The sequence below is a fragment of the Chenopodium quinoa genome, unplaced genomic scaffold (genome assembly GCF_001683475.1).
Source record: "Chenopodium quinoa cultivar QQ74 unplaced genomic scaffold, ASM168347v1, whole genome shotgun sequence".
Taxonomy (NCBI): domain Eukaryota; kingdom Viridiplantae; phylum Streptophyta; class Magnoliopsida; order Caryophyllales; family Amaranthaceae; genus Chenopodium; species Chenopodium quinoa.
This window is the reverse complement of record NW_018745054.1, coordinates 2,212,513-2,284,601: the sequence shown is the minus strand read 5'-3', so window position 1 is coordinate 2,284,601 and position 72,089 is coordinate 2,212,513. Positions and strand designations below refer to the sequence as shown.

Below are 72,089 nucleotides of genomic sequence, written 5' to 3'. Positions count from 1 at the left end.
AGGGCACTTTGCTTCACAATGCAAAAACAAGAAGAAGAAAAATCTGAAATCAAAGAGGAATCAAGAGTCATGCTCATCTGGTTGAGAATGAGAATGAAGATGTCATTGCTGCAGTTGTCTCTGAAGTCAATCTGGTTTAGAACAACAGTGAATGGATCGTGGACACTGGTGCATCTAAACACTTTTGTGCTAACAAGGACCTGTTTGTCAGTATGGAAGATGCAAAGGAAGGTGAATAAGTCTACATGGGAAATTCAAGCAGCTCTGAGGTACTTGGAAAGGGCAAAGTGGTTCTGAAGCTGACTTCAGGGAAGACCTTGGCTCTTCACAATGTGCTGTATGTTCCTTCTCTTCGTAGAAATTTAATTTCTGGTGCTTTGTTGAACAAAGTAGGAGTTAAGTTAGTTTTTGATGCTAATAAACTTGTGTTAACCCGTAATGGGGAGTATGTTGGAAAGGGTTACCTTAGTGGGGGCCTATTTGTTCTTGAGATTGTAACTGTTCCTTCAATGAATAAGATTTCTACTTCTGCTTATATTGTTGAGTCCTTTGAATTATGGCATAGTAGATTGGGTCATGTTGGTGCAACAAAATTGAAACAAATGAAAAGTTTAAATTTGCTCCCAAATATGTCATTAGATGGATTTGAAAAATGTGAAGTGTGTGCTGAGTCTAAATTCGTGAAGAAACCCTATAAATCTGTCACGAAGAGAGAGACCACACCACTTGAGCTAATTCATTCAGATTTAGCAGACTTTAAGAACTTGGAAAGTAGAGGCGGGAAACGCTACTATATCACCTTCGTTGATGATTGTTCTAGATATAGCAGGGTGTATCTTTTGAGGACGAAGGATGAAGCTGAGTCCAATTTTCTTGTGTATAAGGCAGAGGTAGAAAATCAGTTGGAGCGGAAAATAAAGAGAGTTCGCTCAGAGAGGGGTGGAGAGTATAGCTCCGATTTCCTCAAGGACTTATGTGAAAGTGAGGGTATCATTCACGAACTTTCGGCCCCGTATACTCCGCAGCAAAATGGTGTGGCAGAGAGGAAAGATAGGACCTTTAAGGAAATGATGAATGCAATGCTCCTAAGTTTCGGGTTGCCAGACAATTTGTGGGGTGAAGCGGTTCTATCAGCTAATTATGTACAGAACAGAGTAACTCACAAGAAGTTAGACAAGACTCCATATGAAATATGGAAGGGTTATGCTCTAAACCTGAATCACATGAAAGTGTGGGGGTGTCTAGCTAAGGTGGGCTATCCATCGTTCAAGCGCTCAACTATAGGTTCTAGGACCTATGATACAGTATTCATTGGCTACGCTGAGAATAGTGCCGCATACAGGTTTATGAGTCTGGAAGATCGCTCTATATCCGAATCTCGTGATGTAGAGTTCTTTGAACAAGTATTTCCTTTGAAGAAAAATTTAGTTACTAACGATGTTTCTTCAGTTCCTTCATCTGCAGAGCCAGAAGATACTTCCCCTAGGATTGAAAGTGAGATTCAACCTAGGAGAAGTAAAAGGCAAAGAGTGGAGACAAGCTTTGGACCTGATTTCCTAACAGCCTTTATAGCAGAGTGCGGAAATCTAGGTGAGTTCGAAGATGATCTAGATGAGATCATGCTGTGTCTACAGGTTGTGGATGAAGATCCGAAATCGTTTGAAGAAGCTATGAGTTCAGTGGATGAAACCTTCTGGAAGGAAGCTGTAAACAGTGAGCTTGACTCAATCATGTCAAATGGAACCTAGGAGCTTGTGGACCTGCCAAAAGGGAGCACAGCTATTGGGTGCAAGTGGATTTTCAAGAGAAAAATGAGAACCGATGGCACCGTGGAAAGGTTCAAAGCTAGATTGGTGATAAGAGGATTCACTCAAAAATTTGGCCTTGATTATTTTTATACTTATTCTCCGGTGACTAAAATTGCCACCATTCGTGTTTTGTTTGCTTTAGCTTCATCTTACAACTTGATTGTGCATCAGATGGATGTTAAGACAGCTTTTCTGAATGGCGATTTGGAGGAGGAGATCTACATGGAGAAACCTCTGGGTTTTGTAGTTCCTGGTGATTAGGGGATTTTTATCCACCAATCACCGTTTGACAAGTGGACCAACCAGGTTCCGCCACGTGTCCTTCACGTAAGCCAATAGGAGCCTGCCACGTGTCAATCACAGATACGTCCTCTACGGACCAATTGAGACACGCCACGTGTCCACCCATGCCAAATGGGAAAACCGGCCAACAAGGCCCAATCCTGTTTAGAGGCCCGATCAGCCCTAGGTTTACCCTAAACCTAGAGAGTGGCACGCTTCTCAAGACTATAAATACTTAATTAATCCTCATTAAAGGGGATCAGGCAATTAATCTCACCTAGAGAAGTCAAAACACACTAATAACCGGCTGATCTCGCTAACAAAGCAGATTACCAACATTAAACACTCTCACCTAGAGAGACCTTATTACTTTAATTTTCGCATTAATTACTCCTTAATCTGGTACTAACTTGACCGTTGGAGGCAGAGCTCTCAGGAGTCTCCGTTATTTTGCAGGTACAGGCGTCCGGTTCCAGTCTCAGAATTGTAACTCTCCCGCAGGACATCAGAAGACCCCGAAACATTTGGCGCCGTCTGTGGGGAGAGTACATCAGAGATGGCATCCAAGTCTGTACCGGCTCCTGAAGAGAGGCGTCCCCTAGACGATCCTCACGTTCAGTCGGACCATGACACCGAAAGTGAATTTGAAATTGAAACTCATACAGCTCCAGACGGGACCCTAAGGGCCCGACGTACCCGTCATACCGAAAGGAGGGAACGGGAGCATCTTCAAACAGGAAGCGAGCCAGCAGGCGCACCGCCTGCTCGGCAACAGCCGACTGATGGGTCTGCTCCCATCACAAGGAACGAACTCATGACCTTCATGAGGGACTTCAAGGGAGAGATTCAAGAGTTGATCAACAAGAAGCCGCCTGCTTCAGTCAAGGAGCAGTCGGCCAAGAAACCCTCCACTTCACTGAAGAGGAAGCCAGTTCAAGGGCGAGAGGCGACTCCTCATCCTAAATCTAGGAAGCGGGAGCCACCTGCCCTTGATTTCACAAAATTCCGTTATCCTACAGGAAATAGGAAACCGGTTCGTCATATTCAGGCGGACGGGTCAAAGCAAACATTCACAGATGCTCGGCTACTGCTAGAGCAGAAGAAGAGTGACCGATTGTCAGAGTCGGCTTCTACTTCAGATTTTCAAGACAGTTTGCGAAATGCCTCGATGAGGCATACTCAGTCGTACCATGAGAGTCAGTCAGGCGGCACCTCCCGTCAGTCCGGCTTTCATAGTGCCCAGGCGGTACCAAACTTACCATTTGTGCCGCAACAACAGTATTTTATGCAGCCACCTCCATTTGGTGGACCTACAGCAAAAAACGTCCAACCTATGGACTGGCAGCTACGGTTGCTTAGACTTGGTGAATAGCCGTCGGCCTTCTCCAAGGAAATTACTGAAGCCGCTCAGCCGGCCAAAGTGAAAAATGTACTAGTAGGCGCCTATGACGGCACTACTAACCCAGAAGACCATCTGATGGCATTCACCAACCTGATGTACCTTCAAGGGTTGGATGATCCCACTTGGTGCAAGTGTTTCCCAGCGACTCTCAAAGGAATCGCACACCAATGGTTCGGCAACCTGCCGACTGGTTGTGTAAATAGCTTCAGGACGCTTGCTTACTTATTTGCCTCCAACTTCGCCATGAACATCCCTGCGAAGAAAACGACCCTTGATTTGGGAACAATTCAGCAGGGCGAGAAGGAGGGGCTTCGCTCTTACATCAGGCGGTTCAACCTGATGAGAATACAGATTCAAGGGTTACCGGATGAGGTAGCTTATACCGACTTTTTTAGAGGTCTCAAAGACGGGTCTACCTTCAAATTTGATTTGGTTCGAAAACGGGTGGCGACTCTTCAAGAGGCCTTGATTGAAGTAGAAGCCTATATACAGGCGACTGATCTGTGTACGATAAAACAGTCGGACGGGAAAAGGTTCGACAAAAGAGAAGGACGACAGAAACAGTCGTCAAACAAAGATGAGAAAAGAAAAGAGGTCTGGGCGGCTGATTCCTCTAAACAGCCGGCCCAGAAAAAGAAAAAAGAATTCAAACCATACTCCCCAAAGTATGCGTTTAACAAGGATAACCAGTTTATCCTAAAAGAAATCAAGGGACGGATCTCAATTGAGAAGCCGGTCCCCATGAAGGGTTCTGCAAACAACCGGAACCAAGATAAAATCTGTGCTTATCATGATGACGTTGGTCATCACACCAATGATTGCATCAGTCTTATGCGGTACCTAGACCGCCTGGCTGAGCAAGGTGATCTTGACACTTATGTCAAGAAATCTACGGGGAACACTTCCTCAAAGAAGCTGTCGGCCAAAAAGAATCAACAGGCCGACAGCTCCGATACAGATGATGCAGTCGTCTACACCATTGCAGGCGGCTTCTCAGGAGGCGGCCCCACTATTAGGGGCAACAAAGATAATATAAGGCGGTTAGATGTAAATTCCGTTCACCAAGAACGGCCGTCCAAATATACATTTCCTGAGATTGTCATCACTGAAGAGGATCTAGTAGGGGTAAGAGGGCCGCATGACGACCCTCTCGTTATTGAATGTAAAGTGGCCAACCAGAGAGTTGGCCGAATCCTCATAGATACCGGGAGCTCCTCAGATCTCATCAGCAGCAAATGTCTGTCGAAACTGAAATATCAGACTGACTGCATACATCCGGCCTCCCACCCTTTAATAGGGTTTGGAGGAGGAGTCGTCCACCCACTGGGACGAGTAGATTTACCCATTCGCCTGGGCGAAAAAGGGGAAGGACGACACATGATAGTCCGGTTCCTAGTAGTAGAGGAACTCTCGGCCTACAACATGATTCTGGGTCGACCAACCCTGAATAATTCCAAGGCTGTTATAATCCCGTCTCTTATGTTGCTCAAGTTTGAGAGGGATAATGGTACAGTCGGCTCCCTAAGGGGAGATCAGAGGATGGCCCGAGAGTGCTATCTCTCGGATGTCAAGCCCACTGTTATGGCCACTGGGTCAAGTGGTGAAAAAACAGACCTTGACAATGTCAAGGAGAGTGCGCCTGTTCAAGAAGCAGGCGGAAAAAAGAGAAAGGCGTCCCAGACAGAGTCCGCAAGAAAAGCGAGAAAATAGCAATCATTGGCAGAGGAGCGGCCGGATGAGTTCCGCCCTCAGCCGGCTGGTGAGCATGCGGACCTGATCTTAGACGACTCACGTCCTGACCGAACAGTCAAAGTTGGGACGACTGCTCTGAGAAACCTTGGTGACGACTTTCACAACCTATTGAAAGAATACAAGGACATCTTTGCATTTGAAGTCCATGAAATGCCAGGCATTAGTCCTGATCTGGCGGTACATAAACTCGCCGTGGATCCGAAAAAGAAGCCGGTACGGCAAAAGAAGCGGAACCATGGCGAAGAAAGAAGTCAGGCGGCAGCCGCCGAAGTTAAAAAATTACTTGATGCAGGGTTCATTCGGCAATGTTACTTCCCAGACTGGGTTGCAAATGTGGTGCTTGTTAAAAAGCCGAATGGCACCTGGCAAATGTGTGTAGACTACACAGACTTAAACAAGGCGTGCCCCAAAGACAGTTACCCTATGCCTAAAATTGATAACCTGGTCGACTCAACAGCCGGCCATGCCTTGATGAGTTTCATGGACGCCTATTCTGGTTTCCATCAAATTCCCTTATGGAAGAAAGATCAGGAGAAGACGGCCTTCGTCACTGATCAGGGGTTATACTGTTACACGGTCATGCCGTTTGGTCTTAAGAATGCCCCGGCTACCTTCCAACGAATGATAAACACAGTGTTCTTTGATCAGATTGGGAGAAACGTCGAGGCATATATTGATGATATGATTGTCAAGACTAAACTTCAGAAAGATCATCTGTCGGACCTCCGAGAAACTTTCGCCACACTCAGGCGGCACCATGTCATGCTCAATCCCAAGAAATGTGTATTTGGAGTTGAGTCTGGGAAATTTCTCGGATTCCTTATCAATCAGAGAGGAATAGAAGCGAACCCTGAGAAGGTGCAGGCGGTCATTGACATGCAGTCGCCTCGTACCATCCGAGAGGTTCAGAAGTTAACGGGTTGTCTTGCGGCCTTTGGAAGATTTCTAAGCCGATCAGGCAACAAATGCCTATACTTTTTCCAGGCAATTAAGAAAAAGGCAAGGTTTGAATGGGGGCCGGATGCTGAGGCCGCCTTCCAGAAATTAAAAGTTCACTTGCATTCCTTGCCGAGGCTGGTCAGTCCTTTGCCTAAAGAGGTTCTCTACATGTACCTGGCCGTCTCTGATCATGCGTTAAGCGCTGTTCTCCTTGCTGAAAGGGACGGCTGTCAGCTCCCGGTCTACTTTGTCAGTCACGTACTGAAAAATGCCGAGTTGAGGTATCCCCTAGTGGAGAAATTTGGTCTTGCACTCTTCATGGCTGTTAAAAAATTGAAGCCCTACTTTTTGGCACATACAGTCGTCGTGTATACAGACCAACCTATCAAGCGGCCGCTGACCATCATGGAGTCGTCAGGCCGAATGATCAAATGGGCCATAGAAATACAGAGCCTCGAAGTTACTTTCGAGCCTAGAAAAGCAGTGAAGGGGCAAGCCTTTGCTGACTTTATTGTAGAGATGACTCGTCCTCCTGACTCTCAAGTTTCAGACCAAGTATGGAAGGTATATGTGGACGGAAGCTCTACTTCAAATGGTTGTGGAGCAGGCGTCATATGTCAGTCGCCAGAGGGCGACAGGTTCGAGTATGCTCTACGCTTCAGTTTTCAGGCTTCAAACAATGAGGCAGAATATGAAGCTTTACTAGCCGGGATCCGCATGTGCAAGGCGGCAGGGGCAAGAAAAATAGACGCATGTTCCGATTCACAATTGATAGTGAGTCAGTACAATGGCGAATACGAAGCAACCCATCCGGCCATGATCAAGTATTTACAGGCGGTCCGACAAGCAGTCGGCCCCCTTGAGGATTTCCATCTGATCCAAGTGCCGAGATCAGAAAACAACCAGGCGGATGCACTGTCAAAATTAGCATCATCCGCCTCCTCTGATACTCCTCGAACTGTTTTTTGGGAAGTAATGGAGAAGAGAAGCATCGAGGAAAACCCTATTGGAATCCTAGACAGAAGCTCAACCTGGATGGATTCAATAAGGGCACATCTGACAAACGGTACACTGCCGGATGATCCTCAACAGGCGGCAGCACTGAAAAAACAAGCCACCTGTTTTGAAATGATTAAGGGAGAACTTCACAAGAGGGGGTACCTTCAACCCTTCTTAAAGTGTGTTACTTCAGAAAAGGGACGAGAGATACTAGATGATCTTCACTCTGGTTACTGTGCTTCTCATATAGGTGGTAGGATGCTTGCTCAAAGGGCAAGGCGGCAGGGCTACTTTTGGCCTACTTTGGAAGCAGATGCAATGGAGATGGTGAAAAAATGTGACAAGTGCCAAAGGTTTGGCAAACTAATTCACCGTCCGGCTACTGACCTCACTACCATTCACAGCCCAATACCGTTTGCTAAGTGGGGCATGGACATTCTGGGTCCATATACGCCTGCTACAGGCGGCAGAAGGTACATACTTGTTGCCGTTGACTACTTCACTAAATGGGTAGAGGCGGAGGCTGTAAAGGGGATCAAGACGAAAGATGTAATTTCATTCATTTGGAAAAATGTCATCACTCGGTTCGGGGTTCCCATGTCTATGGTTTTTGATAATGGTCCCCAATTTGAGACGCATGTTCTCAAAAGCTGGTTGGGAGACCAAGGAATTGCAAACTACTTTGCATCTGTCGGCCGTCCACAAGCAAACGGCCAGGTAGAAGCCTTTAATAAAATCATCTCAGACGGTCTCAAGAAAAAGATTGAACGAGCAGGCGGCCTATGGGCGGATGAACTACCACATGTTCTCTGGGCCATTAGGACGACTGAAAAAGGGGCGACTGGAGAAACTCCATTCCTCCTAACTTACGGTGCGGAAGCTGTTCTTCCAATAGAACACTACGAGCCGACTCTTCGAGTAATGCTATATGACGAAGAGGCAAACTGGGAAGCCATGCGCCTGGCATTAGACTCACTTCCTGAAAAGAGGGGCAATGCTGTCTTGCGCCATGAGATCTATCGCTTGAGAATGACTAGATCATACAACAAAAAAGTACACAGGCGTCCACTCAAAGTAGGGGACTTTGTACTTAGAAAAATGGAAGCAGTTGGTAGGGCTAATGAGTATGGCAAACTAACTCCCAACTGGGAAGGACCCTACCGAATCTATGAGGAAGTCAGGGACGGTACCTACCGTCTGGAAACACCAGACGGACAACCGTTGCCTCGAACTTGGAATGTAGATAATCTTAAAAAATATTTCTTTTGAATGATGTAAAGTAAAGAGCTACTTAATAAAATTTTGCACTTACTATTCAATTTTGTATTACGAGGGGCATGCCGTCTGTACCTTTACAGTCGGCTACTCTCCATTGAGTTTTTCACTCTATCTTCAGAGGGGCATGTCGTCTGTACTTTTACAGTCGGCTACTCTCCATTGAGTATTTTACTCACAATACTTAGCTAAAAAGATTAGGGCCTGGCCGACCCTGTGCCTAACAGGCGACTACCCTTCTTTTACTTAGCACCTACGTTCACCAAGAAATTAGCAAGGCCACAGGCCGAATGATCAGACCAGGCGCCAAGCCAACTGATCAAATCTACAAAACTAATACGACCTGTCCCAACATCATAGCAGGCGTCCGACGGCATCCCTCCGGATGAAATTCGTCGCAGAGAGCAGCTCCCTTTTGGGTGGAACATTGTTCTATAAACTAATTACACGGCACCTATACGACTGTCCCCAAGGGCAACCACGTAGCCGTTTTTGAGACAAGGATAACTCTATCACTAACCAAACCAGTGGTAGCAGTTGACATCTGAGTCAGATGACCGCCTGTATTACTTGGGATAAATACAGGGGGTACCTATTGAGTTAATAGCCAACAAACATTGGCGAATCAAGGGGTCTAGCCGGCCTTCGCCGCCTAGTACCTCTACTTCTCAAACAACAGTGACGGCGACTGAGTGACTCCAACGTTAACTCATAGTCGCTCCCTCAAATTTGGTATGGAACCTAAAAGGTTTGAGTCGTCCGCCTGTTTCTAACAAACAGGGGCACTCAAATCCCTATTCCTACTAGGTAACCTATTGAGTTAATAGCCAACAAACATTGGCAAATCAAGAGGACCACTTTAAGTCGTCCGCCTGGTACCTCTACTACTCAATCTAGATTGTGACGAAGACTAAGTAACTCCTATGTTAACTTCATAGTCACTCAAACTTAGTATGGAGCCTAAAAGGTATGAGTCGTCCGCCTGTTTTTAACAAACAGGGGCTCTCAACCACTACTCTTGCTAGGTTAACAAATTATGAGTTAAAAGCCAACAAAATTGGCAATAAAGGGAAACAACCGGTACCCGCCGCTTGTTATCTCTACCACTCAATTCCTTGGCGACTAGGTAATACTCTATTTACTTGGTCAGACCACTTTCCTACTTGGTTAAAATTACAAAAAGACAGGCACGCCTGCCTAAAAAGGATCCAGACAAAATAGTTCGAATACCGATTGAATAAATGGCCGACTGATCGTCTATCCTGGAAACAGACAACCAGTCGTCCAGGGGCATAGGCGGCGTACTAACTATCCGTACCTGTCTGCAACGTTCGGCCATGTACAACAGTCGGTCTAGTAAACAATGGGATATTAGATATGGAATACTTGGACAATTTTGAAGCAAAACAAAAATTCATTAAAAATAAGCCGGTCATTAGAGACCAGCAAAATATTCAAAGCCCCGGCCCCCTGGCCGGGTAAATACAAAGCAAACGGCACGCAGGCCGTGGAAAAAATACATTAAGCTTAAGAAGGGGGCAGTTCAGTATTAGCAGCTGCCGCCTGGTCAGCACTCTTCTTGCTGGACTCGGCTTCAGCTGCATCCTCTTTTGATGCCTTACCCCCAAGTGACACAAGCGCCACAACCGGCTCCTCCTCCTCTGCTTCTCCCAACGCCTCTTCTTCAGCAGCCGCCAGGATCTCTTGATTATATGTTTCCGAACACTGGCGGTACGTTCTTTCCCAAGAGGCAAAGTCGGCATTGGGGAAGAGGCGGCCCCAGGTCATGCGCTGGATTTGAGCGGAGTCTTCCATCATCTCCCGGACGAGCTCTTTCTTCTCTTGCTCGGCCTTTTCCGAGAGCTCTTGGGTAAGACTCTTCTCTTGGCTCACCAGGCGTTCTTTTACGCTGGCCAAGGATTTCTCCATGGCTTCGTAAGAGTACATTTTTTGGCGAAGAGGTTTCAGCTCGGCCTTAAGATTTGTGATGGTCGTCTCCAGCTCGTCATTCTTCTTCTGGGCCGCCTCTAACTGAGCCCGAACAGCGGCGGTAGCCTGCGCCTGATAATAAAGAATATCAATGGTCAGTACTTCATTTTGGGCAATTTGAAACATTGCCTTGTCACAGTCAGAGGCGGCCATAGCTTTTGCAGCCTTTACCTCTTCGTTCTTCCGATCAAGCGGCTTGCGAAGGCCGTTAACTCGGAGCAGGGCCTAAGTACAAAAAAAAACAACAGGCGTCAGTTTCCAAACAAAAAAGATAACAGGCGTCCTGGAATTCAAATACTCAAAAGAGTATACCTCAGCAAGGACCCCTGCAATCCCATCAAGGTCAAGGGTGCCGACATCCCTGACCGTCTCCCTTTCAGATGGAGGAACTACTTTGATCATGGACTTGGCTACCTCTACCAAGTCAAGCCCCTGAGGGCCGGCTGCATCAAGCGTAAAAAAGCAAGTTAGACCTAGTCAAGAAGGAAGCAAGTGTAAAAGTTTTTACAAGTAATTGTCCATACTTCTAGGCGGCCCCGCCGAGGTTTTAGAAGAAGTGGCCGGCTGCTTCTCAGCCGCCACTGTTTTCCTGGAAGACCCAGGAGAGCTTGCAACAGTCGTCCTCCGGGCCTTGGGGTCCGGCTGTTGCGAGGAAGAAGCTCTTGGAGTGCCCGACTGAAAAAAAAAAAAAAAAAAAAAAAAAAAAAAAAAAAAAGTTAGTATATGCATAAGACAACTCCTAAAAGAGGAAGAGTTTCGAAGCCTACCAAGGGTGCCCCCTTGTTGGGGGAGTCGGTACAAGACTGTTGCATGAGAGAGGCCCGCAACATGGCCGCCGCAGTCTTGGATGCTGTTATTTTACTCATGGCGTCAGCTGCAAAAAATAAACAGCAAAGTTAGTAAAAATCCCAAGTAAACAAGGCGTGAAAAAACAGAGTATTTGTCAGGCCGGCTACCTCTAGAGCACCGACTGCTGAGGCCACAGGCGGCCAAAAAGTACTCGTCATAAATCCACTTGAAGCTCGGGACGCAGTTTAGGGGTACTTGCTCTCGTACCCCTGAAGTAGAGTTCACCCTAGTCTCTACTTTGAAGAGTCCTTTGTCTAGGATCTCTTTTTTAGCCTTTGGGGGAACAGGCAGCATGCTGCGGCCGCCTGCGAGAAGAGGCGGATCCCTATTCCACTTGTTTAAGCGTTTGTTCAGCTCCGTGTCTGAACCCTCGATGATAAGGAAGGTGTTCCGCCAATCCTTCCATTTGTTCGCCTTACCTCTCGTCATGAGGTAGCCCCTATGGCTTGTTAATTGATACCAGCCGGTACCTCCCGACTTAGGGGTCCGGCTGAGATAGTTCATGTGGGCGAAAGCCTCAAAGCTTGGCTCCACCCCGTACATTTCGCACCCGGCCACATAGCCGAGTACGTTTACCCAAGAGTTGGGGGCTAACTGCCATAACCCCAAATCATACCCATCTAAAATCCGCTGAACAGCCGGATGTAATGGGAAGCGCAGTCCAGCTTTGATGGCCGCCACATAGCAGCCAAAGCAGCCGTCATCATAGCTGGTACCAGCCGGCCAGACGACAATGTCTTCTGGATCCGGCACGAACAGTAAAAATTCGGGGCCCATTCTGTGGTTAGCTATAAAGCTCTCCACTTTGTCTTGCATGGCTGCGATCCAGCCCCGGGGTACCGTGCAGTAGTAGGGGGTGTTTTCCTCTCTGTAAGAGGCGGACGGCTCCGCCCAATTGTCCCCCTTCTCAACTGCATGAGAAAGCCTCGCCTCTTGTAGGCGGCTGTTTCTTTCTTCTGAGCCTGGAGAAGCGTGGCCAGAAGAGCTGGACTCGGACTCGTCCTCTGACGAGTCCGAAGAGGACGACTCCTCCCCTCTCCCAGAGGGGCCCGCCTCCTCTCCCTTAGAAGGAGCAGGAGGAAAATTAGACATATCAACGGTGAAATGGGAAGGGACCACCTTGACCCCTCCCTCAGAACTGTCGGCTTGGCAGCCGCCTCGTTTCACTTCTACATCTGGCGCCTGGTCAGATGTTTCACTAATGAGCACCCTTTGGGAGGAGCCGTGCGAGTTTGAGATCACAGCAGTCTTTTTTGTTCTGGCCATCACGTTCTGCATAGACACAGATACAGTCGGACTTTGTATAAAGGGCAAAGATGGGTCCAGAAAAGGGCAGGCGGCACTCCTAGTCCTAGATTCAGCCGTCCCCGGTGACCGGCTGATCACTAACTTAGGTCGTGTCGTGTGCTTCCGTGGTGCCATTTCAAAAAATAAAAAGAAAATTAAGAGTAAGAGAACTGAGTTACCTGAACGAGTGACGGTTGATGAAGTTCTGAAAATCCTGTGCAGTCGGCTTGTCAGAACAGGCGGTAGGCAGAAAAGGTCCGAAATGTCAGAGCAAGTTCAGGGGTCCGAATGTTCTCGCAAAGTTCTCAAATGTGAAAATGACCGAAGTCAGCACTTCCTTATATAGGCAAAGTGAGAAGGCGAAGGGTCGCTTCCAAATTCAAAATTTGGGCGGGAAAATCTCTCGGCCATTTGCAAGGTGACACCTGTAGCAGGCCGTCGCCTGTCACCGTGCGACACCTGTCACAGGTGACACGTGACCAGTCACGTGCCACCTGTGAGGGGCAAATGATTAGGGGATTTTTATCCACCAATCACCGTTTGACAAGTGGACCAACCAGGTTCCGCCACGTGTCCTTCACGTAGGCCAATAGGAGCCTGCCACGTGTCAATCACAGATACGTCCTCTACGGACCAATTGAGACACGCCACGTGTCCACCCATGCCAAATGGGAAAACCGGCCAACAAGGCCCAATCCTGTTTAGAGGCCCGGTCAGCCCTAGGTTTACCCTAAACCTAGAGAGTGGCACGCTTCTCAAGACTATAAATACTTAATTAATCCTCATTAAAGGGGATCAGGCAATTAATCTCACCTAGAGAAGTCAAAACACACTAATAACCGGCTGATCTCGCTAACAAAGCAGATTACCAACATTAAACACTCTCACCTAGAGAGACCTTATTACTTTAATTTTCGCATTAATTACTCCTTAATCAGGTACTAACTTGACCGTTGGAGGCGGAGCTCTCAGGAGTCTCCGTTATTTTGCAGGTACAGGCGTCCGGTTCCAGTCTCAGAATTGTAACTCTCCCGCAGGACATCAGAAGACCCCGAAACACCTGGGATAGAGAATAAGGTGTGCAAACTACAGAAATCCTTATATGGCTTAAAACAAGCTCCGAAGTAATGGTATGAAAAATTTCATAAAACTATTCTTAGTTTTGGTTTTGTTGTCAATGGTAGTGATGCATGTGTGTACTCTAAGATGTTTGGTGCGCAATGTGTGATATTATGCTTGTATGTTGACGACATGCTCCTGTTTGGCACAAACATGTATGTCATAAATGAAACTAAGAAATATTTAAATTCAAAGTTCGAGATGAAGGATTTGGGAGAGGTGGATGTGATCCTTGGTGTTAAAGTTACTAAAACCAAGAAAGGGTATTTTCTGTCTCAGTCTCATTATGTGGAGAAAGTTCTGAAGAACTTTAATTGTTTTGATTTGCCTCCATTGAGAACTCCTTTTGATCCTTCTGGAGCTTTTGGTGAAAATGTGGGGGACGGTGTGTCTCAAACTGAATATGCTAAGGTGCTTGGAAGTCTGATGTTTTTGATGAATTGCACTCGCCCTGATATTGCTTTTGCTGTTAGTAGACTCAGTCGCTATACTCATTGTCCTAGTGAGCAACATTGGGTTGCTTTGAGGCGTGTGCTCAAATATCTATGTGGAACCATGTCTTGGGGATTGAATTTTGTTGGTCATCCTTTGGTTCTTGAAGGGTATTGTGATGCAAATTGGGTAACGGGTAGTGATGAAACAAGCTCTACAAGTGGTTATGTGTTTACCCTTAGTGGGGGTGCAGTTTCATGGAAGTCTGGTAAGCAGACGTGTATAACTAGATCAACTATGGAAGCTGAGTTCATTGCATTGGATCTTGCTACACAAGAGGCAGATTGGTTGAGAAATTTGTTGCTTGATATTCCTTTGTGGGGGAAGCCGTCACCACCTGTATCTATGCATTGTGATTCACAAGCCGCTATATGTGTTGCTAAAAATAGTGTTTACAACGGTAAGAAAAGGCACATAAGAGTCAGACACGTCTGTGAGGCGGTTTATTGTGAATGGGGTTATTTCGTTGGACTATGTTCGAACAGAGAAAAACCTGGCAGACCCTTTTACTAAGGGTTTGAGTCGTAGGCTAGTGGTGGAGTCATCAGCTGGTATTGGTTTGGGACCTTTGTTGTAATGACTTGAAGTGGTAGCTGATAGGCCTTCGTCGAGCCTACCAAAGATAATAACTCCTATCTTGGTCTCACTAACAATAGTAAGGGTAAGAAAGGGTCGAACCCAAGAGAGGCGTTGAATCAACCACCGAGTACTACCGTTTAAATAAGCTAAATGAATTCTAAATTGGGTTGGTTTTGAGTAACTTCTTCTAATTCAACTCAACTAAAGCTAAGAGGAGATTAACAATATTAAGAGGAATCTAGGGCTCGGGTTATACCACTCAACTTCATCACAAATCACAATTAGCATGCTACAATCAAGGTAAATTAATGGGACAAATTAGGGGAAGTCATCTAAAGCACCCAACTACTCTCTCAAGCTAGAGGGATTACTTGAATCGTGAATACAACCTACTCTCGTGGTTACATAGCATAAAACAAGTGTTAAAGCATAATCACGATGACATAAACATTCCCTTGACCGGTAATCCCTATTCTCATGGCATTTCGGGTCAATTAAGCATAAGGGAGCTAACTCAAGTTCATCTCTCGATCCTTCGTTGAGAAAGCTTGGATAAATAGTTCTAGCAATGGCCATATACAAGAACTAAGCAATTAAACCACTTAAGCTCAACTAATCATCATCCCACAACAACCAAATTAGCACATGCAACAAGTAGTTAGTGACTACATTGAGGGTTTTACCCAAACCCTAGAATTTAGACTACTCACAATCCATGGAGGTTAAAGCAATTAGAGGTTTCAAGCAATTCATGAACAAGTTCAAACTAAGGATTAAGCTAATTAACAATCTAAGCATGCAAGAATTAAGCAAGTAATCAACAGCAAAGTAAAGAGAAGTAGAAAAGATGAGTAAGAAATGGTTACTATGAAGCTTCAAAGTGAGCAACAATGGTGGATTTTGTCTTCTAAAATGATTGAATTTGAATGCTTCCAAGATAAAAATTAAGAACTAACTAATGATTTGAGAATTTAATGTTCTAAGACTACAAACTAAGAGGAAAGCTCTAAAAAAACTGCATCCCCGTACAAATGAGCTCTAAAGGGGTATTTATATGACCCCCAAATAAAAATGACAGAGAAAACAAGGAAGGAGTTCGACTGCAGGTCTGCACGGACGTGCCAGATTTTGGCACGGACGTGCAGACTTGCACGGACGTGCTATCATCTTGCACGTCCGTGCAGGATGCCCTGCCTAGACTGCTTAACTTTGGGAAGCTGTAACTTCTACGTTTCTTGTCGGAAATGGACTTGTGACCAGTCGTTGGAAAGCTCTTGAGACGAACTTTAATCTCCAATTTGAATCGCTTCAAAAGGTTGATAAGATCAAAAGTTGTGGTTGGTTGAATATGACGCTTACGCAAACGACCTTTCAAGGTTCTCCAAAAGCTTTTCATTTCCCTTTAAGGCATTCCTCCTTCTTCCTCCATGGCTCTATCAACCAAGCTTGCCCTTATCCTTGCTCACTCATGCTTGATCATGTCCATAGTGCTAAAAATAGCTACATTACATCAAAAACACAAACAACCGGTGAAGCATGGATGGTACCCAAAATTTGCATAAAAATAGGATAAAAAATGAACTTTGATGTCGATTAATAACGAAAACAAGGTTCAAAAGTACCCTAAAATCATGCCAAATAACAAGCTATCAGTAGCTATTCTAGCTATGTGACATGATACATTGGTTATAATAAATCAAGAACCTGTTTTGGTTATTTTGTTTCATTGCAATGAATCATGTGGATTTGTTACATGTGTATCATGTGTTTGAATCTATTACTCTATAAGAGTGGTAAGTTGATTCTGTTAGGATGAGTTTATCTCTTAATGTCATTAGTCCAGTTGTTTTCTGAGCAGGGATAGGTGGAGGTTCTTAAAGAGTTAAGACCTTTTGTCCCAGTGGCTCCTAAAACGGGATAGAAAGTTGAAGGGTTGAACTTATGTTCTTAATGTTCTAGTTCCATTGCATGGATTTCTTAGGTTTGCAAGGTGCTTAAACATGTTTAAGCCTGCAGGGAAAGACCTTTGAATTTGCTGGGAACGTGTGTGAGTAACACATAGGGTGAACGCCTACGTGAGTACGAGAGGTGGCCTCTCTCAAGGGAAGACTGAAGTATTGTTTAAAGTACTCATAAGAGCCCAAGTGTTGGCCAAGATTGGCGGAGTTGCTTAAGCTCTAAAATTAAGGTATGTGCATTCAAGGTCCCTTCCTCGCTCCTAGAAGTTCAAATCTTAGGATACTCACTAGGGAAGTATTGAAAACCTTGTGCACTAATGTGTTAGTTCAAACCTTTGGATACTAGCATTTAAGTACTAAGACTTTCATTTACTGTTCAGGTTTCATGTTGAAGATCCGCTCGCATTAGTGGGGGATTGTTGGAAATAGTAATGCAATCGGATGACTCGCGCCCGATCGGGCGAAGGTGGTCAAGGAAAATAGGGAACTCTCGCGCCCGATCGGGCGGGCTTTGCCCGACCGGGCGAAGGACAAGAGTTTTTCTACGAGATCTCTTGCGCCGATCGGGCGGGCTTCGCCCGACCGGGCGGCGGACTCAAGTTTTTGACGAACTCGATCGGGCGGCTTCGCCCGATGGCTCGCCCGGAATGGGGATTTCAGATCGCCCGACCGGGCGCGACACTACGTCTGGAAAACCTGATCTCGCGCCCGATCGGGCGGCAGCTCGCCCGATCGGGCCCGCCTTTTTTCCTAGGTCGGTTTGATTACGTGTTTCCTTTTCTAGGACTCATATAAATACGAGTCTTACCTTTTCGTGACATTATTCACTTTTTCCTAGCCGAAAAACACAAACCTACCTTTTGAGATCTGAACAGTTCTTGAGCAATTCCACTCTTCGAGTTCAGGTGCACGGATTACGGAGAGAGTTGCGTTAAACTTGGGGGCGTGCGTCACTAGGAAACTTGTACCGGTGGTGGCGTATTTTGCTTTTAAGGCAGTGGATTATTGTTCCACGGCGCGACTGTGAGTTTGAGATCTTCAATCCAGGAAAGTTCTAATCTTTATTGTTTGTTATTGATTTCAACAGTTATTTTACCAACACTATCGCCTTTATTTTAAGCTTATGACCCACTTGATTATACACCTAACAACCTCTTAACCTCATTTTAAGTGTATTTTATCAGGTAAGCTCAACTTTTCTTAAACACCGTGATAAAGTGTTCGTTGCAACTACACAGAAACCGAAGAAGTATGATATAGAACCGTCATTATTTGAAACATTAATTACCAAATTGGAGTGGCTCGGGTCGGACCAAAATCAGGCTAAACAGTTTCAGATAAATTACAGGCTTTGGGTCGAGTAATCGGATATGGGTTATCTTTACTATGACTACTAATTGTATGTACGTAGCTAGCATTATTATGACAAAAAGTAACAAAAGTAGGAAGAAGTCCAAACCATGTTGTTTAGAATCCCATGGTGTGAGTAATCAATTACTGCATTAACTTCATCTTCTTCGGCTTTGTTCAACTGGTAACCTAGAGCTTCGGTAGCAAAATGATCCAAGATATCTTCAATGTCGTAAGCTAAATCTTGGAGGTCATTCAGCCATAACTTAACAGGTTTGCTATGATATTGCTGCAGTTCAGCATCATCTAAAAGAGCCTCCAAACGAGTAAGTTGTATCTTCCATTTCTTGATTGTTTTCGGCAAATCAACACCACCAATCAACTTCAAGAATTGGATCCCTCCGGTTGTCAATAGCTGCTCAAACAACACCTGCAGAAATGCAGACAGAAATGTCTCACCTATGGCCATCCTTGACCAGCTACTTTTTTCCAATTTTGATATTTTAAAAAGAAATTTATGTTTTTTTGCAAAAATAAGTGATTTTGATTGAAATTGACTGGTTTATTTTAGTTTGGGGTATAAGGGTAGGAATTGAAGAAGGAAAAAATGATTTATGAATTATTGATCTGAATTAATGAATGGATAAGTGCACTCACAAAGTCACAACGTTCAATTATGATTTATACTATGTACTTGACTGCAATTCTGACCCGATTTAAATGACCGACTTGTGACCCAAAAAGTGATCGATCTAAAATTGACCCGAAATTTGAAGTGCCTGATTCAAATTTAATTTGGATTATTGATCCAATGTCCGAACCAACCTGATCTGAAGTAACTTGACATAATTTTTTTTCACAGTTAAAAACACACTAGTTTTGTGCCCCGTGCGATGTCCAAATTGTTTATTGAATTTTAAGATAAATTTTTAATCTATATATTAAATTTTAAAACATATCATTGATACAAAATTAGTTAGGAATTGATGTGCTTTTGTGACGATTTGGTATCTAGTAGGTAGTGGCAGAGCCAGGATTTTTACGATGGTTGAGCATCGTACCATCTAAAACCCTTTTATCAACGCCTTTATTTAAAAAATATATTAAAAAAAAAAAAAAAAAAAAAAAAACTCAAGCACATTTGTGAAAGAATGTTCTTAATATCAAGACTCAAAATTACTTAACAATCATATTTGTCAAACCTTTTTTTTTTTTTTTTTTGTATTTAGAGAGCCACTAGGGCGGTGGTGAGAGTCAATCTCAAGATCTCCTGAAATCGGGAGGAAAGCTCTAACCACTTGAGTTATTCCTCAAAATTACTTAACAATCATATTTGTCAAGCCTTTATTATTCAAAAAATACATTAAATATTACCCCTATTCAAGGCTTTAAACAATAACCTCGTACGAGTATTTTTTTTTTAGATCTTTTATAAGGAAAATTTGTTCAGAAAAACCTTTTAAAGTGACTTTTTTGTTTAGAAAAACCTTTTAAAGTGACTTTTTTGTTTAGAAAAACCTTTTAAAAAATTTTTGGCTAGGAAAAACCTGTTTATAATTTTTTTTTTGTTCAAGACAACCAAATGGCATTTTCCGTCGTTGACCAATCTTTTTCCGGCGTTGACCCTCTTTTTTCCCACATGTGCATGTCATGTGCTTCTTATTTTTCTAATCACACTCTTTTTTCCTAATTTCATTCTATTTTCCCCCCAATTAAACACCTTCTCTCCTCTCCTCTCCTCTCCTCTCCTCTCTCAAATCACATCTCTCTATGAACAAACATTAAGGCCATTAATCTCTTCTTTTCCATGGTTGCAACATCATCAATGAAGATGTGAACCTGCATTCAATTTACAACCATCCAAAAATAGTAACTTTAATTTAAGATTGATTCTTTCTTTTATTTATAATGTAAACATAGCGTTGATGCTTTACTCTTCTGCTCTGCCATGGTTATGGACAGAGCGAAGCGGACAGTGTCATATTCAAGGAAGCGAAAGCCACAACCACACCTCAATTCACCACCTCGAGCCATTATTGTTGCAAAATTGAAAAATTTTAAAAGGGGGGAACCCTATTTTTTTTTTTTATCAACTATTGAAAACATGAGAAATTAATAAATTAAGCACTTACCTTTGGTCGAAACTTGTTGGGAAAGCCTTCAATTGCTTCGAATTAACTAAGCTCCAACAATGGTTGGTTCACAGGGAGGAAATAGAGAAGAGGAAGAAACAGATACAGAGGAGAGGAAAGAGAGTGTTTAATTAAAGGAAAATAGAGTGGAATTAGCTAGGAAAAGGGGGTGTGATTAGAAAAATAGGAGGCATGTGACACACACATGTGGGAAAAAGAAGGGTCAACGCCGAAAAAAGGTTGGTCAACAATGGAAAGTGCCACTTGGTTGTTTTGAACAAAAAAAATTATAAACAGGTTTCTCCTAGCCTAAAAAATTTTAAAAGGTTTTTCTGAACAACAAGATCACTTTAAAAGGTTTTTGTGAACAAATTCTCCCTTCTATAATAGGTTTGGAATCAGATAGATTTTTTCATATCAAATAGGATGATCCAAAATACTAATAATTCGAGTATACTAATACATGTAAAAGAATGTTAAACTTAAACTTGACTAGTTTTCAAGTTTTGTAAGCATATATTATTTTATCATCAATTTCATTATCTTATGTAGAAATGTAATCTTTCCTAGTGTGATCAAACTTTTAAAAAACAGATTGTCGGGCAATAGATTAGAACTAGAGCTGTCAAAAGTTGACCCGACCCGAAATACCGAACCTAAGCCGACCTATTAACCGACTCGTCTGAACCCGAAAAAAATAGTGACCCGAATCCAACCTAACCCGACCTGAAACCAACCCTAGACCCGAGCTGACCTGAGTATTTGAGACCTGAACCCGAACATTAACCGACCTAGAGACGACTCGACCCGAATGTAACCCGTAAATTATTAATCTGAACCGAACCCGACCTTAACCGAAATTGACCCAAACCCGTTTTAACCCGTCAAAACCCAAATTCAACCGTTTCTAACCTGACCCGAATTCAACCCGACCTGCTACAAACCCGACTCGAATTTCATCTCGACCTGTTACAAACCCGACCCGAATCAATCCGACTTGTTATTGACCCGACCCAAATTCAACCCGACTTGTTATTGAATCAATATGTATAGGTCGTTATCTCATGTTGGTATTGGAACGGAAATTGAATCCTAATTCTCTATTCCTTTAATATTTCACTTTGAAATTTAAGAGGTTAGTTTCAAAACATGTTTTTAGGGACGAATTTCAAGGACAAAACATGTTTTCTGCAAATTATTGACTTGAACCGAACGCGACTCGAACCCGAGAATGACCCGACTTGATTATAACCCGCAAATTATTGACTTGAACCGAACCCGACTTGAACTCGAGAATGACCCGACCTGATTATAACCCGTAAATAATTGACTTGAACTGAATCCGAGAACGACCCTAACTCGTTTAAACCCGTAAAGACCCGAATTTAGCCCGACCTATTTTTCCACCCGAACCCGACCCGCATATGTTATGACATTAACCCGTATTGACCCGACCCGAGATGACCCGACCCACGCTAACCCGACTCAGACCCGACCCGTTGACCCGAATTGACAGCTCTAATTAGAACCCATGACCTTTGATTTGATAAGGTAATGTTCTAATCACTAGGCAACTAGTAAGCTCTAACACAATAATACAATAATACACTTTTTATTCTATTTAAACAAAATTTTAGCTAACTTTTTTTATTAAAAAAATAATAATAATTACTGCTAGTAGGCATGTAATAACTAATAATAATGTTGGTAGAAATGTTCGATTTAATACATTAAAAAATAAAAAAAAAATTAGCAAAAAATAAGTTAATTAAAATAAATGTTCAAAGCCTGTATAGTTGACCCAAACCCAAAATTTGGGCAAGGGTTGAACATTTCTGGACTCTTGACCTAAAGTGACCTGATCCGAGATAACTCATGACCCAACCCTAATTGACAGGTTTACATAGCAACAAAATTCTATAAGATTATGAAGTATATTATTTTAACCAATTAGTATACTACGTATATTATAAAATGTATGTTTCACGCTCTGAACTACTTCCTTCGCTCCAAAAAATATTATGATATAAAAAATAAATTTGTATGATATTTTTTTAGAATTATAATTCAATTTGTACATCTGAAATATTTATATTTTAACAAAAATAAAACTCTAAACTAACAATTTTATCCTTAAATTCTATCTAAATAGAATTCTAAACTAACTTTTTTTTTTATCGTATGAAGTCTATCTAAATCTATCAAACGTTGCGCGGCATTTGGCAAAAATTGGAACGTCAAGTATCGTTGCCTCATCACTCACCTAAAAGTTTTTAGCTTTATATATTAGTTATATGATTTCATGAATTGTCATTACTGTAAAATTAATCCTTGCATATGGTAATTCCATTATTATACATGTATTCCATTATTATACATGTATGCGGGCAAGAGCGTTGTCCCAAGTATGTAGGCAATTATCATTATTATTAGGAAAAATTGTCTAAAATATTACAAACTTTGAGCGATTCGCCAAAAACAAGTCAAACTTTTGATTATTTCTGAATAATACAAACTTTAGGGAGTATCCACTTTAAATGAGATTATTAACCTAGAACCTAAAAAAACTGGTTATCATTTTTATGTATTTGATAAATTCATAAAAAAATTTAAGTAACTTCTAATTAAAGCTTTAATCTTAATTAATTAACTATATAAAAAATTAACCAAAAAACCCATCCCTTCCCTCTATCCACCCCCTCTTCCCCCACGCACCAACAGCTCCCGTCCCCAAGCCCCCGGCAGTGCCAGCAAGATACACCGCTGCCAGCCACCTATTTATACCTACCGTCGCCATCGTCGTCGCCCCCCCTCCCTTGAACCACAATCAACAAAATCTCTCTCCCTCCCCACAAAACCCCATTCTCCTCCCCCGGAACCACCTTCACCGAAATCTCTTTCCCTCCCCACGAAATCCCTTCCTCCACCCACAAAACCTCTTCCCATCGTTGCCCGAAACAAATTCTTCTCATTCCCAGCGGTTTAGGCTGATTTTATGGGATTTCGCGGCGGTTTGTGCGGGGGCATCACGGCGGTTTTGCGGTAAGGGGGGGAGAGGGCTAGGTCGGCATCGGGTTAGGGGACTGGATTGGTGTTCGCCGGAATTCAGGGATAGTGGTTGGTGAACGCCGTCAGTCAAAGGCGGTTGTTGTCTTGGCAGGGTGGGGGGCTGGTTGAGTAGGTGGCTATGATTTTTTTTTTTTAATTTCTAAAATAATAATATATCTTATTTTATATCTTTTAAAAAATAAAAAAAAAATTAAATGAAAAAAATCAAATTAAATTGTCAAACCAATAGAATAACGACACGTGTCCGATAAATCTACTAATCAAGTCATGAACTGGTTATAACCTGTTTAAAGAGGATACTTACCAAAGTTTGTATTATTTAGAAATAATCAAAATTTTAACTTATTTTTGGCGGATCACTCAAAGTGTGTATTATTTTTAACAATTTTTCCTTATTATTATCGTTATTATTTTTGTACACAACCAAAACATAGCCCTTATTATACTAGGTTTATGTCCGTGCGATGTCCGGGTTATTTATTGAATTTTAAGATAAATTTTCATTCGTCAAATTTTAAAATGTATCATCGAAACAAAATTAGTTAGGGATTGATGTGCTTTTGTAGCTTTTTAAACTATGTATAAGCATGTAATATCTAATAATAATATTGAATAAAATGTTTGATTAAATACATTTAAAAAAACAAATAGCAAAGTAAGCATGATATGTTCGAAATTTCTAAAAATTAGCAAAAAAATAAATTAAATAATTTTTTTAAAAGCCTATTGGGTTGACCAGGAGCCACAACCTTGGGATAAGGTTGAACATTTTTTTACTCGTAAGTTGAAATGACTCTATCCGAAATGACCCATGACCCGATCATATTGACAGTTCTACACACAGTATTAAAATTATATTAGATAGTGAAGAATATATTATTTAATTGATTAGAATATAGTATAAAGATGTTGTACATTTTGAACTAAATGATTTGCTCCAAAAAAAATATTATGATATAAAAAATAAATTTAAATGATAATTATATAGAGTTATAATCTAATACTTTTTTGAATAAAATTATAGTTCAATTTATATATATGAAATATTCATATTTTATTGAAAATAAAACTCTAAAATAACAATTTATCCTAAAATTCTATCCAAATTTGATTGAATATAGAATGCTAAATTAATATTCTTATCCTACGAAGTCTTTATAAATTTATCAAACATCGCGACACTTGGCAAAAAGTTGGAACACCAAGTGTCGTTGTCTTTTGACCTGGCTAAAAGTTTAGCTTTATATATTAGTTATTATATGATATGATTGTTGTTGTTATTAATGTGGTTATTATTATTTTTTAAAAATTATTATTATTATTATTATTATTATTATTATTATTATTATCATCATCATCATCTCAAAAATTGACAAAGTCATACAACCTACAAAAAATTAGTGGAAAGCCGAGATACAATCTGGGCCCCTACTCCTCTAATTATAGCAAATCTTATCCTAGTGAATATATATATGAGCTGCAGCACGTGCCCCAATGTCCTGAGTATTAGAGAACTTCTGCATTCGCTTCAGCAATGCAACAACCTCCTTTTCTAACTCCCCAAGAGAAGAGAAAGAGAAAGGAAGGAAGCCATATCCAATTGCTTGACAACTGGATTCATACTTGATCTGCTTCTGATTGGCTGCATCAGTCACTACCCGTCCAGGAACAAAGTTAGATAGCCCAGACTGTGTCAAAGGAGAAGATCTTTTCAAGTCAACAAAGACATCGCGACCACGATCCCAAGAATAAAGTAACATGTCTGCAAGTCTGAGGACCACGTTGTTCCCTCCAGATAATCCAATGTCCACCTCCTTTCTAGTTGAAATCCCTGATCGATAGCAAACATCAACAAGGGTAACCCGAACAACATTATGTCGATGTTCAATGCACACAATACCAGCACAACATTATTATTATTATTATTATTGTTGTTGTTGTTGTTGTTGTTGTTGTTGTTGTTGTTGTTGTTGTTGTTGTTGTTGTTGTTGTTGTTGTTGTTGCTGCTGCTGTTGTTGTTATTATTATTATTATCATCATCATCATCATCATCATAATTATCATTATTATTATTATATCTCAAAAACATACAAAGTCTGCCCCAATGTAATGAGTCGTGGAGAACTTCTAAACCCGAGCAACAAGCCCCTTCTCTAATTTCCCAAGTGAAGAAAAAGAAAAGGGAAGGAAACCATATTCAATTGTCCGACAACTAGATTCATACTTGTTCCGCTTTTGATGAGTGTAGACACCCATTTGTGTCTCCCCAAAACCGAACCCGGTGATGAATACCTTTCACGTCGAATCATAATCGAATGAAATGAAAGTGTGGAAAGTCTAGTGTTGTGGAAAGTTTTTATTTTCTTTTCTCTTCTCTCTGTTTTGAAAACTTTATTTTAAAAAAACAGCCAATCCAGTTTGGTTGGTCCATGATATGGGTCCAATAGTGGTGTAGTTGGATGAGGCTTGCAAAGACCTTTCCAACGATATATTATAAGCCCAATTCCGATGAATTTTGAGGAAGTTATGGCCAATTTACCAAACTGGGCCTGGTTTGAGCTTTATATGCGACCCAATGATCTAAGGGAGGGCCTAATATGATTTATCATTCCTAATGCAATTAGGAATGGTTTTAGTCTTCTAGATTCTTCTAGAAGGTTCTTTTCATTCCTAATTCAGTTAGCATTGATAAATTGACTTTTGTTGACTTTTCAGAGTTTTAATCAAAATCAAATAGCATTTTCGAAGAAATTATATTATTTTATCCTCCAGTACGGTAAACTTATCGGATTTTCAAAAACGCGTTAAAATCAAGCTTGGCGTCCAACCCCAGGCCTTGGCGCCTAGAACCAGGCCTGGCGCCTGGCGCTAGTGCTGGCGCCTGGCGCCAGCTAGCCAGGGTTGGCGCCAGCTCTGTTTCCTGAGCGTCAGACTCTGTTTTGTTAATTTATCTTTTTTGGCTGATTTTCTCTATAAATATCGTATTTAAAAATCAGTTTTCATCATCAAGATTCATCAATTCTCACCATTCATACATTCATTAGCATTCTTTTAATTCTTTCGTTCATCTCTCTCATTCATCTCTTCCTAAACTTGGTTTTCTCATACAAAATTCCGCATTCACAAGATCTAGATACACCTAGCCATATTCGAAGTTGCCTTCGCTCTAGACGTGAAAGTTTTAATTTCTAAGGGTTTGGTCCCAAATCTCTCTTTCAATTATTTAATTTAATTGCTGTTTATTATTTTCCTTGAAGTTACTAACGCGTGTATTTTGTTATTAGAAAGAGGTACGAGGCATCAAAGTAAGTACTTTAATGGTTTTAATTGATATTATGATGTAGAAATCATGTTTATATTGTTATTATGATATTCCTAGTATCATGTCTAGGGTACTTTTAATATTAAATAAGATTCCTGCGATGCTTCCTATGTTCTTCCTAATATTTATGATTGCTAGTATCATGTTAGGGTTAAAGACTTGATTTTTATTGATTAGTGACATGCTAGGGTTTGTTATTAATCTTGTTAGTATCATGCCTAGGATCTTGCTATTTTTATTATGCTTTAATATTAACATGAACATGATTATGATTATAGTTGTTATAATTTATGATGATTATGAATATTATTATTATTATTATTATTATTATTTTGATGATGATTATTTTATTTATGATTATTATTGTTATGATTATAATTTTATTATTCATGATATTGATAATTTATTATGTTGCTTGATATTTATTGTTATTGCTTGATCACACTTTTATGCATGTTTAAAGGGGATTAGTACTTGTAATCACGCTTAATAAGATATTTAATAATCTTTTCTAGGGTTAATTGTGATTATAATTCAAATGATCGCCAATAATAGTTTATTTGTGCATTAATATTCAACCAACATAGATTAAACAGGTTTAGGGTTAACCTATTGATTGCATGTTAATCAGAAAGCGCACATGAATACGATCAGAATAAAGTATAGCCCTATTATTAGGGCAGATTCAATCTCTTTTAGGTTGGATTTGTACCTTCATCCCCGAACCCTTATTTGGTTCTAGACCTTATGGAGTTGACGATCTCTTGGATCGTTAAGGGGTGTAACCTTCATCCTATGAACGGTTTACAAGTTCCTAAAAAACTTGTTGGCGACTCTTTTGCTCTATCTTCTTCCCTTTTGGACGCCACCGTACTTTAGTGTATGATCACAGTGGGGTTCAAGCTAGTGGGATTAAGGCTTAAAATTATTCCCTACAGTTTTTGGCGACTCCACTGGGGAGGATTTCTATTTTAATTCCTGAATTTGTTTCGGCAATGATTTAGAATGAGTGGATGAGACTCGAAAAGGTCTAAGTATTTCATGTGCGTAATTTTGATTAACATTATTGTCATATGCATAAAAAAGATCTCATTGGTAAGACCATCCGTAATGAGTTAAAAAACATAGGATTTTACACGTAGGAAATTTGAGAAATATCTATCACAACTAGGATCGAAATAACACCGCGCGAAATTGGAAAATTTTATCGAGCACAGAAAGCTGTTGAGGCATGTGGGAAGTAGCGTCAGGGGCCAGAGCATTGGCGCCAGTATTTTGACCGTAGCGCCAGACGCCAGTATTGGCGCCAGGCGCTACAGTTAAAAGCTGGCGCCAGTCTCTGATTGCTGGCGCCAATTTCCCCCAATACCGAGCCAGAAATATGCGTTCTAATTTCGACCGGTTATTCGTATTGTTTGCTCGATCCTACTTCCTGATTGAATTTTTTCTCACTTTTCTGAAACCCATATGTGTTTTACATATGGACATAACCCTCTGGGAATTCATGCTCCATCTACCCGATTGATCGCTCCGTGCAACAAAGGGTACATCCGAGATGTTGAATTCACCAAACCATGGAAGCGAGTTTTTTCTAAAACTCGCGGTGTCCCATCCACTCGCGCCAATCCTTCACGGTTAGGCTTCCGCGCGGTGCATTCGGACAATTAACCATGGACCCTTTTTGACTAAACCATATCCCGAACTTTAGAGAACTAGAGCCATGGTTAGGTTGCAAACGCATTGCATCATGTTGTGCCTACTTGACTAATTGTGCATTATTTGTTGTGCATATATATTATATGTTTCTCTTAACCGTTTGTTGACTTGTGTTGAGACTAAATAAATTAATGACTTAAAGAACTTTTCCTAATTAATTAATTAATTAATTTGAGTCAATAAATTCTAATATTTTAATCGGAATTGACCTAGTACGACTTTAGGCATACCCCAGTTGACTAATAACACCGAAAACAGTCCCAGACCGAAGCTCCAATATTGGCGCCAAGGTCTGAGCTGTAGCGCCACACTAGGGAGTGTAGCGCCTGATGACAGCTCTGTCGTCTGGCGCCAAGCTCCACAGTGTGACGCCAGTCCTGTCGCTTGGCCGACAGTTCGGATTATTGGTCGAGTCATCACCTAGTGTCTAATTAATCAGTTTGCTAATTAATTCGGTTAATTTTCGCTGTCAATAACACCTTGTCGAGTCATTAATCGAGTCTTAGTCACATAGTCTAGCCACGTGGTCATGACACGAGTCTTAACGCACCATCTACACTCACTAGTCTTAGCACACACTTCGAGTACACATCACCATGACCAGGTCTTAGATTCATGCATGAGTCGGTCTTTCCGTCATTTGAATTGGGGGGTACATTCTATTCCTAATTCTTCATATCTCTCCATCTAAATCTTCTTCACATTCTATTCCAATCTTTCTTCACTCCCTCCATCCATTTCATGTTGAATAAAGTTTGAGTCAAATAATTAACAATAAGTATCCTCAAATTCCTTTTCCACAGTACTTGGTCAAGGAGAGAAGGGCGATTAATCAAGGACAACCTCTTTATTCAAGTCTTGCTTTTCGATAAACCGATTCGTCAAAAGAGGAAGGCTAAGAAGATAATGGCAACTCAAGAAGAAGTCAATGATCTTAAGAATTAACTGGCTACTGTGACTAAGACATTGAAGCTTCTCGCACTTAGGATCGATGATCCCGTGAAGCAACAACAAATGGACCTCATGCAAGAGAGTTTAAGAAAGTTGTCTAGCGACTACAAGTTTCAAGAGCTTACATCACAAGGGGTCTCGGTGGACAAAGATCTTCTTCCACATAAGTTCAATGCCAACGACATCCCAAAATTCAAAGCAATTGACAACCCTTACTTCCATTTAAGAGCATTTGAAACAATAATGAGTATCAAGGGTATCGATAAGAAGGTTTTTCCCTCTCTGTTCTCACTATCTCTTGAAACCGTTTGCCAACAATGGTACTTCTCCCTTGACAAGGAGAAAACCTCTACCTGGGAATCGATAGTAAACGCTTTCGTTGATAGGTACAAGTGCAATATCCAAGTTGAAACCGACCATAGACAACTTGAGATGCTAAGACAAAAAGAGAATGAAGGCTTTACTTCTTTCTTTAATAAATGGAGGGAAACTTCCGCCAAGATGATTGAGGTCCCCACCGAAAAGGAGTCTGTGAGGATGTTTGTCAAGAATCTCCAAGAAAAGTATTCAAAGCACTTGAAATATCAACACAACTTGAATACTTTCAAGGCCGTTTATGACATAGGTATTGAAATCGAAGATGACCTCGCAAAGCAAAAAGCTACTAACAATAGCAACCACGGTGGCTGGAAAGGAAAAAAGAGCGACAATCCTTCTTCTTCCGAAAACGCCCACTCTAATAATAATGTTAGTACCTTTGACCATAATGATGTCTTAGCCATGGACAATCAAGGATCTAAAAGGAAACCCAGGTGAGAGTTCACATCCATTGGAATGACCTACGATGCTGCTTTTGATCGTCTCTATGATCGAGGATTAATCAAACCTATTGGCCCTACCGAGGATACAACACCAGAAAATTGATCTTCAAGATGGATTCCAAATTCCTATTGCAAGTACCATCAAGGCCGCGGTCATACTACTGACGAATGCTACAGGTTTCAAAATCTCATTCAAGATCTCATAGAGGCAAATAAGATCCCATTGCCTCTAGCTAGCGAGAAGACTGGATGATGTCGGAGCAAACAACACAAGACAAAGGCGAGCTTCAACGACAAGATTTCATGACCTCTTTTTCTATTTCTTTTTCATTTTTTCCTTCCCCAATAAGTCTAGCATAGGCACCTTTCTTTTCCCTTAGATTAATTTTGTAGATTCTTTCTTTTAAAAATGAGCATTTATTTTCTTATATATGATCATTTCATTTCATTGCATCAAAAAAAAAAAAAAAAAAAAAATTCATGTCGAATTAAGCAAAAGGTATAGCAATGATTTGAGGCACCCCTTGTATTCACATCATATCTCATTTCACCCTTCAATTATACATCCTTTCTTCATAAACCACTTTGAGCTTCGTCTAACGATAGACCTTTCTTTTTTCAACCTACATCTATCTAACCTTGGGATGGGATGGTGTGCAACTTATGCAATTCTAAAAAAAAAAAAAGCTTGAGTAATTTCAAAAAATTAAAATAGCAAAAATAAGCAAAAGCAAAAAAATAAATAAAAGTGTACAAAAGGGCAAGTGTTCCAATGTCTTTGATATGAACACGTCTCAGATTGCGTCTCTTATCGAGTGCTCGGTACCGTGCCTGAGAAACATGAATGCCAAGTGAGTGATAGACCGCATGATCGGGATTGCCCACACTTGCAAAAATAAAATAAATGCTAAAGCAAAAAAAAAAGAGAGATAAAAAAGAGTAGAAACTCAAGCATGAAAATAGAAAGATTCAGAAGCAAGGTTGCACACCTTGGGGGCTTATCTAGGGTTTTGAGCCTTTTATCCCCTTCTTCTTCAGCCTTTAGCCTAACCACGTTACAACCCTTAAAAAGACCTTTTTGAGGTATACACACTTGTGCGAGGTTCGGCTAGAGCTACGTTCGGCCTGATTCCTAACGGATATGTAGGCAACCTCACATCGAGGTGCGGCCGTAATAAACATGCATTCATATTCACATTCACACACTTGCACCCATGATCATATCAAGGGATCTCCAATGCTCATCCTTATTCACTTAGAGCTAGACTTGGGGGTTTGATCCCTACATCATTAGCTTACCTAGCCTAAGAGTCACCACCATTTGACTCTTTTCAATAATATATTTTTCCACACACTTAGCTCTTGTGGCCTAGCTTTAGTGTCACTATCACACACTGCACAGATACATGACCAAATATACTTCCCTTAGGAACCCTTTGTCATGAAATCTTAATACAACGCTGAAGCATGCCTTGTCATATCAACATCACTCATCATTACATCACGAAGCATGAAGTACTTATACTCCGTGCCTAAGTTACCCAAATGATTTCATCATGATTCAACAGTTAAGATAGTCTAGGATGGGTTAATCCTTGAACCTTGAGAGATAGTATCAAACAACATTTGACTAAGCTCATTCAACATGCATCTTCAAACTTTTGATTTTCTTTTTCACGTCTTTCTTTTTCGGGAGAAAGTCGGTACCCTCCACAAAATTGATGGAAATTTTTTGCTTTTTTTGCATTTTTCGAGTCGCACAATCACATTACAATGCACACACGGGTCACGAGTCACACGTGTCATTTCAGTCGAGTCAACCTCGAGTCAATCACAGCGAGTGAAGTTTATACCTTGAGTCGTGTCAAGTCGATGAGTCAAGCAATGTTAAACCTTAGGTAAACCCTAAGACGATTAAAAAGAAATTGGCGAAGTTCTATAGTAAAAAATAAATACAGGTGCAGCAGAACAGGGAAGACCTTACTCCAGCGCCTGGCACCACAGATATCTCAGCAGCAATAGAGCTCGAAGCCTCTCAGAAAGGTGATTTCGGCCTCATACAGCGATTTCGGGTTCCTTGGTACGCCAGTTAGCCCCTATAAGCAATTTGACATGATTGAGTAGTCGATTTGATTACAGTCTAAGTGATCGACCTGACGAAAGATCGTCTCACTTAGCTTAAGCGCCTAAGTATTGGCTCATTACAAGCACCAAAGCATCAGTTCAAAAGCAAGCACTCAAACGACAATGTTTCCAAATATGGATTGTCGCGCATTCTTATTAAACGACAAAGTTTTCCAAAAATTGGATTGTCATCCCTAACTGACAATATTTCCAAAAATGGATTGTCATGCAACGACAATTTTTCCAAGATTGGATTGTCATCTCTGGCAAAGTTTCCAAGCGTGGATTGTCGTGCTCGTCCTTTGTTTGGCAAGTTTTTCCAAGTTCGGATTGTCATACGTTCGTCGGCTCGTTGGCAAGTTTTCCGAGATTGGATTTTCATACACCTAGTTCCCTATGGAAAAATTTCCCAAAGGATTGTCGTAGGTCTCTACTCATCATAAATTTCGGCAAAAGTTCCTCAACGTGGATTGTCATTCATTTCAGCAAGTGGCAAATTTTCCTGAAGTGGATTGTCGGTCGACTCTTTCTTGCAAATGTTCCAAGACGCGGATTGTCAATTGTGGCAATATTTTCCTAAAAGGATTGTCGCACAACGTTGGCAAATTTCCAAGGTGGATTGCTTTCAAGAGTTATATTCCAAGATGTGGATTGTCGATCGTAGCAAAGTTCTTATGAAAGATTGTTACGAAGCATTGGCAACTTTCCCAAAAATTGGATTTTGGCAAATTTTCCGAGATACGGATTGTCGCTTCATCGTGGCAATATTTCCAAGGATGGATTGTTACGAAGCATTGACAACTTTCCCTAAATCGGATTGTCATAAATCATACAAAAGTTGTGTTGGCAACTATTCCCAAAGAAAAGAGGATTGTCATCACAGCAAAAGCACCGACATACTGGTTCACAAGCAGAAAAGCGCCGACGTACTGGCATAGCAAATATTAAAAAGCAGTTATCTTTTCGAAGACTATCACAGTGGGAAAAAGAAGCTCTTTGTTCAGAACGTCAAAGCAGCAAGGTGGAATTCCCTAGCTTGCGGAGAGTTGTCACGAACAACTGGAGGTAATTTCGGGCGAAGTTATCTTCGATGGTATTCCCTAGGATGTGGAATATTATCAATGCGGATGAGGATTATTTCAAGCGAAATAATCTTCGATAGTATTCCTTAGGATGTGGAATATTGTCAATGCGAATGAGGATTGTTTCAAGAGAAATAATCTCCGATAATGTTCCCTAGGATGTGGAATATTATCATTGCGGAGAGGATAGTTTCAGGCGAAGCAATCTTCTAATTTGGAAGCAGTTACAGGCGTAGCGGTTTTCAAGCGGGATGGAATTCTCTAGCTTGCAGAAGGTAATCAAAGCAAGGAAGCGGCAGCAAATCGGTTACTTTCAGAGACGTGTGCTCGACGGTGGAAGATACACGTTTCTTAACTCTTTTATCTGTTTAACTAATGCTAGTTTGCAGGTGTCGGCGATACAAGAGTGATTTAGGATTGCAGAACGTTCTGAATCATTCTCCGTCCCTATCGATACTTTGACTTTTGTTTTTTAAAACTCGCGTTTCTCCAAACTCAGTCAAAGTGGGGGCTTCTGTAGACACCCATTTGTGTCTCCCAAAACCGAACCCGGTGATGAGTACCTTTCACGTCGAATCATAATCGAATGAAACGAAAGTGTGGAAAGTCTAGTGTTGTGGAAAGTTTTTATTTTCTTTTCTCTTCTCTCTGTTTTGAAAACTTTATTTTAAAAAAACAGCCAATCCAGTTTGGCTGGTCCATGATATGGGTCCAATAGTGGTGTAGTTGGATGGGGCTTGCAAAGACCTTTCCAACGATATAGTATAAGCCCGATTCCGATGAATATTGAGGAAGTTATGGCCAATTTACCAAACTGGGTCTGGTTTGAGATTTATATGCGGCCCAATGATCTAGGGGAGGGCCTAATGTGATTTATCATTCCTAATGCAATTAGGAATGGTTTTAGTTTTCTAGATTCTTCTAGAAGGTTCTTTTCATTCCTAATTCAGTTAGCATTGATAAATTGACTTTTGTTGACTTTTCAGAGTTTTAATCAAAATCAAATAGCATTTTCGAAGAAATTATATTATTTTATCCTCCAGTACGGTAAACTTATCGGATTTTCAAAAACGCGTTAAAATCAAGCTTGGCGTCCAACCCCAGGCCTTGGCGCCTAGAACCAGGCCTGGCGTCTGGCGCTAGTGCTGGCGCCTGGCGCCAGCTAGCCAGCGTTGGCGCTAGCTCTGTTTCCTGAGCGTCAGACTCTGTTTTGTTAATTTTCTCTATAAATATCGTATTTAAAAATCAGTTTTCATCATCAAGATTCATCAATTCTCACCATTCATACATTCATTAGCATTCTTTTAATTCTTTCGTTCATCTCTCTCATTCATCTCTTCCTAAACTTGGTTTTCTCATACAAAATTCCGCATTCACAAGATCTAGATACACCTAGCCATATTCGAAGTTGCCTTCTCTCGAGACGTGAAAGTTTTAATTTCTGAGGGTTTGGTCCCAAATCTCTCTTTCAATTATTTAATTTAATTGCTGTTTATTATTTTCCTTGAAGTTACTAACGCGTGTATTTTGTTATTAGAAAGAGGTACGAGGCATCAAAGTAAGTACTTTAATGGTTTTAATTGATATTATGATGTAGAAATCATGTTTATATTGTTATTATGATATTCCTAGTATCATGTCTAGGGTACTTTTAATATTAAATATGATTCATGCGATGCTTCCTATGTTCTTCCTAATATTTATGATTTCTAGTATCATGTTAGGGTTAAAGACTTGATTTTTATTGCTTAGTGACATGCTAGGGTTTGTTATTAATCTTGTTAGTATCATGCCTAGGATCTTGCTATTTTTATTATGCTTTAATATTAACATGAACATGATTATGATTATAGTTGTTATAATTTATGATGATTATGAATATTATTATTATTATTATTATTATTATTATTATTATTATTATTATTATTATTTTTATTATAATTATTATTGTTATTATTATTATTATTATTATTATTATTATTATGATGATGATTATTTTATTTATGATTATTATTGTTATTATTATAATTTTATTATTCATGATATTGATAATTTATTATGTTGCTTGATATTTATTGTTATTGCTTGATCACACTTTTATGCATATTTAAAGGGGATTAGTACTTGTTATCACTCTTAATAAGATATTTAATAATCTTGTTTAGGGTTAATTGTGATTATAATTCAAGTGATCTCCAATAATAGTTTATTTGTGCATTAATATTCAACCAACATAGATTAAACAGGTTTAGGGTTAACCTATTGATTGCATGTTAATCAGAAAGCGCACATGAATACGATCAGAATAAAGTAGAGCCCTATTATTAGGGCAGATTCAATCTCTTTTAGGTTGGATTTGTACCTTCATCCCCGAACCCTTATTTGGTTCTAGACCTTATGGAGTTGACGATCTCTTGGACCGTTAAGGGGTGTAACCTTCATCCTATGAACGGTTTACAAGTTCCTAAAATACTTGTTGGCGATTCTTTTGCTATATCTTCTTCCCTTTTGGACGACACCGTACTTTAGTTTATGATCATAGTGGGGTTCAAGCTAGTGGGATTAAGGCTTGAAATTATTCCCTACAATGAGCCACATCAGTCACAACCCGTCCAAGAACAATGTCAGATGAGTCAGATTGTGTCAAAGGAGAAGACCTTGTAAAATCAACACAAAAATTGTAACCACGATCCCAATCTACTTACATTATTTTTTAACTTCTCTCTCACTAACAATTAAGTACATGAATATATCCCCACTCGGTAGCGAATCCAGGATTTGGGGAATGGAGGTACGAAATTAAGTTTAATAAAAAAAAATTACAAAATACAAAGTAATATGTGGAGTGTAATAATTTTTTCTTAATTAAATTTTGTGTAAATAAACCATTTAACTATTGTATTAGTATTTGTGTGTACTATACACCATATCTTCCGACAACAAGGCTTATAATTGAGTAACGAAATATCTTTTTAAAAAGAGATTGTCTAAGAAACCTGTTATTGTAACAACAGGTCTCTTTGTTCAAAGATTACTAATAACAGTACCTAAGAGACCCCCTATTAGATACAGGCGGTCTCTTTTTGTATCAGTTTTTTTCTTCGCGAAATTGGTACAACTGTACCTCTGAGTACCCCCCTAGATTTGCCACTGTCCCCACTAACTATATTTTATAGGAAAAATACACTTTAATAATCTCAACTATTATCGATTTAATTCTAATAATCCCAACTAAGGTTTTTTTTTTAATAATCCTAACTATGCCTTGAGTTAACTTTCAATAGACCAAAAAATTTGTTACCTGCTGAAAGGATAAACTTTTTTTTTTTTAAAATATCACATGTCAGCACATGATTAACCTAATATTTTTTTTAAAAAAAAAAGGAAAGAAAAAAAAACAAAAACCAACCCGCCACTTCATCCACCTTGAAACCTTAACCCAGCCCCCAAAACCACCAGGCCAGCCACAAAAAACAGCCGATCCACCTCAACCCCCTAAACCACTTACCTCCCTTCGCTCCTCCTTAGCCGGGAAACAAAACGAAATCAATAATCAGTGTCGGTCTTCCTCCCTTCCTACACCCTCAAAACCGTCCAGGGGGTCAAATTCGGGGGTTGAGGAAGGGAGGAGGGTTGTTATCGATGGCGGAAAGGTTGTTTTCGACGGTCGAATTCGGTGGTTTGGGAGTGGGAGTTTTCGACGGTCGAATTCGATGATTTGGGAGTGAGAGTTTTTGATGGTCGAATTCGTTGGTTTGGGGGTGGGAATGGGCCAGCTAAGGTGGTTTTGTGGTTGGGAAGGGTCGATCGCCCATTTTCGAGGGTTAGGGGAGACGACCGACCATTTCTTGACGGGCTAGGGGTTGGCCCTAGTGTTTTGCGATGGCGTAAGGGGAGGGGGTGGTGGTTGTGAGGGTTTTTTGTTTTTTCTTTAATATAGACCAATCACGTGCTGAGACATGTATTGGTTACATCTTCCAGCAAGTCATTGACTTGGTGTTGACGAGATGGGTCTATTGGAGACAAATTCAAGGCATAGTTAGGATTATTAAAAAAATAAACATTAGTTGAGGATATTAAAGGTAAATCGGCAATAATTGAGATTATTAAAGAGTATTTTTCCTATTTTATATTACAGAATTCTTCTTTTAATCCTCACCCTATAATTTCCCTAAAACTTTGTATTAACCCTATTATTACGATTATTACGAAATGAGGGAGTATTTCCTTAGTATTATTTTTAACAAAAATAACCATGTTTTAATGACATAAAAAATGAACGAGTCATCACTTTAATGCTCATTTTCCCACCTCTACATTTTACCGGCCTCCAAGGACTACAGTAAGGCATTCCTTTAATCCTTTTGTTGTAATTTTTATTTAATTTTTTTTTTTGTTGGGTGCAATGGCAGTAGTGTGACACTAAGAGCAACTCCAAGGGCAAGCTAATTGCCAATTAGCTTGTCATACTACTTAGGATTGCAAAGCTATTCTTTCTTCTAGCTAATTCATACCACAATGGTTAGGCTAATTAGCATTTAGATTTTTCAGCTTTATTTTTTAAATAATTAGTATTTTATTAGAGACAATTAATTTCTAAGCTAATTAGCTTAGTTAAGCTAATTTGCTTGGCATTAGCTTGGCCAAGCTAATTATCAAAGTATCCTCCAATGGTTTGGCTATTAGCTTGAAAATTATTAAAATTGCAAGCTAGTCCCTAAAAGCAACCATTGGAGTTGCTCTAATTAGAGAAGCTAGAATCCTCCCAAAAAAAAAAAAAAATTAGAGAAAGATTTTAAAATTACCATCCAAAAATGTATCCATTTTCAAAATAACCATTCGTTTAATTTTTTATTTTATTTTAGCACCCCTTAAAAAAAACACTCAGATTACCACCCATTTCAAAATTCGTTGGATTTCTTTTATGTTGACCCACCCAACGACTAGTAACGACTACAACATTACAATCAGGCCTCTGTTCATTCCACCTCCCCTTTAACCAATTTATTGAGTACAAGACAACCAAAAACCAAAGGAAAACAACAAAAAAAAAAAAAAAAAAAAAGAGAAGAGCTTGTTGTGTGAATTGTCATTGCTACTGATCATCTTCATTCCGTCACCACTAAGAATCGTTGGGTGGGGCCCACATAAGAGATTTCCACCAAAATTTTAAAATGGGTAATATGAGTAGTTTTTGAATTTAAGGATGGTAAAATAAAAATGAAAAATTAACGGATGGTTATTTTAATAATAGATATATTTTTAGGGAGTAATTTAAAATTTTTACTAAATTAGAGACGAGTTTAAAATTAGACCATGTGATGAACCCTAACATAAGAAGGTTCACATAGTCGGAGCTCACAGAAAAATGGCAACGGAAGGCAAACCAAACACAAGCAATGGAATTGGCAATGGAAATGGCGGAGGATTCAAAGCTAAACTAAACCACTTCCTTTACAGTGGAGAGAAGAAGCACGTCTTTCTAGGGTTGACCATTATTACTGCTGTTTTCGCCGTTCCTTGGTACTACATGACCCGAGGTCCATTCTTTCTCTCTCCACTTTCATCTTCTGTTTATGAATCATTTGTGCAATTCTTTGTATTGGGTTTTTATCATTTGGGTTTTTCTTGCATTTATTTTGTTGGGGTTGAATTTGTTTCAAGGAGAATTATGAATTAGGCTTTTATTTTGATAGTTTTATAGATGGTTGTTTTTAATTGTGTTTCTGTAGGATTATTATGATCATTGTTATGATTATGATTATTTGAGTTGTTAATGGAACCCCTTTGAAAGATATGTGTAGATGATTTGTAAGGTTGTCGTTGGAGTAATTGAATTGAGAGATTTTGGGATTGACTTGCTCTAGCAACTCGGTTGAGGAATAGACCTTTTTCAACAGATTTTTCGGGTATATTACGGTAGTTGAATTGGAATAGCCTTGTTTTTGGGATGTGTACGTCCAATCCCTGTTCTACTGTTCTGTCCTTAGTTTGATCATCTTTAGAGGTGTTTGATAGATGTTGCTGATTGATTTTAATGGATTTGTTTGGATGCAGATGTAATTAAAATTCCTTAGAGTATGAGCTAGTTTAGTATTCTTGGCTTCGTTAACTTTTGACCTGAGTTTTCGGTTTGATTTAATTGGCTTTATCATTTAGCTCACAGTTTGTGTTGGACCATCAAGTCATCAACTCTAGCACTAGGCCACTGATAATATAATTTTACAGTTCTTCGTTTTCAAGTGATGCATTAACTCAAAGACTAATGTAAACTAACTGTACGTCTGTACATCGATCCCTTTGCCCTTTGCTTAAGAAAATCACATTTGATCGAAAGGATTTGGGAAGAAGAAGAAGAATGAAAGTGAGTGTTCTGTTTTGCTGCATCATTAAATCAAATAGTACATAAATGATAGAGTAAATTGTAATTGCTACAAAGGTTTGTACCCTTCATTAGAAGTGATTTTTAGATGGCTTCAAGTGTACCATCTCAGCATAAGTATCACACTGATGAAGGGTGTCATTTGATGAGAACCTGTAACTAGTACAGTCTTTTGTGTTATTCTGATTATAGGCTTCAATTTTATCAGCTGTTCTTTTCTGATTACTGCATCAAACCATATAGAAAGAATTGATGTATGCATCAGGCCCAACTGATTGTATTCTTGCAATGATGCATATTTATACTCTAATGGTTTCTGCGCATGTTAGAATCTTTTTCTTCAGGTACAATTATAGTTTCCTCAGGGTCCATATTTTGACTTGTCAACCTCCAAACTTAAACATCATGGACTTGATAAATGAGATACAAATTATAGGCTGCATTTTGTTGTGGGTTTCAAGAAGGACTCTTCTCTCTTACTTCTCTATTGTTTGGGTTATTTTTTCCTTTTCTCTCTAACCAGTGTTCCCTTGGCATTTCAAATCACGCATCCTCCTCTATTCCGTCATCCTCGCACGTCATCTTAAACCATCCATCTCTTCTCCCACCACAGCGTAGCCTCACTGCCACTTAACACCACTTCAACAATCAATATCTCTTCACCAGTGTTAGATAGAGCTTTATGTGTTGGGGAGGGTAAGGACTAAGGAGAGGATGATTGAGGGGATTGCAGAGGTGTTATTTTAGGAAATTAAAGAATTCATATAATTTCAAAGTAGACTACATGGTGATGATAGGATTTTGATTATTTTCCTTTCCTCTCAATTGAATCAAAAAGCCCCTTTATTTACTCTCATTGTTTAGCATGTCAGGCTATCAGTCCACTCTTCAGTTGACTTGGGCGTCCTATTTATTGTTGTATTTTGTTATTACTCATTCCTACTGACCGTCGGAGTGATAATTATTGTTACTTCTTTTTCAATTTGTTGGTTGTCAACATATGCATTTTTAAACTCTGGTCAGATGTTTGATGAGCTGATATTCAAAGTGTTTTATATTATATGTGCCCGACGTCTACATTAATCCATTTGGAATATTAAATTGGTAGAAACTGCATTACACTGATATTTAATCTTTAGCAACTCTTCTGCAGTATGTGAGTCATAAAATAATTTTGCAACTTATCGACCACCATTTTCATGAAAATGTTTTGGTAGATTTTCTTTTGAATGTGCCATCAAGTTAGCAGATCAACAAATTTCTCAGTTAGTGTAGATGTATCCTGGGGAATAAGTTATGTTGCACTAGTTATGATTAACAAATTAGCATTCTCTTGTGTGCTATGGTATCTCAACCTCCATTCTGTGTATCAAAACTGACATTATAATGTTGGAGGTTGCTAGTCTTCAAAGTGATGGTATAAACTATAAAGCTAATGCTATGCTAATTGTTTATTAGTATACACCACAATTCCTTGGTTTTGACAGCTTCTCTGCTTCAAATATCTGAATTTGTGTGAGTGCTTCAATGAGTCAGTGACTCATCTTTGTCGCGCTTGGTGGCATTGTTTAAAAGCATGTTTTTTGACTTTTCATTTTGAATACTTTTTACCGCAAACATATTTTTTTTTTTTTTAAATTGAAAATGCTTTCCATCTTGCCAGAACTGCTAGTTATGAACTTATGATATAATGACTCTATTATAGCTGGCCTTCCCAGTGTTGCCATAAAAAGATTGATACTATGTTGGTATTTGTACTTAACTGTATTTTACTTTGTTGCTATGTCTAAAACTGTCTGTCTGTCTCTACCTTTTGTAAAGGATCTAAGCAACAATCTCATCAAGACTACCTGGAAAAGGCGGAAAAGGCTGACAAAGCAAGGAGCGCACGACTCTCTTCATCTTCAGCTAAATGATAGCACTCATTTGTCATAATACATGATTCGCTGATTAATCACTCTACAGTTTTCTTCATCAGCTGAACGATAGTGTACCAGCTTTTAAAGGATTGGTTAGTTGTTTGCTCCATGAGTGCAGTCTGTTCATTTTCTTTCTTTGTTAACACAATTTAATTCACAGGAATAGTAAAGAGGAGGATATATTTTTTGTCCTTGATGAGAGGAAACCATTCAGTTTCTACTCTTTGTTATGCTCTAATGCTCTCATATGCTTAATTATTCTATTGAAATCAAAATAATTCAGAGCTATAATTTAATAAATATTTTGCAAATTGCTTAATACAAAGTACATTTTATTGCAACCTCAAGTAACTTTTGCTCTTGAACTATGAAATTTGCGAATTGCTTAATACTCTTTCAAGTCTTTATTGCAACTTTAACTGTCTTTAAGCAACTCTATTATTGCTTATTATAATCGTGCTCCTTTTTGATATCTGGTCATCAGACTGTTAATGAGGTTTAATAAATTATTAAGCATTGTAGATCGAGTAAAAGGGTTTTTGCTCACTTGCAGTTACTCTATTTTACATTCCCAGCAGTTGCAATCGCTAGTGGAACACAATGTCACTTGATGAGTTAATGGTAAACCAGAAGCATAATACTCATATGATATTGGAGCTCAGTAAAAATCAACTTTGAATTGATCTAGTTAGAACCTATTAGCGTTAACACAGCATATTTATGTCAAAGATATGTCAATTACCATTTTCTTAGAGACCTCGGTATGTATAAAAAACATCCTATAGATACCCAATCTTTTCTTTTGGATCATCAGCGATTACGATTTTCTCAAGGACATAGTATCCGTCGTTCATGTATACAATGTAAGTTTTGTGTTAAATAGTTCGGGATGAATATTTCCAAATAATGGGCAATGGTCGCCGATGAACACTGTTGGTTCACTGTCATGCTTCAATTTAATTCAATTTTCCATTGCTGAAACTCGGGTAATTCCAAGTTTCTCTTCTTGAGAAACAAGGAGTGTTTCTCATAGGGATAAACTTGTCTTTTTAGCTAGTAAATCAGGGATAAAAATGTAATTCTCTAATTTTTTTTCTCCTTTTCCACAATTACTGACATTTTAGATGTACCATTGAAGCAACTTCTCTCCTCCGTTGAAGCACCTTTCTCTCCACCATTGAAGTAGCTTTTGAGGTTAAAAAAACACTTACCCTCTAGGGTTAACAATGTCCTTTCTTTCTCCACTTTCCTTAGGGCTTTCGTAGAACTCAGAAGAAACTGCCGGAAATGGCTGTCGAGATGGTGGGTTGGGGTTGGTCTATGCTGTGGTGGTGGGTTGCTGTCTAATCTGGGTAACAATTCCACCATTATTACGTTGATAAGTTCAAAAGAAGGAAGCAGGAGAGAGAAGGGAACGAGGGACATGAGTGAATCAGCAACCAAAAAATAATAAAATATTATTAAAGTTGCTATTATTTACAATTCTTGCCATTTTGAGAAACACTGAATGTTTCTCAAGAAGAGAAACTGGGGCTCCCCCCTGAAACTCCCCTTGCCATGATTTACCAGACAAGACTTTCTGTTCCCAATAAACCAGAACATAAGTCAACTGATCCCAGTGTGACAGCAAAATAAAGGTATTATTGTGCACAGTAAAACAAGGAGAACAATAGCTATTAGAAGAACGCAGTGTCGCTGGATGAGTGCGGAGCTGCTTATATCATTCTGTGCAATCTTTTCTGCTGTAAAGAGGAAGTAAAACCACTTTTATGAGGAGATAAGACACCATCAAGACCCATAGTTGAATCGCAAAATGCCTAATTTTTCAGTCTGCTGATCCATAACACAGTTTATACTCAGATTGGTCTTGGATGAGAGAATCATGTTGTGCACTTTTCTTGACAAAGTGAAACATAAAAAACACCGGACATCAAAAAAACAGTAATTCTTTTTTTTTTTTTTTTTTTTTTTTTGTGATTTAGGGTCTGTTTTCTTTATCTTGTTTCCAGTTCAGTTCATTTCAGTTTAATTTAGTTCATTTCAGCTTAGTTTAGTTCAGTTCTTATCTTAATTTCCTTCTCTTATAAAATATTCAATTCAATTCAGTTCAGTCAATCAAAACAGACCCTTAAACATGGTCGATGAAAGAAATAGCATGTAAAGTCCAAGATTTATACTGTAATGCAAATTCACTTATAAGCAAGATAATAAGCAGCAGCAAAGCAAACTGCAACATTTCAAACAGTTCACGAATTATATTTGGTGGAGATGGTGAGGATGTGCTTCGCGCAAGGGGCGAGGGGATATGAGCATCAATCATACCATGGTTTAGACAAATCAACTGACCAAAAAAAAATTATGTAGTCCAAGACATCGTTTCAATTCTTTACCCTGCAATTTATTTCATCAATTCTTTCACCTTGATCCTCCTATTCACAAGAATGCTTCAAGAAAATTTAATCGAGGGAAAAGGAGGCTAAACCAAGTAGTAAAAGGGACGAGGCATTGATGGTCGGAGGGGGGAAACCAATGGAAGAACTGTTACGTTCATTTGGGTGTAGGGTGGTTGGGAACCATCACAATCAATTCCTTTTTCAATCACCAACACCTTCGCTCATCAATCTATTATCCTCCAACTGATTTTAATCTCCTATTACATTTTAATTCACTATCTTCATTCCAGGTGTGATCTAAAGTAGGGTGAGCTGTGACACATTGTAAAAAAATTATCTCCCTCTCAAACACATAAGCTTTATCAGTCAGAACTCAGAACCTAAATCACAGCCAACATGCATACGTACAGTCAACACAATCGCCAAAAACCATTAGCCACTTGGAACAGTTTATGTATGCTTCTAGTTCAATTAAGCAACATCACCCTGATAACAGAACCTTTACAAAGTATTACCTATCTCATTTAAATTTCAAGGATGATAGTGAACATCGAACACGCACATGACATGCATATCATTGTCACCCCCTCCCCTCCCCCCTCCCTTTCTTGGTCTTCTTTTATTCTTTAAACTCTCCTGATTTGCTTCCTAGCACAAAATATCGAGTTAGGAATGAAACTCATAGGTTGTAGAATGAATGGATATTACATAATAGGTTGGAAGTTATAACCTTGGCCTTCCACTACACTCAAATTTGTGAATTCTCTATATTTTTCCTTTCTTTCCATCCTCCCAATGGAATGCCTCCCTCCTAAAAGTAATTCATGAATGATCTACTCTAATATTGTTTCTGAAGTGGTAAACTAAACTACTTTAATTAGGATATCAAGCACCCAATACAACCCAAAAAAAAAAGCATCACAATATAATACAAGTACCAACTATATTCTCTCCAAATTTCCTTGTAAACTTTTACATTATCTAGCAAATCCATAACTTTAATTCAAAGATATTAAACAGTTTCCCAATGTTTTTAATGTGCAAAAGTTATAATATTGCGCATTAATTGTAATGAAAAAGTGCTAAAAAGAAACAAGTTATTGCACACAAAAATGTGAACTTTTGGGGAAAATGCAGGATTATGTACAATGATTTCATCCACCTACCATACTTCCACACTAAAATTCTATGTAAAAATATACTTGCATATACACATCAACTAACAAACGATATTACGGGCTTTGCAGCTTTTTTTCCCACTTGCTTTACGAGGTGATGAAATATTTAGCAACAGGCTTGAAAGTGGGCCTGTTACTTGTAAACAAACTGAGATTTGAATAATCTTAAGGGCCTTGTACTCCAAAGCCCACTTTTGAAGAAGAAAAGAAAGGAAGGATATATATTTTAATTTATTTATTTATTTTTACCATGAAACATATAATGCATCCATAAGCTTTCCTTCAATAAAATAAAAATAAATATAATGCATCCCTAAGCTGAATAAATGTTGGGTTATAATTTGGTTCCTGAGTCTGGTAATTTGGTTACAATGGTAAGTAATTAGCAGAATGCAAAGATAAAATGTTTGCAAGATATTCAGGAGCTTAAACCGGTGTGATTTCGAAACTTACAAGCTTTAATACAGCAAATACATTGGAGTATAAAATTAATAGTGGTATAACTATGTTTTGTACACCAAAAAAGATCCCGTACCAGTATAATTGGTTGCCAATGCCTTTCCTGCTGAGGTTGGATTAGAGAATGCTAATCGCGAGTGCTCCAGAACATTGTCTGTAGAGAAGCTTTTCCTGCATGACTATTAAACATCAGAATAAAGATATTAATACTACTCCACTAGAATACAATTAACCAACAAAAGCAAACGAAAAAGACTGAAAGGAAAGTTTATGCTGCATTAAATTACATAAATAATCTCCTCAATAACTCCCCTGTTATACTTTTTATGGTAGTTAGCCTCGCCAGGGTAATTTATGAAGCTGCAAGGTTATCCAGGGAATTGATGAAACTTGAAAGCAATTGAACATCAGACTGATTATGAAACATTTGAGGCAGCCAACGGTCAAAGCTCGATAGAGTGATAGTCACTCAGTTATGAGTTGATTTGAGGAGTTGAAACACAGAGTGCTGCTATTGCTTACACAATTCTACTAGCAAGAGAAGCCAGGCAGTACAAGACTAAGAGATTATGTCTATAGGTGCTTTACTGCTTTAGTGAGTGGGTGACTGTGGAGTTTGTTCATTACAGAATCTATGGCAATGCTTGTATTGCCATCAAAAAGCATGCGAGAAATAATGGCAAGTTGGACAGCCGAGTCAAGGATCCTATGGCCATCAATTATTTCAAAAAAGTTGACTTTAGGCTCCTAGGTAGCATACATAGTAAATATGCAATGAGTATTTATAAATGATGTTTGGGGGATCATCAAGAAGAATTCTTACTATGAGAATGTATGAGCTTCTGACAAATGTTCTATCTAGCTGAATGACTACCAGCATCAAAACTGCTCTAAAAGGGAAGACGAGAGCATATAAGAAGTGATAATTTGAAGTAGCTAAGTACACGCAGTAGCAAACTTTACAGACTCCTTATCACCAACTCAGCAAACCAAACCCTCGTCCTGAGTGCACTTCTATGGCATTTTAAACCTCACAAAAGTAAAAAGTATCGTGACTTTGCCAAAAAAACATTACTCAAGCAGAATCATTATCAACGCAATGTGAATGGCTACTGTCTCGAGGACCTAATATGTTTCTCTCTTCTTTTCTGCCTAGGCATGGGTAAATGGACCATAACAAGGAGTCGCTGATAGTTAGTCACTATGTGTCCAGTACAAGGCAGCACTCTTTTTACACAACTATAATAGGTCATTAGTTGGGGTGGGACTTCGGTCTGGCAGTTCGGTTTGACCTCAGTTTGAAACGGTTTCGATTTGAAACGGTTCGGGTTAAAACGGTTTCATTTAGACGGCGGGTCGGTTCAGTTCGGTTTTGATTAGTCACAGGTCGGTTCGGTTTCGGTTTATTTTTGTACGATTTAAATTCAGTTCGGGTCATAACCGGTTCGGTTTATAAACAGTTCGGGTCATAATCAGATCGGTTAGAAATGGGTCGCTTCAGGGGCGGATTTACTCGGGTCAATGTCGGTTCGGTTTTTAAACGGTTCGGTTAATAATCGGGTCGGTTTGAAACATGTCGGTTCAGGGGCGGGTTTACCCGGGTCAATGCTCGTTCGGTTTATAAACGGTTCGGGTCATGATCTGACCGGTTTGAAACGGATCGGTTCAGGGGCGGTTTTACCGGGTCAACGTCGGTCCGGGTTCATATCGGTTCGGGTCATGAACGGATTATTTTGAAATGGGTCGGTTCAGGGGCGGGTTTACCCGGGTTAATGCTAGTTCGATTCATATCGGTTCGGCTTATACTCGGTTTGGTGCTAAAATCGTTCGGGTTAGTTTGGTAATCAGTTAAATAGGATCGGGTTGAAATCGAGTTCTAAAAAGTGGTTTTGACCAGTTAGCGCGTTTTGTTTTATATCAAGTTGGGACTAGTATTTCCATTTCATTAGCGGGTCGGCATAGGTTGGTGAAAAAAATAATGGATCGAGTAGAAATTGGGTTTTAAGAGATTTTTGACTGGTTAGCTATTTTCGTTTTATATAAAGTTGGGACTTCGTCACTTTATTTTCAGACATCGGATTATATACAATTACACAAATCTTCATTTATTCAATTATTCTCTATCATGTTAATATGTTATGTTTCAAGTTTGGTTATACTCTTGTTGTTGTTTATTCGATATTATCATATTAGTCTATTACAAATTTATAATGTATTAATGTATTATTGTTTCATTATTAAATATATATTATTAGGTTATCAGCTTCTTGTTGGATTGTTTTAGATATCGTGTCATGACCATGTTTTGATGAATTGCTACTTTGAATACGATAAATCAATTCAGATATCAGATTATATAGAATTACAGAAATTCTCATTCATTCTATATCATGTTAATGTTTATGTTTCAAATTTGGTTATAGTCTTGTTGTTGTTTATTAAATATTAGTCTATTACAAATTTATAAGGTATTAATGTATTATTGTTTCATTATCAAATATTATCAGACTATCAGCTTCTTGTTTTAATTGTTTTAAAGATCGCGTCATAACCATGATTTGATGAATTGGTACTTTGAATACGATAAATCGATAATTGATATTGTAATAAACTAATAATTTAATGTTACGGAACTATATTTGGATGTTTAATTAAAATCACGATTATTCAATTTCCCATTAGTCTAATAAAGTAATAATTGACAATTGTTTGTAACTATTCCATAATTTTGGTGTTAAAGTTATATTGCTGAATTACTTTGTTGTCTTACCCTCTCTAATCACCTTTTAAGATTACGTGCCTACAAGGCTGCAACATATATATGTTGCAACTTGCAAGTTAAAGAAAACGGGTGGGGAAGTAGAAGTATTCAATTAGATCGATCATCAACTGTTTTAAGTTTTAATAATCAGATACATTTATCGATTATCTATACATACCAATGATAGTATGATACCAATCGTACCATACATTATTATTTATTACATATACTGATATACATATAACTAATATACATTAAATATGTCATATTGAATCAATTCCAATTTCCAAACATTTGTGTTTCTTACAATTTATAAGTTACATAAAGTTAAGAGTACAGTAGTGTTTTTATTAGTATGTAGCTATGAATAAAAAAAAACATACTATCCAAATCCATTATCCCATGATCCGTGTCACCGTCTTATATTAAATATCAGTCATTGATTTGCATGTCATCTAACGGCCTATCATCGCACACATTCCAATTCACGATCCGTGTGTTTTCTTTTCCACCAATCAGATCACTCTTACCATCGTCTCTTTAGTACTCTTTTTGATTTCTCTCTCGTTTTCTTAATCCTCTTCTGTAATATTATCAATTTTTTGAAGTCATGGCTGCTAATATGCTCACTGCTCTCTCGTTTTCTCTCTCATCTCCTCTTCCTTCTTCCTTTCTTCTTCTTCCTTCTTCTCCCTTCTTCCGTCTATGTTCTCCTTTCTTCCATCTCGTTTCTCCGTCTCCGTCCACCGGCACCACGCACGACGGTTTTTATGGTCAAATTCGACCACGAAACTCTTGATCTAGTTGTTTCATGATCGAATTTGGCCTTTTAAAACCAAATTCGAGGCCAAATTCAGGATTAATATATAAGGTGTTTTCGTTCTTCCTTTTTTTATTTTCTGTTTTTCTTTTTAATTTTTTTTCAAGTTGTGGGCAACGGAGGGGGCCGAGTTAGGGTGGGTGCGGCGGCGGTTAGACTGGGTTTGGGTGGGTGGGGAGGGAGGATTTTTCGAGGGAGGGAGGGAGTTTTATGGTGGGTGAGCAATTAGAGTGAGTTGGGGGGTTTCGAGGATGTTGGGTTTCGTGGGGGTGGGTGGGGTGGGGTTACGGTGGGTTTGGGTTTTTTTCGATTTTTTTGTATGGGGTGGGGTGGGGTGTGTTACGGTGACGGTGGTGGGTGTGGTTGGGTTGGGTCTGGTTTTTTTTTTTTTTTTTTTTTTTTTTTTTTTTACAGTGACGGTGGTGGGTGGGGTGGGGTGGGGTTTGTTAAGGGGGTGGGGTGGGGTACGTTACGGTGATGGTGGTAGGTGGGGTGGGGTATGGGTCTGGGTTTTTATTATTTACGATGACGGTGGTGGATGGGGTGGGGTAAGGTTTGGGTCTGGGTTTTTTTATTTACGGTGGGTGGTGGGGTGGGGTGGGGTGGGTTACGGTAATTATGGTGGGTGCGGGGGTGGTATTAGGGTGGGTCTGAGTTGACGTTGGTGGGGTGGGGGTGGGTTACGGTAACGGTGGTGGGTGGGGGGTAGTGTTAGGGTGGGTCTGGGGTGACGGCGGGGGTGGTGTTAGGGTGGGTTACAGTGGTGGGTGGGTGGAGGGTGGTTGGATTGGGTGGGTGGCCAAATTTTTTCATTTTTTTATTTAATTTATAACTCCTAATTTAGTTATATAAGAATATAATTTTAAATTTATAATAGCAAAAAAATTTAATTTAAATCAATAATTATATGTAAAAAAAAATTGTACTGTTAAATTACATTAAACATCAAATATATTTCGTGGAATTCTAACAAATTGTTAAAGGCTGTAAATAGTTCAATTTGAATGGAACGGGTTGTAAACGGTTCGGTTTAAATAGTTTGTAATCGGATCGGTTTAAACGGGTTGCGGTTTGAAAATAGTTCGGTTTAAACGGTTTAATGGGTTATAACAGTTCGGTTTAAACGGTTAGCGGGTTGTAAATGGTTCGATTTAAACGGTTTTTTCCTACGGTTTAAACGGTTCGGTTTAAACAGTTAGCGGGTTAACATTAATCGGTTCAAACGGTTTCGGTTTATAAACGGTTTGGTTTGTTATTGGTTTACGGTTCGTAACGGGTTAACATTAATTGGTTTGGTTCGGTTTCGGTTTGACATTATACGGTTCAGTTCGGTTTTCGGTTTAAAATTAGCGGGTTATAAACGGTTCGGTCCGTGATGGTTCGGTTCGGTAACGGACGGTTTCACGGTTTGGTTTGAAAAGTCCCACCCCTAGTCATTAGTAACAACTTTCTTGACATTATTCTAATCAGTCATATATTCTCATTCATGGATATCATACACAACCATATGTTAATGTTTAAGTGTTAGAAGAGCTAAGTTACCTCACAGCATCTAACAAGTGAGTTGCAATATGTTTTCTTCGATTTGATGGACTGACCCAAATCGCTCTAATGCCACAAGAAGCAGGTGTAGCCTCTTCTTCACAGACAATGGATCCAAGTAAGTTAGAATCCATAGCCTCCAAGCTTTTATGGGTAGAGCCTTTCCTTTTATGGGTAGAGCCTTTCCTGGAAACTTCTCTTTGAAAGCATATCGTACCAAATTGCAATGTCTTTGCTTTAGCTAGTACTGTCAAAAACCGAACCGAACCGGGGAAACCGAACCGATTCAAACCGATCCGAATGAGAACCGAACCGTTTAGAAACCGCTTTTTTTAAACCGAAAACCGACCCGAACCGCATTTTAGTGAACCCGAAACCGAACCGATTCGAGTAACGTTAAACCGTTTAAGAACCGAACCAAAATCTAAACCGAACTGAAAGGAAACCGAACCGAAAATGAACCGAACCGTTTCTAACCCGAAACCGTTTGAACTGCCATAAAAACCGTTATAAACCGAACCGTTTATAAACCGAACCGTTTATAAACCGAACTGATTATAAACCGAACTGTTTATAAACCGAACCGTTTATAAACCGAACTGATTATTAACCGAACCGTTTATAAACCGAACCGCTTATAAACCAAAATGTTTATGAACCGAATCGCTTATAAATCAAACCATTTACAAACCACTTACTACTAGGAGTGGTTATTGGGCGGGTCAATGCGGGTCATTAGCGGGGCGAGTACGTTGCGGGTAAAGGTCAAGTCAGGGTCAAGATAAAAGTGAAACGGGCTATTAACTTCTACTTTCTTTTATCAGTTCCTGTGTTGCCAGTGAGAATGCTCTTAATATTTGTCAAGCAAATCGTTACTACTTTTTTTTAGTTTGATGACTCTCATTACAGTAGAATTATATAACTACAACAAAAATAATAACCAATAATTCAAGACAAATAAGGAACAAAATATCAATAATGTAATGTGATTAAAACTATTAATATTTGTTCTATGAGATTAAAACATTTTAGCAAAAGCCTGAACCACAATTCCATATCTTAACTAGATGCAAAACTTTCATCTATCACTTCTTTACCAATGTCAAGGACGTCTTCTTCAATATCACAATCATAACCACGTAACCAATTTTGTGTTGTAACCAACGCCTCAACATTCTTAGGCAAAAGCGCACTCCTATACTTGTTTAAAATACGACCACCCATGCTAAAAGAAGACTCAGAGGCTACCGATGTAATAGGAATGGCCAAAACATCCCTAGCCATAACAGCTAATATGGGGTACACACTAATTTGAGATTCCCAATACTTGAGAACATCATATTTCTGCCCTTCATAAATTGGTTGCCGAGGAGTACACAAATAAGAATCAATCTCCATCGATGGCCGATTTGATGGGCCATCCTCATCATCATCATCATCAACATACTAGAAAAGTTCAAACAAAATGCTTTATTAAATAATAAAAATTAAAACATACAATTATTAATTTTGTAAACCACAATAAACAGAAATTGATTACCTTGAATATGTCATCATCCAAGTGACTATTTGATTTATCGATAACAGCTGGGATGGAGGGTGGAACAATTGTACTTGATGTAACACCGAAAGACATAGAATAATAAAAGTTGTACAACTCCAAAAGAGCATCTTTAATTACCTTCGCCTTTTCAACACATGCCTCATCAACATAAAGCACTTTTAACATCTTCGTCACTCGAACAAGCTTATAGCGTGGATCAAGAACAATAGCAATTGAAAGGATCAAACTATATTCATCCCAATAGCCCTCAAACTTTTCAAGCATAACTTTTGCCATGGGTGCAAGTTTAGGGTCTATATGCGCTTTACTTATTGTGTGCTCAATTTTTAAAACACTAGCGAAATACAAATTTGCAGTAGGATATTCTGAACCAGAAAATAACACAGTGATTTCATAAAATGGCTTTAAGAAATTACATATTTTAGTAAGGGTATCCCATTCATCATCCGAAAGTTTGAATTCATAACCCATAAACCTATCGATAACCAATTTCAAGGCTTCCTTTGCTTCTAAAGCTTTTCGGAGCATCGTATAGGTGGCATTCCAACGAGTCACAACATCAAGACGTAACTTTCCATTAAACACACAGTTAACCTCATGAAGAGCATGCTCAAATTGAGTGAGTCTAGAGTCTGAAGAATCAATATATTTACAAACCTCACGCAATTTTTGAACACTACTATCAACTTCTTTTAAACCTCTTTGAACAATAATGTTCAAGACATGAGCTGAACATCGAATATGAAAAAATTTACCATTACAAGGAAGAGGAGAAGTCAACATTAAATCTTTCTTCAAAAGGTTAACCATAACATCCATGGATCGAGCATTATCAACAGTCATTGCAAAAGCTTTACCCTGAAGGTTCCACTCCCCAATAAGTTTTAACACAAATTTTTCTACCTCAACACCAGTATGAGGAGGACCACAATAACGAAAATTCAGAATTTTAGACCTAAGACACCAATCTTTATCAACATAATGTGCCGTTAAAGTGAGATAACCTCGATTAGTGCATGCTGTCCACAAGTCACAAGTGAAGCTAACTCTACCTTCAATTCCAGATAAAGATTGCAACAACAAAGACTTAAACTTATCATGCTCAGCAATACAATATTTCAAAATAGTGTTTCTACACACATGGTTCACGTTGGGATTCAGATTCGTAAAAACTTCCCTAAGGCCATGATGCTCCACAATACTTAAAGGATAAGAATGCAAAATTATAGCTCTAGCAAGCAATTGTAAATGACGAGTTTGATTAAACGGGAGCTCAACACCAATTTCATGATTTCCTGGATGGTGTGGATTTTTACCCATGCATGTCTTAGTATGAGCTTTACAAGTTGAAGTACCAGCCTTACCTGGTGTTTTATATTCATTACCGCAAACATTGCATCGAGCATATTTTATCGGCGCAAGACCAACCATCTTATCAAAAAAGGTGTAATACCTCCAAACATCTGATGTTCGTCCACGCTTACTACCACTAGTGGTATGTTGAGTAGAATCTTGATTCTGAATAGTAGAATCCTCATCAAAACCGATAAACTCTTGCTCCATTGCTGAAAAAACAGAAACACAACAGCCTAAATCCAAATATGCCCCAAGAAGACAAAGTACAACTGTTAAGTTAGCCAATAAGGCACTATTACTAAAATCAATTGGCAAGCAAATTACTTTCACATATACTGTAACTTAAAATAACTCTATTAATTAACCATTAATATTTAATACCATGCACCCAAAACTAAACCAGCTAATCTGAACCAAATTAGTGTTGACTATTTCACACTAAAATTTCCAACCAATCATACTATTTAGTAGTGATACACTACCAGATTTATAAATTACTAAAATTAGTAGTAGTTGCTTTATCTAATTTACTTCAATAAGTCAAAACAATGGATTAAAATGACAAGATTCTCTTTCTATTGGAAACAAACCAACTTGCATTAAACTATAATTAGCACACAAAAATTCTTTAGTGTTTATACCTGATCATAACATTAGAATGATATTTTAAACTGAAATAGTGTAATGATTTATTGGGTTCCCTACCATACAAAAATTCTAATGCTTTTATAACCACAAGATTTGTCTCCCACTGTCCCTTAGATATTCATAATAGAGGGTGATTAGTATATGCCATCCTGGTCTATAGTTCAGGAATTATATGAACAACAAAAAACAAAAACAAAACAATTAAGTGAAAATTACCTGGAGCTGTGACGGCTTGAAGGAGAAGAAGAATTGAAGATGGAGAACTGGAGATCGAACAAAAAAAACGACAATAGAGAACTCGAGATCGAAAATAAACCGAAATAAAAAAAAAAATTAACTGAAAAATTACCTTGAGCTGTGACGGCTTGAAGGAGAAGAAGAATTGAAGATGGAGAACTGGAAATCGAAAAAAAAACTAATTACATTTGGAGAAATTGAGATCGAACAAAAAACCGAAATAAAAACAAAAAAAAATTAAGTGAAAATTACCTGGAGCTGTGACGGCTTGAAGGAGAAGAAGAATTGAAGATGGAGAACTGGAGATCGAACAAAAAAAACGACAATGGAGAACTCGAGATCGAAAAAAAAACCGAAATAAAAAAAAAAATTAACTGAAAATTACCTTGAGCTGTGACGGCTTGAAGGAGAGGAAGAATTGAAGATGGAGAACTGGAGAACTTCAGAGTGAGTAAGGATTCAGCGCTTGAGGATGAAGAAGAAGAACCGAAGAATCAGTGTTTGATGTGGAGCAAAACGGCGAATTGAAGATGATGAATGAAGAGGAGATGACCTAACCAGGCTAATTCAATTCACGTTTCACCACTGTTTTTTTTTTTTTTTTTTTTTTTTTCCTCTTTTGCAATATATTATTTAATTATTTAAAAACCAAAATATCTAAATTCTAAATTTAAAATTTGTTTTTCCTTTTAGTTTTGGAGGGAAATTTCCCACCTTTCATATTTTGATGAAATTGTCAACCAAAAAAATGAAATCAATTTTCCACTTTGTAAAAATCAAAATTTTTAATTTTATTTTAATAACATTAAACGAAATTTTATACAATTAATTAATTACATGGCCTCAAAAAAAAAACTAATTACATTTCTCGAATCCCGATAAAACGAAATATGCCTTCATAATATCAGCTTTTATAATTTTTTTTAACACACACATTAAAATATTAAGTTCTTTAAATTATAAAATGTGAATCGGTTAGCGTGTAAATGTCTAGCGTTGCGATTAATAAAAAATCGAACACTGTTTAATAATATAATGACGTCATATATCTTAGAGAGTAAGAAGTACTACGGATTAGTTATATGGTTATTTTATATCAGTTTAGTTGTACCTATAAGCAAATACACTTGTAATCGTGTAAACTTATAAATTGTATAATTGACTAGTAGATTAGTACATAAATACAAATTACTTATTTAGATATGAGTTATGACTACATGAGTGATTGACTAATATGACTATATCAGCAATTGTCAATTTAGCATAGTTGCATAACAGATTAGCAGTGTACTAGACTATCCTACTAGGTAATATACTAATACCATTTCAGTATTTGATCTATTAGACTCAAGTTAAACGCTACTCTTTCTTATTAACTTGTTAGTCTAATTAAGTAATTACTAATTACTAATTAGTAATTAGTGACATAAGCCTTAGGGGTAAACCAATAAAGGATATAGAAAAATATAATAATCTTATGATTCTCATCCCTTTATACTAATAATATTTAACTATGAGAATATGAGATGGTTATATGTTATTTATATGTTAATATGTATAATCGGTTGAAAGAGTCAATATTACCTTCTTCTTCATTAATGTGTTCTTTGATTATACAAATCAAACTACTTTGTAATATATAACTTTATGCAAATATATAATGATAAACAAGTCTTAATTATCAGTCTTGTTGACTAATTAAGTATCGAATACCAAATTGAAAATTTCGATGTCACAATTACTCATCAAATCATGATTATGACATTATTAATTAACTAAATGATCAAATAAGAAGCAGATAATAATCTGATAGTAAAACAATAATACATTAATGCACTAAACTTTTATAATCTACTTCCTAATAAACTAGTAAGATCAGTATGGCTAAACTAAATACATAACATGATATGTATTTATAAAATTAATGAGAATTTGCATATAATATGATGCCTCAATATGAAGTGATGAAGTCTCGACTTGATATAAAACTTGTTAACTAGCAAAAAGTTAGAAAGTAGTATAAAATTTCAAACCAAAACTGTTTGATTGCCCAAATCCAAACGACTCGATAAAAAACCGGTTTTTTGAATCAAAACCAGACTCGAACTGTAATTTAGTAAAGCTGAAATAAAACCTATCCAAGTAATGTTAAATCGTAGAAGAACCGAACCCGTTAACGAACCGAACCAGTTATAAACCGAACTAAAATGAAACTGAACCAAAAAAGAACCGAATCGTTTCTAAACCGAAACTGTTTGAACCGGGATAAAAACCGTTTACACCGAACCGTTAACAAACCGCAACCTGTCTGCACCGAACCGTTTACTACCCGGACTGTTTACAACCCGGACCGTTTACAACCCGAACCGAATTTAAACCGGGATAAAAACCGTTTACACCGAACCGTTATCAAACCGCAACCCGTCTGCACCGAACCGTTTACTACCCGGACCGTTTACAACCCGGACCGTTTACAACCCGAACCGAATTTAAACCGGGTTAAAAACCGTTTACACCGAACCGTTAACAAACCGCAACCCGTTTGCACCGAACCGTTTACTAACCGAACCGTTTAGAACCCGAACCGAATTTAAACCGTTCAAGAATAAACCGAAACCGAACCGAACCGATAATTATTTAAACCGAACCGAAACCGACCCGTAAGACATTTGAACCGATTTCAAACCGACCCGATTTCAAACCGAACCGATTTCAAACCGAACCAAAACCGAACTGTCAAACCGTTTTGACAGTGCTAGCTTTAGCTATTACTTCTTTCCCACTAGCACTATCCGATATTTTTTGCACCGAGTCTGAAAGGAGCTTGTGTGCCTTGCTTATTGGCTCCACAATCATACAGCCCGCGACTCTTTGTGAGGATATAAACAAATACACCTGCAACAACCATTTAGCAAAGGTTATACTCAATAATCTATCCGTATAGAACAACTTCCGAACCACAAAATGAAGTGACAAGTCTGATAACTCCAACATGTCAGTACAAACCTGACAAAGCTCATGGAAAATCCACCCTTCACCGAGCTCAATCTCCATCATTTTCACAACTTCTTGTACCTAAACATAATAATAAACCAACAAAAAGCTATTTTTACTGCACAATCATGTCAATCTTGTCCACAAACCCAAAAAAATTCATCGACAAAGAAATAACAGCCACTTTCAGAACAAAATGAAATAAAATCTCAACCTTCTTCCGTTGAGCTGGAGGATCAAAATTCGAAACAATTACGATACGATCCCTTTCAAGTTCTGGCAAATCAATCAATCGCTCTTGTCGCCAACCCTGTAAATCAATACAACAATTCAACCAATCCGAAAAAACAGAACTACTATTAAAAAAATAAAGGGGCTAAAATCATGCAAATCTCACCTTAAATGGGATTCCATGAGTAAAATTCTTATGAAATGAATTATGAACCTTCTCATCTGTTTCATCCCCTTTAGTATACTGAATCTCACAAACTTTACAAGTATGAAGAAGAAAATCAGACTGACCCAATTCCAAATGAAATTGGGCATACTTTCTCTTCTTGTTTAAATTCTTCCCCTTCGATTTCTCTCTTTCAAAAAATTCTTCCCCAATTAACCCATCACTTGTTGATTCTTCAACCCTAAATTTAGGACCATATTATTAGATTTGGACCAAATTAAAGATCTGGGTATGAATAAAATTTGATTAATTGAAGCTATACATGCATAATTTAGGGAAAAAATTGAAGCACCTGGTGGGTTGACGAGTGTATTTGATTCGAATTTCTGGGTACTTTGGTGCCCTAATTCCGTCGAATAAATCGTCGGAATTAACAGATGGAGGAGGATTTGATGAGTGTTTGAAGAATGATTCAATCTTTTTCTGCATTTCTTCCGATACTTCAAAAATCGCAATTAAATTCTGGCAGAATTCTGATGGAGTTCGAGTTTTTAGCTGAATATGAAGATTACTTTGGAATTTTAGTTCCCTCCATTTTCGTTTAACTCGAATTTGGGGACTTGGGGAGTTGGGGTAAGGAAATTTTGTTTTCGCGCCAACATGTTCAATTTTTTGGTATGTATATTTAGAGGTGTCAATTCCAGTAAATGAATTGGGTTTGAGTCGGGTTAGTCTGGGTCGGGTTAGCTCGGGTTGGTTAATATTGTAACCTATACGTGTTGGGTGTGGGTTGGGTCATGTTTCAGTCGAGTCACGTCGGGTCATACATCTTATTATGTTTGGGTCGGGTTTAAGTCGGGTCAATAATAGGTCGGGTTACATTTGAGTCGGGTGAATAATAGGTCAGATTTAATTCAGGTTTTAACGGTTAAAACAAGTTTGGGTCATTCTCGGGTTCGTTCCAAGTCAATAATTTCGAGTTATAATCAAGTCGGGTTATTTCCAAATCGTGTCATGTTCAGGTTCGAGTTTCCAATGTTAGGTTAATTTGAGTCTCGGGTTGATTTCAAGTCGGTAGATATCGGGTTTGAGTATATTTTTCGGGTTGGTTTATTAACAGTTCATGTATTGACTTTTACGCTTAATCGTTATCAATTTCTTCATTTATTACATTTCATCGCTTATTTTAGGATAAATAATTCGTATAAGTTCAAATTCGAACTAACGAGATCATGTAAATTTAAGATAAGATATAAAAAATCTCAATAAGATATTTTCACACCCTATTCTGATCTTTTTTTCAATGGTTCAACTCATTTTAGGAACATAATTTCATATTAGTTTATAATAAGTTCAAATAAGATTAGATAAAATATTAAGTTCATGTTAATTGAGTAAGATAGGTTTAGTTTAGATTATTTTTAGAAGATAAGTTTGGAAAATACGTCATATAATGTTTGAATTCGGGTCTGAAATACTAAAGTTTACTCGAGTCTAGCTAAGGTTAGTTAGGTCGGGTCATATCGGAATCAGCTCACCATAATCAGGTTCGGGTAAATTTTTTAGTTCGGGTCAGCTTTTAACAACTCTAGCAATAGGTCGGATTACATTCGGGTCTGGTTAGTAACAAGTCGAGTTAAATTCGGTTTTAACGGGTTAAAACGAATTTGAGTCAATCTTGATTCAGGTCGGTTCGTTTTTTGTCAATAATTTACGGGTTGTATTCAGGTCAGGTCATCTCCAGGTTGATTCATGTTTGGGTTTGAGTCTCAAATACTCGGGTTAACTCGGGTCTAGGGTTGGTTTCAGGACGGGTTTCGATCAATATATTTTCGGGTTCACTCAGGTCGGTTAATAATCAGGTTGGTGTAAATTTTTTAGGTCGGGTCAGCTTTTGACAGCTCTATGTATATTCATGTAGATAATAGTATATACTATTATACTCGTTCCGTTTTTAAATATTTGCTCCATTTTTCCTTATTCATGATGAAAAAAAATTGTTCATGTTACTATTCAAAAAAAAAAAAAAAAAAAAAAAAACATAGACCAAACAAATAATTTCTAACCCACTTGCAACCCAGCCCATCCACAAATTCTCCAATTGTTGAACCTCGCTATTCAATTCTTCCGTAATAAAATTCAACTGAAAATGAATTTTACAAATGTTAAGAGTTAATTAATATAGTCAAGGTGTGAATGTCCACACTCCTATTTCTTCATTGCATTAAATGTAATAGCCAACCCTAATTGCCACCCTCTAAGGTTATAGCCCACAATGTAATAGTGATTCTTATCACTATAAATAACCATGCAATTTCACTTGTATGATGTACACAAAAATATTACCAAGAGTAATACATGCAAGTAGTAATACTTCTCTTATTACCTTCTTCTCTTAATCCTCTAATTTCTATATATTTCATAACACGTTATCAGCACCATCTTCAATCAGGTATACTTATACCGATTATCCAATTTTTACAAAGATTCAATTTCTTTCACAAAATATATTTTGAGGAGTATGCTCTATAGTTGCCCATACGGGATCCTTTATACCAGAAACTCACACTATATTTCTCCACAATATTACTCTACATAATTAGCCATGTTGATAAAAATGAGGATATCAATACATACCTTATTTATGATATTTAGTTTGGTAACTCTCATGCATGGTTATAGAAAGTAATATATAATTACTTTTGCATGTGGAAATATTTGTTGTATGCATGTTAATAGAGTAAATTTCATGGTCATACAAATCATGTTCATACTTACTTACTTGTGCATAATTACTAAAATGAAAAAAATGATGCAGCCTTTATATTTATTTAATTTTTAGATTACACACTTTTTATGTTTCTTTCAGTTTTCGAACCCTTGACCTCCTGAATAGATTAGGGTTCTCGGACCACTACGGCTTGTGTTTCGGGGTTTTCTGATGTCCTGCGGGAGAGTTACAATTCCGAGACTGGAACCGGACGTCTGTACCTGCAAAATAACGGAGACTCCTGAGAGCTCCGCCTCCAACGGTCAAGTTAGTACCTGATTAAGGAGTAATCAATACAGAAAGTAAAGTAATGAGATCTCTCTAGGTGAGAGTGCTTAGTGTTGATAATCTGCGTCGTTAGCGAGATTAGCCGGTTGTTAATAAGTCTGTTCTTCTCTGCTTGATCTCTTAATTATTCGGTTGTTTTTTTGTTTTTTGATTAATGAGGATTAATCGAGTATTTATAGCCTTGGGAAGCGTGCAACTCTCTAGGCTTAAGGTAAACCTAGGGCTGATCGGGCCTCTAGACTGAAATGGGCCTTGATGGCCGGTTGTCCCACTTGGCATGGGTGGACACGTGGCGTGTCTTAAGTGGTCCGTGGAGGACGTATCTGTGACTGACACGTGGCAAGCTCCTGTTGGCCTTCGTGAAGGACACGTGGCGGAACCTGGTTGGTCCACTTGTCAGACGGTGATTGGTGGATAAAAATCCCCTAATCATTTGCCCCTCACAGGTGGCACGCGACTGGTCACGTGTCGCCTGTGACAGGTGTCGCACGGTGACAGGCGACGGCCCGTTACAGGTGTCACCTTGCAGACGGCCGAGAGATTTTCCCGCCCAAATTTGAATTTGGAAGCGACCCTTCGCCTTCTCATTTTGCCTATAAAAGGAAGTGCTGACTTCGGTCATTTTCACATTTGAGAACTTTTGCGAGAACATTCGGACCCCTGAACTTGCTCTGACATTTTCGGACTTTTTCTGCCTACCGCCTGTTCTGACAAGCCGACTGACCCGAACTTCCAGGACTTCATCAACCGTCACCCGTTCAGGTAACTCAGTTCTCTTACTCTTAATTTTCTTTTTATTTTTTGAAATGGCACCATGGAAGCACACGACACGCCCTAAGTTAGTGATCAGCCGGTCACCGGGGACGGCTGAATCTAGGACTAGGAGTGCCGCCTGCCCTTTTCTGGACCCATCTTTGCCCTTTATACAAAGTCCGACTGAATCTGTGTCTATGCAGAACGTGATGGCCAGAACAAAAAAGACTGCTATGATATCAAACTCAGACGGCTCCTCCCAAAGGGTGCTCCTTAGCGAAACATCTGACCAGGCGCCAGATGTAGAACGAGGCGACTGTCAAGCTGACAGTGCTGAGAGAGGGACCAAGGTGTTCCCTTCTCATCTAACCGTGGACATGTCTAATTTTCCTTCTGCTCCTTCTAAGGGAGAGGAGGCGGGCCCCTCTAGGAGAGGGGAGGAGTCGTCCTCTTCGGACTCGTCAGGGGACGAGTCCGAATCCAGCTCTTCTGACCATAGTTCTTCTGGCTCAGAAGAAAAACATAGCCGCCTACAAGAGGCGAGAAGTTCTCATGCAGTGGAGAAGGGGGATAATTGGGCAGAGCCGTCCGCCTCTTACAGAGAGGAAAACGCCCCCTACTACTGCAGGGTGCCCCGGGGCCGGATTGCAACCATGCGAGACAACGTGGCGAGCTTTATTGCTAACCACAAAATGGGCCCGGAGTATTTACTGTTTGTGCCGGATCCAGAAGATACTGTCGTCTGGCCGGCTGGTACCAGCTATGGTGACGGCTGCTTTGGCTGCTATGTGGCGGCCATCAAAGCTGGACTGCGCTTCCCATTACATCCGGCTGTTCAGCGGATTTTAGATGGGTATGATCTGGGGTTATGGCAGTTAGCCCCCAACTCTTGGGTAAACGTACTCGGCTATGTGGCCGGGTGCGAACTGAACGGGGTGGAGCCAAGTTTTGAGGCTTTCGCCCACATGAACTATCTCAGCCGGACCCCCAAGTCGGGAGGTACCGGCTGGTATCAATTGACAAGCCATAGGGGTTACCTCATGACGAGAGGTAAGGCAAACAAATGGAAGGATTGGCGGAACACCTTCCTTATTATCGAGAGTTCAGACACGGAGCTGAACAAACGTTTTAATAAGTGGAACAGGGATCCACCTCTTCTCGCAGGCGGCCGCAGCATGCCGCCTGTTCCCCCAAAGGCTAAAAAAGAGATCCTAGACAAAGGACTCTTCAAAGTAGAGACTAGGGTGAACTCTACTTCAGGGGTACGAGAGCAAGTACCCCTAAATTGCGTCCCGAGCTTCAAGTGGCTCTATGACGAGTACTTCTTGGCCGCCTGTGGCCTCGGCAGTCGGTGCTCTAGAGGTAGCCGGCCTGACGAATACTCTGTTTTTTCACGCCTTGTTTACTTGGAATTTTTACTAACTTTGCTGTTTATTTCTTTCAGCCGACGCCATGAGTAAAATAACAGCATCTAAGACTGCGGCGGCCATGCTGCGGGTCTCACTAATGAAGCAGTCGTATGTCGACTCCCCCAGCAAGGAGGCACCCTTGGTAAGCTTTGAAAACTCCTCCTTTTAGTTGTATTATGCATATACTAACTCTTTTTGTTTTCAGTCTGGCACTCCAAGGGCTTCTTCCTCGCAACAGCCGGACCCCAAGGCCCGGAGGACGACTGTTGCAAGCTCTCCTGGGTCTTCCAGGAAAACAGTGGCGGCTGAGAAGCAGCCGGCCACTTCTTCAAAAACCCAGGCGGGGCCGCCTAGATGTATGGACACTTGCTTGTAAAAACTCACCCTTGCTTCCTTCTTGATTAGGTCTAACTTGTTTTTTCCTTTCGCTTAATGCAGCCGGCCCCCAGGGACTTGACTTGGTTGAGGTAGCCAAGTCAATGGTTAAAATAGTTCCTCCATCTGACAGGGAGGCGGTCAAGGGTGCCGGCACCCTTGACCTCGATGGAATTTCGGGGATCCTAGCTGAGGTATACTTAGCACCTTTTTGAGCTTTTGAGTTCCAGGACGCCTGTTAACTCTTTTGATTGGAAACTGACGCCTGTTTTTCTTTGTACTTAGGCCCTGCTCCGAGTCAACAGCCTTCGCAAGCCGATTGATCGGAAAAACAAAGAGGTAAAGGCCGCAAAGGCTATGGCCGCCTCCAGCTGTGATAAGGCAATGTTTCAAATTGCCCAAAATGAAGTACTGACCCTTGATCTTCTTTATTATCAGGCGCAGGCGACCGCCGCTGTTCGGGCTCAGCTAGAGACGGCCCAAAAGAAGGTTGACGAGCTGGAGGGGACCGTCACCAAACTTAAAACCGAGCTGAAACCCCTTCGCCAAAAAATGCACTCTTACGAAGCCATGGAGAAATCTTTGGCTAACGTAAAAGAACGCCTGGTGAACCAGGAGAAGAGTCTTACCCAAGAGCTCTCGGACAAGGCCGAGCAAGAGAAACAAGAGCTCGTCCGGGAGATGGTGGAAGACTCCGCCCAAATCCAACGCATGACCTGGGAACGACTGTTCCCCAGTGCCGACTTTGCCTCATGGGAAAGAACGTACCGCCAGTGTTCGGAAATATATAATCAACAGATCCTGGCGGCTGCTGAAGAAGAGGCGATGGACGTTGCGTTGGAGGAGGAAGAGCCGGTTGTGGCGCTTGTGCCACTTGGGGGTAAGGCATCAAAAAATGATGCAGCTAAGGCCGAGTCCAGCAAGAAGAGTGCTGACCAGGCGGCTGCTGCTGATACTGAACTGCCCCCTTCTTAAGCTTTAAGTATATTTTTTTCTTTTCACGGCCTGCGTGCCGTTTGCTTTGTAATTACCCGGCCAGGGGGCCGGGGTTTTGAATATTCTGCTGGTCTTTTATGGCCGGCTCATTTTAATCAAATATTTTGTTTTTGTTCAAATTTGTCTAAGTATTTGAAGTTTGCTCACTTGACCGACTGTTGTGTATGGCCAAACGTTTAGACAGGTAAGTATGCCGCCTATGCCCCTGGACGACTGGTTGTCTGTTTCCAGGATAGATGATCAGTCGGCCATTTAATCAATCGGTATTCGAACTCTTTATTCAATTTGACCAAGTAAATAGAATTACCTAGTAGCCAAGGATTTTAAGTAGGAAAACAAGCGGCGGGTACCGGTTGTTTCCCTTTATTGCCAATGTTGGCTTTAAACTCGTTATTTTTTAACCTAGCAAGAGTATTGGTTGAGAGCCTTTGTTTATTAAAAACAAGTGGACGACTCATACCTTTTAGGCTTCATACTAAGTTTGAGTGACTATTAAGGTAACATAGGAGTTACTTAGTCTTTGTCACAATCTTGATTGAGTAGTAGAGGTATCAGGCGGCGTAGGCCGGCTAGACCCCTTGATTCACCAATGTAAGCTATTAACTTAATAGGTTATCCAGTAGGAATAGGGGTTCGAGTGCCCTTGTTTGTTTAAAACAGGCGGACGACTCAAACCTTTTAGGTTCCATACCAAATTTGAAGGAGTGACTATGAGTTAACTTTGGAGTTACTCAGTCGCCGTCACTTTGTTTGAGAAGTAGAGGTACCAGGCGGCGTAGGCCGGCTAGACCCCTTGATTCGCCAATGTTTGTTGGCTATTAACTCAATAGGTACCCCCTGCATTTATCCCAAGTAATACAGGCGGTCATCTGACTCAGATGTCAACTGCTACCACTGGTTTGGTTAGTGATAGAGTTATCCTTGTCTCAAAAACGGCTACGTGGTTGCCCTTTAGGACAGTCGTATAGGTGCCGTGTAATTAGTTTATAGAACAATGTTCCACCCAAAAGGGAGCTGCTCTCTGCGACGAATTTCATCCGGAGGGATGCCGTCGGACGCCTGCTATGATGTTGGGACAGGTCGAATTAGTTTTTTAGTTTTGATCAGGTGGATTGGCGCCTGGTCTGATCATTCGGCCGATGGCCTTGGTAAGTTCTTGGTGAACGTAGGTGCTAAGTAAAAGAAGGGTAGCCGCCTGTAAGGTACAGGATCGGCCAGGCCCTTATCTTTTTAGCTAAGTATTGTGAGTAAAATACTCGATGGAGAGTAGCCGACTGTAAAGGAACAGACGGCATGCCCCTCTAAAGATAGTGAAACTCAATGGAGAGTAGCCGACTGTAAAGGTACAGACGGCATGCCCCTCGTAATACAATATTGAATAGTAAGTGCAAACTTTATTAAGTAGCTCTTTACTTTACATCATTCAGAAGAAATATTTTTTAAGGTTATCTACATTCCAGGTTCGAGGCAACGGTTGTCCGTCTGGTGTTTCCAGACGGTAGGTACCGTCCCTGACTTCCGCATAGATTCGGTAGGGTCCTTCCCAGTTGGGAGTTAGTTTTCCAGACTCATTGGCCCTACCAACTGCTTCCATTTTTCTAAGTACAAAGTCCCCTACTTTGAGTGGACGCCTGTGTACTTTCTTGTTGTATGATCTAGTCATTCTTAGGCGATAGATCTCATGGCGCAAAACAGCATTGCCCCTTTTTTCAGGAAGTGAGTCTAATGCCAGGCGCATAGCTTCCCAGTTTGCCTCTTCATCATATAACATTACTCGAAGAGTCGGCTCGTAGTGTTCTATTGGAAGAACAGCTTCTGCACCATAAGTTAGGAGGAAGGGAGTTTCTCCAGTCGCCCCTTTTTCAGTCGTCCTAATGGCCCAAAGAACATGTGGTAGTTCATCTGCCCATAGGCCGCCTGCTCGTTCAATCTTTTTCTTGAGACCGTCTGAGATGATTTTATTAAAGGCTTCTACCTGGCCGTTTGCTTGTGGACGGCCGACAGATGCAAAGTAATGTGCAATTCCTTGGTCTCCCAACCAGCTTTTGAGAACAGGCGTCTCAAATTGGGGGCCATTATCAAAAACCATAGACATGGGAACCCCGAACCGAGTGATGACGTTTTTCCAAATGAATGAAATTACATCTTTCGTCTTGATTCCTTTTACAGCCTCCGCCTCTACCCATTTAGTGAAGTAGTCAACGGCAACAAGTATGTACCTTCTGCCGCCTGTAGCAGGCGTATATGGCCCCAGAATGTCCATGCCCCACTTAGCAAACGGTAGTGGGCTGTGAATGGTAGTGAGGTCAGTAGCCGGACGGTGAATTAATTTGCCAAACCTTTGGCACTTGTCACATTTTTTCACCATCTCCATTGCATCTGCTTCCAAAGTAGGCCAAAAGTAACCCTGCCGCCTTGTCCTTTGAGCAAGCATCCTACCACCTATGTGGGAAGCACAGAAACCAGAGTGAAGATCATCTAGTATCTCTCGTCCCTTTTCAGGAGTAACACACTTTAAGAAGGGTTGAAGGTGCCCCCTCTTGTGAAGTTCTCCCTGTATAATTTCAAAACAGGAGGCTCGTTTTTTCAGTGCTGCCGCCTGTTGAGGATCATCCGGCAGTGTACCGTTTGTCAGATATGCCCTGATTGAATCCATCCAGGTTGAGCTTCTGTCTAGAATTCCAATAGGATTTTCCTCGATGCTTCTCTTCTCCATTACTTCCCAAAACACAGTCCGAGGAGTATCGGAGGAGGCGGATGATGCTAATTTCGAAAGTGCATCTGCCTGGTTGTTTTCTGATCTCGGCACTTGGATCAGATGGAAATCCTCAAGGGAGCCGACTGCTTGTCGGACCGCCTGTAAATACTTGATCATGGCCGGATGTGTTGCTTCGTATTCGCCATTGTACTGACTCACTATCAGTTGTGAATCAGAACAGGCGTCTATTTTCCTTGCCCCTGCCGCCTTACACATGCGGATCCCGGCTAGTAAAGCTTCATATTCTGCCTCATTGTTTGAAGCCTGGAAACTGAAGCGTAGAGCATACTCGAACCTGTCGCCCTCTGGAGATTGACATACGACGCCTGCTCCACAACCGTTTGAAGTAGAGCTTCCGTCCACATATACCTTCCAGACTTGGTCTGGAACTTGAGAGTCAGGAGGACGAGTCATCTCTACGATAAAGTCAGCAAAGGCTTGCCCCTTCACTGCTTTTCTAGGCTCGAAAGTAACTTCGAGACTCTGCATTTCTATGGCCCATTTGATCATTCGTCCGGAGGACTCCATGGTGGTAAGGGGCCGCTTGATCGGTTGGTCGGTATACACGACGACTGCATGTGCCAGAAAGTAGGGCTTCAATTTTTTAACAGCCATGAAGAGTGCAAGACCAAATTTCTCCACTAGGGGATACCTCAACTCGGCATTTTTCAGTACGTGACTGACAAAGTAGACCGGGAGTTGACAGCCGTCCCTTTCAGCAAGGAGCACCGCGCTTAACGCATGATCAGAGACGGCCAGGTACATGTAGAGATTTTCTTTGGGCAAAGGGCTAACCAGCCTCGGCAAGGAATGCAAGTGAACCTTTAATTTCTGGAAGGCGGCCTCAGCATCCGGCCCCCATTCAAACCTTGCCTTCTTCTTAATTGCCTGGAAAAAGTATAGGCATTTGTCGCCTGATCGGCTTAGGAATCTTCCCAAGGCCGCCAGACAACCTGTTAACTTCTGAACCTCTCGAACGGTACGAGGCGACTGCATGTCAATGACCGCCTGTACCTTCTCGGGGTTCGCCTCTATTCCTCTCTGGTTGATAAGGAATCCGAGAAATTTCCCAGACTCAACTCCAAATACACATTTCTTGGGATTGAGCATGACATGGTGCCGCCTGAGTGTGGCGAAAGTCTCTCGGAGGTCCGTCAGATGATCTTTCTGAAGTTTAGTCTTGACAATCATATCATCAATGTATGCCTCGACGTTTCTCCCAATCTGATCAAAGAACACTGTGTTTATCATTCGTTGGAAGGTAGCCGGAGCATTCTTAAGACCAAACGGCATGACCGTGTAACAGTATAATCCCTGATCAGTGACGAAGGCCGTCTTCTCCTGATCTTTCTTCCACAAAGGAATTTGATGAAAACCAGAATAGGCGTCCATAAAACTCATCAAGGCATGGCCGGCTGTTGAGTCGACCAGGTTATCAATTTTAGGCAGAGGGTAACTGTCTTTGGGGCACGCCTTGTTCAAGTCTGTGTAGTCTACACACATTCGCCAGGTGCCATTCGGCTTTTTAACAAGTACCACATTTGCAACCCAATCTGGGAAGTAACATTGCCGAATGAACCCTGCATCAAGTAATTTTTTGACTTCGGCGGCTGCCGCCTGACCTCTCTCTTCACCATGGTTCCGCTTCTTTTGCCGTACCGGCTTCTTTTTCGGATCCACAGCGAGTTTGTGTACTGCCAGATCAGGACTAATGCCTGGCATTTCATGGACTTCAAATGCAAAGATGTCCTTGTATTCTTTCAACAAGTTGTGAAAGTCGGCACCAAGGTTTCTTAGAGCAGCCGTCCCTACTTTGACTGTTCGGTCAGGATGGGAGTCGTCTAATATCAGGTCCGCATGCTCACCAGCCGGCTGAGGGCGGAACTCATCCGGCCGGTCCTCTGCCAATGATTGCTATTTTCTTGCTTTTCTTGCGGACTCAGTCTGGAGTGCCTTTCTCTTTTTGTCGCCTGTTTCTTGAACAGGCGCACTTTCCTTGACATTGTCAAGGTCTGTTTTTTCTCCACTTGACCCAGTGGCCATAACAGTGGGCTTGACATCCGAGAGATAGCACTCTCGGGCCATCCTCTGATCTCCCCTAAGGGAGCCGACTGTTCCATTGTCCCTTTCAAACTTAAGCAGCATAAGTGACGGGATTATAACAGCCTTGGAATTATTCAGGGTTGGTCGACCCAGAATCATGTTGTAGGCAGAGAGTTCCTCTACCACTAGGAACCGGACTACCATGTGTCGTCCTTCCCCTTTTTCGCCCAGGCGGATGGGTAGATCTACTCGTCCCAGTGGGTGGACGACTCCTCCCCCAAACCCTATTAAAGGGTGGGAGGCCGGATGTATGCAGTCCGTCTGATATTTCAGTTTTGATAGACATTTGCTGCTGATGAGATCTGAAGAGCTCCCGGTATCTATGAGGATTCGACCAACTCTCTGGTTGGCCACTTTACATTCAATAACGAGAGGGTCGTCATGCGGCCCCCTTATTCCTCCTAGATCCTCTTCAGTGATGACAATCTCAGGAAATGTATATTTGGACGGTCGTTCTTGGTGAACGGAATTTACATCTAACCGCCTTATATTATCTTTGTTGCCCCTAATAGTGGGGCCGCCTCCTGAGAAGCCGCCTGCAATGGTGTAGACGACTGCATCATCTGTATCAGAACTGTCAGCCTGCTGATTCTTTTTGGCCGACTGCTTTTTTGAGGAAGTGTTTCCCGCAGATTTCTTGACATAAGTGTCAAGATCACCTTGATCAGCCAATCGGTCTAGGTACCGCATGAGACTGATGCAGTCATTGGTGTGATGACCAATGTCATCATGATAAGCACAGATTTTGTCTTGGTTCCGGTTGCTCGCAGAACCCTTCATGGGGAGCGGCTTCTCAATTGAGAGCCGTCCCTTTATTTCTTTTAGGATAAACTGGTTATCCTTGTTAAACACATATTTTGGGGAGTATGGTTTGAATTCTTTTTTCTTTTTCTGGGCCGGCTGTTTAGAGGAATCAGCCGCCCAGACCCCTTTTCTTTTTTCATCCTTGTTGGACGACTGTTTCTGTCGTCCCTCTCTATTGTCGAACCTCTTCCCGTCCGACTGTTTCATCGTACACAGATCAGTCGCCTGTATATAGGCTTCTGCTTCAATCAAGGCCTCTTGAAGAGTCGCCACCCTTTTTCGAACTAAATCAAATTTGAAGGTAGACCCGTCTTTGAGACCTCTAAAAAAGTCAGTATAAGCTACCTCATCCGGTAACCCTTGAATCTGTATTCTCATCAGGTTGAACCGCCTGATGTAGGAACGAAGCCCCTCCTTTTCACCCTGCTGAATTGTTCCCAAATCAAGGGTCGTTTTCTTCGCAGGGATGTTCATTGCGAAGTTGGAGGCAAATAAGTAAGCAAGCGTCCTGAAGCTGTTTACACAACCAGTCGGCAGGTTGCCGAACCATTGCTGTGCAATTCCCTTGAGAGTCGCTGGGAAACACTTGCACCAAGTGGGATCATCCAACCCTTGAAGGTACATCAGGTTGGTGAATGCCATCAGATGGTCTTCCGGGTTAGTAGTGCCATCATAGGCGCCTACTAAAACATTTTTTACTTTGGCCGGCTGAGCGGCTTCAGTAATTTCCTTGGAGAAGGCCGACGGCTGTTCACCAAGTCTAAGCAGCCGTAGCTGCCAGTCCATAGGTTGGACGTTTTTTGCTGCAGGTCCACCAAATGGAGGTGGCTGCATAAAATACTGTTGTTGCGGCACAAATGGTAAGTTTGGTACCGCCTGGGCACTATGAAAGTCGGACTGACGGGAGGTGCCGCCTGACTGACTCTCATGGTACGACTGAGTTGGCCTCATCGAGGCGTTTCGCAAACTGTCCTGAAAATTTGAAGTAGAAGCCGACTCTGATAATCGGTCACTCTTCTTCTGCTCTAGCAGGTGCCGAGCATCTGTGAACGTTTGCTTTGACCCGTCCGCCTGAATATGACGAACCGGTTTCCTATTTCCCGTAGGGTAACGGAATTTTGTGAAATCAAGAGCAGACGGTTCCCGCTTCTTGGATTTAGGATGGGGAGTCGCCTCTCGCCCTTGAACTGGCTTCCTCCTCAGTGAAGTGGAAGGTTTCTTGGCCGACTGCTCTTTGACTGAAGCAGGCGGTTTTTTGTTGATCAACTCTTGGATCTCTCCCTTGAAGTCCCTCATGAAGGTCATGAGTTCGTTCCTTGTGATGGGAGCAGACCCATCAGTCGGCTGTTGCCGAGCAAGCGGTGCGCCTGCTGGCTCGCTTCCTGTTTGAAGATACTCCCGTTCCCTTATTTCAGTATGACGGGTACGGCGGGCCCTTAGGGTCCCGTCTGGAGCTGTATGAGTTTCAACTTCAAATTCACTTTCGGTATCATGGTCCGACTGAACTTGAGGGTCGTCTAGGGGACGCCTCTCTTCTGGAGTCGGTACAGACTTGGATGCCATCTCTGAAGTACTCTCCCCACAGACGGCGCCAAATGTTTCGGGGTTTTCTGATGTCCTGCGGGAGAGTTACAATTCCGAGACTGGAACCGGACGTCTGTACCTGCAAAATAACGGAGACTCCTGAGAGCTCCGCCTCCAACGGTCAAGTTAGTACCTGATTAAGGAGTAATCAATACAGAAAGTAAAGTAATGAGATCTCTCTAGGTGAGAGTGCTTAGTGTTGGTAATCTGCGTCGTTAGCGAGATTAGCCGGTTGTTAATAAGTCTGTTCTTCTCTGCTTGATCTCTTAATTATTCGGTTGTTTTTTTGTTTTTTGATTAAT

The 72,089-nt window shown here is 40.1% G+C and overlaps 2 protein-coding genes across 2 annotated transcripts; one reads left to right on the top strand and one right to left on the bottom strand.

Annotated features, from left to right (window-relative positions):
* The first annotated feature begins 38,601 nt into the window (after positions 1–38,601).
* LOC110709174 lies at positions 38,602–41,945 on the top strand. Its single transcript, XM_021887390.1, has 2 exons — positions 38,602–38,837; positions 41,501–41,945. Exons 1-2 carry the CDS (start codon positions 38,666–38,668, stop codon positions 41,593–41,595), a joined length of 267 nt encoding a protein of 88 aa, XP_021743082.1. The 5' UTR covers positions 38,602–38,665; the 3' UTR covers positions 41,596–41,945.
* A 3,471-nt stretch (positions 41,946–45,416) lies between these two features.
* Positions 45,417–58,700, bottom strand: LOC110709173 (protein CHROMOSOME TRANSMISSION FIDELITY 7-like). Its single transcript, XM_021887389.1, has 8 exons — positions 58,300–58,700; positions 57,948–58,188; positions 57,765–57,860; positions 57,563–57,631; positions 57,329–57,451; positions 54,258–54,264; positions 50,752–50,992; positions 45,417–45,799 (listed from the first exon to the last, which is right to left on the bottom strand). Exons 1-8 carry the CDS (start codon positions 58,434–58,436, stop codon positions 45,673–45,675), a joined length of 1,041 nt encoding a protein of 346 aa, XP_021743081.1. The 5' UTR covers positions 58,437–58,700; the 3' UTR covers positions 45,417–45,672.
* Positions 58,701–72,089: the final 13,389 nt, after the last annotated feature.

What these genes read in the sequence shown, in the direction of transcription:
- LOC110709174 (XM_021887390.1), top strand. Translation starts at nt 38,666, where the DNA reads ATGGCAACGGAAGGCAAACCAAACACAAGCAATGGAATTGGCAATGGA. An exon ending in TTGGTACTACATGACCCGAG is followed by an intron (nt 38,838 to 41,500) that starts GTCCATTCTTTC and finishes CCTTTTGTAAAG; the next exon opens with GATCTAAGCAACAATCTCAT.
- LOC110709173 (XM_021887389.1), bottom strand. Translation starts at nt 58,436, where the DNA reads ATGCAGAAAAAGATTGAATCATTCTTCAAACACTCATCAAATCCTCCT. An exon ending in TACACTCGTCAACCCACCAG is followed by an intron (nt 58,189 to 58,299) that starts GTGCTTCAATTT and finishes TCCTAAATTTAG; the next exon opens with GGTTGAAGAATCAACAAGTG. An exon ending in CTCATGGAATCCCATTTAAG is followed by an intron (nt 57,861 to 57,947) that starts GTGAGATTTGCA and finishes ATTGATTTACAG; the next exon opens with GGTTGGCGACAAGAGCGATT.